Genomic DNA, 72,089 nt, shown 5'->3' on the forward strand with positions numbered 1-72,089 from the left:
CTTTAGAGTGGGTGAACACATGGCCAGTTTTAAAAACTCCCATGGTGAGGGGCATTGTTTTTCAAATTTCGAAACGAAAGTCTCATGTTGGATTTTTGTTTTGGAAAATAAAAAACCTTGTAAGTTTAGAAGTTCAGCTCTGACAAATTACAATACATTAACAAAAAATGCCATTATGGTGGTTCCGCCAATTCTAGAGATGTCCGCTGGACATTAGAGAATTTGGCAGGCAGGGTCTCTGTAGGGACAATAGAGTATTTTAGTCCTTCGCCCTGACAGAATAAAACACAGTCTCACAAAATTTAAGTCACCTGTTCAGTCTCCAAAAACTGTAGGAGTACTTCTAAAGCTCTAAGTTCCTCAGGGGAATTACTTAGAGACTCGAAGCCTGTCAGGGAGAGGCCAACAGCAAGGTCAAACAAAGTTCCAGTTGCCAATGGTCATCTGGGTCATACAAGAAAAAGGCCTTTGCAGCATTGTGTCTACCGGTAGCCACATAGGATGTCAGCCAACTAACCTTGAAGCCCATGTCTTTGTTCTGGGTACATGAGGGGGTAGGTACAGTTTTATAGGGCATCTCTCCAGTCACAGATAGATGGCCCAGTCCACTTTTTAGTATTCCGCAGGTCCAGAAAGTGTTCTCAGAAGGTGTCTGAAGAATCCACTTTTAAGCCTGGAACCAGTTAGGGGAGTGGGATGACTCCTGGGCACACCATAACCAATGGGGAAACAATTTCTAGGGCCAACCCTACCCATATTTGGCATTTTCAAGAAGGTGAAAGACTTTTAGTTAGTTAGTTTGGGCAATGAGGGCTCGGGCTGTGTGGTATTATCATACTCATATTGTCCTCTGACATCTAAAACTACAATTCAGTTAGAAACAGGTACTGTTCCCTCAACAAACCCGTAGGTCAGGTAGGACAAAAGCAGGGTCCACCAGCAACCAGACAGTGGATTCACAAGTACTATCTTTGCATTATGTTCCCTCCTGTTCAAGTGCACCCCAAGTGTTATATGTAAATCCAGAGACAGAAGTCTAGTAGTACAAAAGCAAGGTCCTTCAGCACCCAGACAGTGGATACACAAGAATTATATTGGCATCCTATTCTCTCAGTTGGTTTCAAGTGCATCCCAAGTGTTATTGTGAAACCAGCAGGCCTGTCAAGCAAGATTTGACAATCAAGCAAGATTTTGCAATGTAGTGTCAAAAAGGATGCCCAGGGATGCCCACAGCTCCCACCCTGCACATTCCACAGATTTTAGAGGAGCCATGTCTGCCATTCAGGTCAGCCAATTGTTTGCTCCTGGGAGACATTTCACAACTTTTTCACATCTATTCAAGGTTGATCCACGGTTGGAAGATGCTGAAGAACGAAAGCGAATTTGCCTAAAGGAACTTCATGTAGGGAAAAGGTAACTTTCTAAAATCTACATTTAGTTAATATTTATTACAAATCTGAATTGGATTTGTAATATCTATTAAAATAGTTGTTTAATGATAATTGTTCTAGTTGGTCCTAATCCATCCAGAGAGACACTATGGGGCCCATTATGATGTCGGGCGGATTGCCTCTGCCAGGCTGGCGGTGGCCACCGCCGGCCTGGCGGAGGCAATCTGCCCGACATGCATGTCCTGATTCTCCCCCGCCAGAATAGGATGGCGGAGAGGACAGCGGAGGACGGAAAGACCGTCCGCCGCTTTACCGCCGCGGTGATGTATTAATATGGTGGCGGTGTGCAATGGACACCGCCAGCCATATTACGATGGCAAAATTTAGGGGCCTTTGGAAAGGCAGGCGGTGATTGCTGCGGGGGGCCCCCGCGGGGCCCCCAGGAGATGCCAGTGTTGGGGGTGCACATGGAAGGTACCTATGGTACCCCCCACATTTGCATATGCAAAGCGGCAGGCACCGCGCAGTGCCTGCCGCTTTGCATATGCAAATGCGTGCTGAAATGTTTATCATTGTGGCACCGCCCGCCACAATGATAAACATGTAGGATGTGCCCGCCACTGTGGCGGGCACATCCTAATTCCCCCTACGGGACCCCCGCCCTTATGGCGGGGGGTCCCGTTCTCCGTTAGGGTGGTCCTAATGTGCCCCTATATTTGTATTTTAATCTGCAGTCTGGTTTTCTACTTAGAAAATCTAGGCCTGTCACAGACAAAAACGTTGTTGTTAGTTAGTTACTGTAGGGATACGTATCATTAAATATCTACATGTCCTTCTTTTAAATACCATTCTACTTGCCTTCTGAAATGCAAGGCCTACATAGGGCTGACTTAATAATATTTAAAAGAAAAACGATAACCTCTCATAGGAGTTTAGTTGGACAGGTTCCAGTGCATGATTTGCGCCTGTTACAAACAGGCTATAATGGTAGGCTTGAAGCAATGTTTGCACTGTCGCTATGGTTGATGGCACAATAGGTGCTGCAGTCCAATAGTGGTGCCTAACTTCCAGTCTCTGGGTAGATTTTTTAATATAGGATAAAAATCTGGGGGGGATATCAGGAAAAAATGGGCATAGACTACCCCACATATATGTAGGCAAAACTATCCTTCACACAGCTCCTCTCATCCTGCCTATTCTTTTTCAACACCCCATTGTGCATACTGCCAACCCAAATACAATTACTCTATTGGCGATGTCCATTTAGATGGCCTTTTATTATGCTCCCCTTAGGACACGTGAGGTAGAAATAGAGTTCCTTATTGCGGTCCAGAACATAGTTTGTCAAAATGTTAGCCCCTCAGTGAAGCTCCTATTCCTGTTTAGTAGTTTGGTACACTTTCTTACTGTCTGGTTCGGTGCTGCAGGGAAGCAAAAGAGAAGAGGCCATCTTTGGGAACTGGTCCTTTTGAATTGTTTCAGGATTTTATTGCTTCCTTTTGTGTATGGTTGTGGCCAAGTAAATGGGTCTTCAAATCATAGCAGAACCTATGGAAATTGTCTTTAAAGATGTGGGCCATTAGTTTGAAGCTTTATTCTAAGGTATTGAAAGATGAATAGCTGGGCATTTGTATTTAGCTAGTGGGATGGCTTAATCAAGAGGTACGACTTGAGATGTTATGTAAAGGGTGTTTTCTGTCATAGCATCTAGTTTAAAATACATATATGTTCTACCGATAGCTGATCCTATGTGCTTTAAACAACATCTTCCTTCTCCTTCGTCAAACTCTACTAACATGATAAATGGTGTGTCCTCTGTCTGAAACATGCCTGCATCACTACTTTCTTTGAAAAACTACTGCTCTCCAAAACACATTCAAACTGCCACCCAGACCACACCTAGCAGAACATGGGCCATGGCTCATTGCATGCTTGAGTGGTGCAGACTCCTGTATAGGTCAGAAGCATTCGCACTGTGCGACCCTGCACACAAATGGGTAGTCTGCAGTGGGTATATCCATAGTTTTTTGATTTGGGCATTTTATAACACCTTAATGAAATGACATGCCCAGGTTCCTAGAAAACTCCAGAAACTTTTTGAGATGCCATAATTTTTTCATTGCATTTCATATCATCTTTTTTGACATTTTGTAAGTAGCCTGATGTCCAGTGCAGGGCAATAAGAGATTGGCAATTCACATGCAGCTGTACACAGACAGTGTGCTTGTTTATCCCTACAGGCGGATTTCTGTCAGAGAAACAAATATTGATAAGATCAAAAAACAAGACAGGATGCACCTTGCCTGGGGCCCTTTATATTTGTTAAAGTAAGAACAGTCTGTTAAAGGCCGGTAAATGGGCATTGCAGATGACCTGCCCTGGCTTATCTTGGAAAAGGAATGAGGCACGCCCAAATGTGCTACAGGCTGGGAAGCATGATTGCCGCATCTAATTAAGTCCCTAGACAACAATGTGCCAGACTAGTAATTGTACTTTAACTTGGTGACATTTGAAATGGGATATTGTTCAGACTTTTGAAATGGCATTACTGCATCATGCGAGCAAAGTACGGCAACATTTTTATGATTATATTTCGGATAACAGTCACAATTTCAATTATATTTTCAGATCAACATCTCTTTATGTGTCTGCCCATAGGTCAGCCAGTCACTCAGTCAAAATACTTTATTCGGTTCATAACAAAAACCACAAAAGTATACAAGGGTCCCAAAAAAAAAGGGGGAAGAACATTCAAATGCAATATGGCTAACTAACACGAGAGCACAATGACTAGGGAAAAAGATATGACACGAACAAATAAATTTAAGCAACAATTTCATGAAAGAGTTTTAAAAAACCTACCCATTTAGTCTCAGTTAAAAAATTACAAGGATATACACTATAAAACAAATATTATCTAAAACTAACTAATTTTTTCCTCACTCTCATAGCTATATTTAAAAAAGTTGCAATATTAAAAAATCTCCCACGTATTGGACAACAGTTGGAGATATAATAAAGTAGGTTTCACTTGTTTGAACCCTTTATCCTTCAAGATGGGTATAATGATTTTTTTCCGGATACCCTTAAAAAATCCACAAAAGAACATGAAGTGGGCAGTATCCATTATCGAGAAACCATCGCAAGTGCATAGTTTCAGATCTGAGGCCTTAGTCCAACAGGTGCGCCCTGAGATTAGTAGATGAATTTTATTCAATCTAAACTTGGTTAATAAAAATCTGTGATTTGCATTATTGACAGTCTTTAGATATAATTCTAGGTCATTGTCTGAAGTTACAATTAACTGATGGGCTCTCACGGTGGGCTTACTCAGTTCAAGGCCCTCTCGATCCATCTCTCTGAGCCGTTTAAAGGCTGACTTCATCCAGTTTATATCTCCTTTAACCAGTTTAGATGGTTCCAAAAAAATTTCTGGCCGCCCTAGTAAGACTGCAACCTTTGTAACATAGTTTAACCACGGTATAGACTGCCAAGGTTCTAATTTAAGACAATCCGCCAGGATCTCATGATTCACATCCACTTCTGAATTCAGCCAAACCATAATCCACTTTAAAAGAGGCGCTAAGGCAATTCGATCCTCTAAGTATCCCACCCCACATTCTTGGTGAACTATAAAACCTGGGGTCGATTGTGGTACGGATAAAATAGACTTCTTTTCTCAGATATTTGAAGAAGCCAGGTGGAACTTTCGTCAAAAACAACCCCAAGGTATGGGAATCTAGCTACCCTAGTTAACTTATTCCCATTACAGTGGAGTGACATGAGCTTCCTATGCCCACCTTTTGTGCCCACAGCCATGACATGGGATTTAGTGTAATTAACGCTAAGATCCAAAGAGGACATAAACTCATAAAAAGCATTTTGCAAATTTTGTAACCCTACTGGTGTACGCGCTATAAGTGCGGCGTCATCCGCGTATAATAATGCGGGAAGACAAAACTTACCCGCCTTTGGAATATCCTTACAGGCTGAACCCAAAACACTAGCTAGCTCATTAATATATAGTGTAAATAATAAGGGAGCTAAAATGCAGCCTTGTCTGACCCCATTAGTTATACCTATTTTCCCTGTACAGTTCCCCTTACGGTCATATCTAACCGTGGCTGTGAGGTCCCTATGAAGATCGGCTAAAAAGTACACAATATTTTCGTCAAGGCCCATCTTTAAAAGCAGTTCCCATAGCTTGGACCTGTTCACCCGGTCAAAGGCCGAGGACAGGTCCATGAACGCTATGTACAGGCTGCCTTGCTTCACTAGAGTATACTTCCCTATCAATAATTGTAGGTTGAGGCACTGATCAATAGTACTGCGCCCCTTTCGGAACCCGTACTGAAAAGGTGACAGAGAGTTCGTGTCCTCAAGCCAATCAGATTATTTACACAGAACCACTCTGCCCAGGACCTTCACCGTAGAATCTATAAGGGAAATTGGGCGGTAATTGCTGGGCTCACCCCTATTCCCTTTTTTGAAGATGGGTACAATTACCGACGGTGACCAAGTTGTTGGGATACCAGTTTTTGAAATTCTATTAAAAACATTAGAAAGCACTTTCGACCATATTGCAATATTAGACTTAAAAAGATCGGCTGGAACGCCATCGGGGCCAGGGGCCTTGTTGCTTGTCATTTTACAGATGGCTTCTGTAACCTCAGCCTCAGTTACTACTAAAGTATATTGATGAGTAATCCCTATGGGTGAATTGTCGACCCCTGCGGACACATGTTCATAGACTGACTTAAAATGTGAAAACCACTTATCCTCCTGTATCCCACAGTCTAAAACATTATTACTCAAGTCTGCAAAGTAGGGTTGATTTATCACTGTCCAAAATTTAGCACTATTTTTTATAACATCAATGGAGGTCAGTTCTGCCCAAGCGTCTTCCCTGATTTCCCGCCTCCTCTGTTCAACTGCTACTTTATAAGCTTTCCTTAAAAGCGCCACACATTTTCTGTCAACAGGCTTACATTTTAATGCATCCTTCAGTTTGCGGTTGGCTACTGAGCAATTATGATCGAACCAGCCAACTGGCCCTTCTTTGGCTTTTCCGAGGTGCGTTAAGTCAGACGATATCTGCTGGCAGACCTTTTGGAATGCTTCTACTACCTTGCTGTCCCCTGCTTCCTTGTCCATACATGTATGTAAATCCACCCCCCTACTACTTAAGAGGTTGTCCAAAAAATCCTCAGGGATGATTTTACACCATTTGATTCTCCATAGGTCATCATTACACATATTCCATGACCAATCATAAACAATGTACCATTCTTTGAAGGAACAACAGCGACAATTGGAAAGGACTTCAAGGACACTGTCTGGCTATCTTTTATAATAATCCTCCCTTATTAACTGACTTTTCATTCCAATATTAGGATATTTATAATTTGTACAAAAGTTAAATCACACAGTTACATCTTAACATGAGCAAATGTTCATTCCTACTCATGTATTTGTGCTTTAGCTAGGTGCCAGAGCTCTTGTTAACTATACCCAACAAATATACTAAAAAGAGTTTTAGGGCAGATCTCATAAACCATTGGTCTCCTTAGATCAACCCCTTTAATCCTATTCTTGCATTCTGCATATAAAACAATCGAACTGTCTTATCTTTTTATGTATGGGAGATACCACAGTCATACCGATACTACTAATAAAATACCTTTGTGAATCGCAAACAATCATAAACGTTCATAAAAGTTTACCTTTCTGAATCAGGCTAAGGGTACACAGGACTGACTATAGAGGTATGCAGATACAGGGTACAAAGTGCCAGCTGTAGAGACCAACTACCGAGACCCATTATCAAGAAAGTGTGGTCTGGCAGAGAGCAAAGCAGTGTTCATGTAGTCTAACATTGCACAGTCTAAGGGCCAGTACATAACTAGGAAATTCTCTGAGGAATTGCAGACAGCACTGCTGGTACATAGGGAAAATTGAAAGATTTGAAAAAAAAATGTAACTGCAAAATAAAGCAAAACAATTTCAAAGTCTGGGGCTCTGTGTATGTACTTGCTGTTATCTGCTCAGACGTTGATGTGTCCTGCCAGTGAGATACATTGGACCGGTTACTAGGGCAACGTACATGACTCACACCCTCGACCTCAGTTAAAGAGGATACATACAACCACATCTCGTAACTGCTTTACCAACCCGGCTGCATCCATGATACCCTATTGCTTTCCGGGCATTGTTTCCTGCGCCGACCCTTGACACTCTGCCATGGGGCATCCCAAAACCACTCGTCCTCTCAACAGCACTGTGGGCACTCCCAACAGAGTTAATCTGATGGCTCCCCCAAGCACACCTCGGAAGACTGTATTGCACCCATGAACCTGGCTCCCCCACCGGACTATTTGGATATGATACTTCAAGAAATACTAGATTTCAGGTCTGCCATTGAACACTGTATCAACACTCTATCAGCAGACCTTGACATCTTATGTGAAGAACATCGCAAATTATCTGACAAGCTGAAAATGGTGGAAACCCCGTTATCAGAGCTGGTCATCCAACTGCTATAGCTGAACTCCAAAAGAAAATTCTGGCTTTGCACGTAAGAGCGGAGGATGCTGCGGGTTGCACACACTGCAATAATGTGCACATTGTTGGGGGACCGAGGGTGTGGAGGGCTCCAACCCAATGTTGTTTGTTGGGCAGTGACTTCAGAAAGCTATCGCCCCATAGGGCCAGTAGCTCCTGTTTACTGTAGCGCATGCACAGACGGTAGCAACTTGGCGCCCTCACCCAGGAGCATCACCACGTCCCCTGGTAGCAAGGATACTGAACTACAGGGATCATCTCATTCAAATGGCTAGGGAGTAGGCGTCTATAACTGTGGACAATATTACAGTATCCCTCCTCCCGGATTACACATTGGAGGTGCAGAGTCGGCGTGCTTCCTTCCAGGTGGTTAATCGGCAGGTGCGTACAGAGGGCCTCATTTATTATCATTATTATTATTATTATTATTATTATTATTATTATTATTATTATTATTATTATTATTACCATTTGTTAAGTGGAACGTATCATCCCCAAGGGGATCTCTCGGCATCGCAGTATCAAACAACAGATCGCAGAACAATGACCGGTAAAAGATTGATTAGCCACGTTTTGAGGAGTTTTTCTGAATTGAATTAAGTTGGTGCAGAAGCGAATATAAAATGGTAGTTTATTCCACAGATGGACCAACCACCCAGTCTGGCTTTGTTTATCCATTTGGGGCACAGTATTAACTGGTCACTGGATCTGAGAAGTCAGGTGGGAGTATAAGGCTGTAATTTATTTTTTAAATAGACTGGTCCCCTTTCCTGCAGGGCTTTAAAGACCAGACATAGGAGTTTTAATAAAGTCTGTTTTTATGGGCAACCAATGGAGCAGGTGCAGTAGAGGTTCAGATGGAGATCGTGGGGGACGACTGAAACAAGACGAGTTGCTGTGTTCTGAACCACCTGGAGCCTTGAGAGAAGTCCTTCCTTTGTTCCGACCAGTAGGGAATTACCTTAGTCTAGTTGGCACACTATCAGTGCCTGGATCAGGAATTTTCTGGCTGAAAGAGGTATCCAAGTGAATACTTTCTTAAGCATTCGCATCAGGCCAAAACATGTGCCCGAAATGCTTTTAACATGGTTGTCCATGGATAGGTTATCATCCAATAGGACATCTAGATATTTCACATATTTTTTGGGAGTCAGGGAAGATCCCAATTTCGGCGGCCACCAATTATCAGACCATACTGCATCTGCTTTTCTGAAAAGGAGAATCTCCATTTTGTTTGTATTGAGCTGGAGAAAATTTCCATTCATCCAAGCTGCAGCCTTTTTTGTTTTAAACTTTATTTACCATTTTGCAACTTACATTAATACAAAATATGAAGACTCACCGTCACACCACAATGCCAATAGTTCGAAAAAATTAAAACATTAAACACTTCAAGTCTGTATAATTCATAACAAGTATACTTACATTTAGTAACATAAGTGAATCATGATATCTCAATTCCATGGCCCTTCAGTTACTACCAATTGATAGTGGATAAATGTAATCGCCCCTTACAGTCCAGATCCAGAATGTTGGTTCAAAGTGTGACTGAGAGTTACCAGCTGCAAGAGTTACTAGTAATCTACCATAAAGTGTCACCCCACTCCAGTTGGTATTCGACCCTGCTCTAATTGTGAGTCAGACATCGAATGTATTTTAGCCGTGTAACTACTAAGTGGGCTCCAAATGTCTTTGGGGCGTGAAGAGCGTGGTAGTGTGGTAGCATATGTCTCACTGTTCGTGCAACAGTAGGCTAGACTAGTTAACGAGTTTTACAAGGTGGGGACCCTTTTCCCGCCCCAGGAAATAGCGATCTCTCTCTTGGCTAACAGGAATCCCATAGCCGCAAATTTCCGCTATCCATTAGGGAAATTGACTGCATATCCCAAAAGAGCTATTTCAGGTATTGGGAAAAGTGTTAACCCAAGCATAATTCCTAATGTGTGATGTATCTCCGTCCAGTAATGCTGCAGTTTGGGGCAGGTCCATGTTAAGTGTGCAAAGTCTGCATGTGGTGCTTTACACTTCTCACAATGATGGTATCTAGACGGGTCAATTTTGTGTGAATGCTCTGGCATGACATACATTCTAATCAAAAACTTAAAGTGCAATAGCCTATGCCGGCTATTGAATGATATATTGTAAGTGACTTCGCAACACTTTTCCCATTGGTCGTCTAGTATGGGAGGACCCAGGTCGGACTCCCAGTCCTCACATATTTTGGTGTCATTAAGAGGGAGAAGCGGCAAGCATTCTTTGTATAATTTAGAAATCAAATGTGCACTGCCGACAGTTTCTACAAGGATGGAGAGGGAATGAATGGGTCAGGTTCTACAGGGAAACTGGGGATAATGACTCACAGTGCTGAGTGGACCATATCCAGATCGAAGCGGTCTATGAGGTGGCAGTCCGGAAGCGGTCATCTTCAGCTAGGGAGAAGACGTAGGCTCCAGGGAATAAGTCCCGGAATTTGATGATATCGAATAAGGCAAGTGTGCGCTGAACTAGTTTTCCTCCCATAATGCGTAGCCACCGGGGATTGGGAACTGGAAGCGCATAATAATGGAGCTCCCTTGAGTCGACACAGCTTGTCCCAGGCCCAGCTGGTGGTGGACACTGTTTAGATGTCATTGGGGTCCCTAGGGACACCCTTGGGTAGTACTACTGACAAGGTATCGGGGAGCACCAAGTCAGCTTCCAGGCGGAGAAATGGAATCCTTGCTTCCAGGTGGAACCAGGCATGGGCATAGCTACACTGTGCCATGAGGTAGTATAGTTTGAGGTCAGGAACTCCAAACCCCCCTCTATTGTATGTCAATGTAAGGATATGCCACAGGACACGCGGATGCTTGCCCCCCTACACCAGTCGGATAAGGTGAGATCGCAGTATCTGGAAAAAACTGTTCGGAAGAGGTATGGGGATATTGTTGAGCATGTATAAGAATTTGGGGAGGACTATCATTTTAATCAAGGCTACCTGCGCGGCCATGGACAGCGGAAGTCGCAGCCATCTCTCTATTTGTGATTCAAGGGCATCCATCTCCTGTCCATAATTTAGTCGAATATTCTGAGCAGAGTCCAACTGTGTTGTATCAGACCTCGGAAGATTTATTTATTTTATTTATTTTATGCAATTTGTATCTCGCACAACTACCCAGAGGTGTCTCGGCGCTGAGAAATGATAGAGCAAGCAGTTGGAATGAGTGATTACTGGTTAAAGAGACACATTTTTACTAGCTTCCTAAATGTCAGGAGGGAGGGACGGGCCTTAATGTGAAAAGGGAGGGTGTTTCATAGTTTTGCCGTAGCAACTGTAAAGCGTCTATCTCCCCATGATGATTTCTTTGTACGAGTAACAGTTAGGAAGCAAGCTGAAGAGGAGCGCAAGGGTCTGTTGGGAGTGTACGGGCATAATGCTTTTTTTAAGAACTCAGGTCTGGAGTTGTTAATCGCTTTGTATGTGATACAGAGTGCTTTGAATTTAGCTCTGCTACTGATTGGCAGCCAGTGGAGTTTGGTGTATGACTGGAGAAATAGATTTAAACTTAGGCACGCCAGACAGTATTCTGGCAGCTGAGTTTTGAACAAGTTGCAGTTTATTTTGTACTTTCTCCTGGGCATTTAGGAGGAGGCCGTTGCAATAATCAATCTTTGACATCACTAATGTGCACATGAGGGGTTTTCCTGTGCTAGGAGGGAGGAAAGGAAGGAGTTTCCTAATCATTTTAAGAGTGAAGAAGGATGAGGAAACAACCAAGTTCGCATGGTGGATGATCGAGAGCTTGTCATCGAACATTACTCCAAGATTCCTGACCTTAGTGGCAGGTTGAGGAGGGGGTCCCAAATCGGTTGGCCACCATGGAGGGGATCAACTGAGGCATAAACTACCAAAAGTCATTACCTCCGTTTTATTGAAGTTCAACTTCAGGCAGTTTAGTGACATCCAGGAGCTAATGGCTAGCATTCCCTCTTGAAAACTGGCTGCCACTTCCAGTCCATCATTGTGGACTGCCAACACCAGTTAGGTGTCATCGGTATATGAGTTTAACCTCATCCCGTGGGTTTTGATGATCCTAGCCAGGTCCAACACGTAGATATTGAATAAGTTGGGAGTTAGGGAGGATCCCTGGGTCACCCCACAGGGAAGGGGAAAAAACAGAGAGTAGAATTCGCCAAGTTTAACTGACTGAGTACCATTGATGAGAAAAGAAGTTAGTAAAGCTCTGGCCTTTTGCTCAATGCCAATGGCAGAGACACGGTCGATCAGAATGGCATGATAGACCGTGTCAAAAGCCGCGGACAGGTCCAATAGGATCAGGACTGCCGCACCACCTTTATCTAGGGTCATCCTGATCTCGTCAGATGCCTTGATGAGGGCCGTCTCAGTCCCATGACCCTTCCTAAACCAAAATTGAGTGTCATTGAGAAGATTTTTATGGTCGATGAATTGGGCTAATTGGGTGTTCATTATTTTTCCAAAGATTTTTGATGGAAAAAGGAGGCATGCTATGGGTCTATAATTTTTCGGTTCTGAGTGGTTGAGGTTAGATTTTTTCAGTAAGGGTTTGATGATGGCCTTTTTTCAAGCTGAAGGGTAAGCGCCAGTGTGAAACATTAGGTTACAAATGTTGCTGAGGATTATGGCAATGGGATACAGCATAAGTTTAAGAATAGAAGGGGGACAAGGGTCAAGGGGGATCCTGATTTGATAGAGAGAATAGGCTCTCGTACCTGCTCAGATGAAACCTGACTGAATTCTGCGAACTCTGCGGGGCGGGGGGCATTGATTAAATTGTTTGTAATGGGCAGACCTGAATTAACCTGGGTTGAAAAGTTTGAGTAAATTTGACTGACCTTGTCTTCAAAAATGTTAGCACGAGAATTACAGAGGGCTGGTGAGACTTCAGTGGTAGTACCCGTTGGTGGACTGGAAAGTTTGGTTACTACCTGGAATAGCTGCCTGGTAGAGTTTTGAGCCGACTCTATTTGTGTAAGATAGTATTTACTTTTTTCTGCAACGATGAGATGTTTATATTTAATCATTGCGTCCTTGTATAATGCTTTGGCATTGTTATCATAGTCTTTACGCCAATGTCTCTCTAAATTTCTGCAATGTTGTTTCTCGAGTCTTAATCCCTCTTAGAACCAGGGGGCAGAACAGACCCTTCGATTAGTGGAGACATTTTTGGGTGGTACTAAAGATAGGGGATGGTATGACTTCACATCCCACATACCATAACCCAACCCACAGAGCAGAAAGGCGATACAATGTGGCACACAGGTCCACCCGCAACATAGTGGAGAGAACCTTTGGACTCTTGAAGAGCAGGTTCCGTTGCCTCCACAAAAGTGGAGGTGCGCGACAGTACACCCCCATCCTGTGTTGCAAAATAATAGTCACCTGTGGCATTTTGCACAATCTTGCTACCAAGGAAGGCACAGAGGTGGAGTTGACACATCATGAGAACATAGATGACGACCAAGAACAAGCAGGGCCCCAGGCAACAGGACCTGCCGCACTAGATGGTAGATTGAGACGGACAGAAATAACACGACGATATTTCTAGGTAAAGTATGACACATACACAGGTATACTTCATGACATGAGTAGTTTAATCAGCACTACCTTACCATAGTCACATCTGAAGTGGTCCATAAATGTACGTCAATGTCACTGGCTGCACATTCTCAGTTTCAGTCACTGTGTGCAGTTGAGTCTGTCTCCCGCATAGGTCAGTGCTTGCATCCTCGCACTACATTGCGGGATTTTGGTGCCTGTCCTTCAGTTACCCTGCTGGTGCCTGACTCCGCATGGTTGTGCCTGCCGCTCCGGCGCACCTCCGGTACAGGTGTACTGGAGCCACTCCTGCTGGTTGACCCCTCAGTCTCCTCCACACCCGTGTCACCAGCATTGCCTGTGTTGGGTCACTCTACCCATGCCCCGTGTTAAGTCCGTGCAGCAGTGCTCTATTGCTTCCTGCATTGAAATGGAGCTCCTGAAGAGGAGTGCTGTATTGGTTGCGAACCTATTCACGGCCTTTGTCTGTTGGCGCATGTCATGTCTCATGTCCTTTCCAGGCACGCTGGAGATGATCCCTGTCCAACTTGTCGGAGAGAACTCCCATGTAGGTTGAGATGTCTGTGATTCCTTGTGCAATCACCTCCAGGCTAGATGCCATTTGGCTTATGCCCTTGTCCATGTTGGACATTTTGGTGTTCAAACAGCGAACCTGCCTATGCATGGCTTGCAGTGATTTGGCCTGCTGGCGTTGTACTTTCACCATCGTGCCCTCCAGGCCACAGAAAACGCTCTCCCCTTATTGGCCCTCCCCACCCTCACGTGCCCTCCTGCCAAGGACACTGGTGCGCGCTGCGCCTGCAGCAATAGTTGGTCTTGGCCTGTCAGCCACTGGTGCACTCTTTTGGGGGACATCTTCCTCATCCTCTGATTCAGGGGTCTGCAGGATCCTCTGTGGGGGCTCCGCATGGCTACTTTCCCCTCCCGGCATGGACCCTCTGGACATTGCACTGGGTGTATCTGTGATGTCAGGAGTTCCAAACAACAGAGGGGCATTGGGACAGGTGTAGTGGGTGGGTTTGGAGATGATGGCTCATGGGTGGGATCATTCCCTCCTTCTCCTGCGCTGTGACAACTTTTCCTCTTTTCTTTCTCCCCTCTTTTAGTTGGTGCTGCCCTCTCCTCCCCCGGCGGTGCTGAACTGCGTGACGACTCTCCTGTGGAATCAAATTGACATAGGGTCAATGTTGTTGTTTGTCTGTGTGTGGTTCTTAATTAAATAGTCTGCACACCTTTGCACAGTCCACATTGCTTGTTTTGTGATGTGTGTGGCATGCCTTGCTGAGTCATGTGTGGTTTACTTAGCATCTATGTATACATGACTACGTCTACCATGATGCATTGCTGCCACAAAATCTGAACTCTTCTGCAGTGTGATGTGTGTACACAGTGGGGTACAGGGTTGGGTTGCTGGGGGTGGATGTGGGAACATGTCTCTTACCTTGCTTCTTGGCTGCTTTCGCTGTGCTATCCAGGTCTCCTATCCCATTGATGCATTCTGTCTCAATGGTGGTTTCCACTAGCTCCTCTATTGGTGTCAGTTTTGGGGCTTTGCTCCTGCCACCTCCAGTCAAACCCGCATCCTTTTTCTGTGCAGCAATTTTTTTCTTCGTCACGATGCGCAGGTCATACCACCTCTTACGGATGTCCTCAATCTCCCAGTGGGTGACACCAATGGCATTGACTTTTGCCTGAATGGCTATCCAAATGTTCCTCTTCACAGTCTCTGCAACATGCAGAGACTGTCTCCCAATATTTGGCTGTAGTTGCTCACTATTTCATCCACAGCCACCTGTAGTTCCTCTGGGCTGAACTTCAGCTTCCTTTTCCTCTCACCACCATCCTTTTGGCCTTCCTGTGCCTCCATTCTTTCACTCTGCTTGCCTGTCGATGCTCTGCTCCTCTCTCCTCTGAAGAATTGTTTGTTCTGTTGGTTTCCACCTGCATGGGTGTGGCCACTCCCAGGTACTGGGGTGGGGTGCTTCACTCTCATTGGTTGGATTCACAGGGCCTTGGTTGTGGGGTGTGTAGGCTGTACCTGATTGGTTGGCAGGCTCACATGGCGTGTTTCAAACTCCCGATTCGGTAATCGGTGAATTCCGAATCGGTCAATTCCGAATCAGCTTTTTCCGGTTCGGTGAATCCCATTCATTCCTATGGGCCATGTGGCCCATAGGGATGCTTGGGTTTCACCGATTCGGAAAAAGCCGATTCGGATTATTCCGATTCGGTAATTACCGATTTTGGTTACCGAGTCATAACGATTCAGTAACTTTTACCGATTTTTTTCCTACATACCATTTACCGATTCAGCAATACCGATTCGGTATGAGTCGGTATTTATGAATCGGTAAATGGAAATTACCTACATCTGGCCCTTAGTCTCCTACCGTGACCCTGCGACGGAGACGGATGGCACATCTAATACTAAATATCATACAAAAAAAATCTCTCTGATTAATAAGGGAAAAAAAATTTTCAAAGTGTTCAGTTCCTTTGGCCAGTTCTCGATCTCAGGTTGTAGCGGGTTTTTGTTGGCACCGTCTGATCCTTGAATAAAGTTTTTGGATTCGTAGTGTCTATTCAAAGATGCACAGGCACAGCGGCTTGAAGAATATCGTCATCTGCTTTCTCAGACTGAGTCCCATAAATTTGAGCATCACTGAAAGGCACAAAACAAGGAACCGCTGCAGTATCCGATTCCTTTACACCACTGCGAATCCACTGGTCGAAGGGTAATGGCAATGGCACCGTCTTGCAGTGCACACCATGCACCCAGTTTCGTTTGCCGACCACCTTCACAGCTGTCCGGGTGACAAGCAGGACTTGCGTAGGTGTGGACCAACGGGGCTCCAGATTCCTGGTACGTTGAAAGTTTTTGACGCAGACCCAGTCACCGGGCAAGGTGGTGTGACCCGGGTCTGTGGAGGCCTCTGGCAAAGCACTTTGTACCTGTTGACGAATAATACTTATTTTAGTAGTCAAGTCATGCAAATAATCAATTAACAAAGGATATGGTATGTCAGAGTATTTCTTGGGACGAGGGACACCCCAAATATTGGCTGGGCGTCCGAATACCACTTCATATGGGCTAAATCCCATACGAGAGTGTACAGTAGTTCTGGTTGACAAGAGAGCTAAGGGCAAGGCATCTGGCCAAGCAAGACATGTGCTGGCTTGAATCTTAGCTAGTTTAAGCTTGAGTGTACCATTCTAACACTCAACCAAACCCGCTGACTGTGGATGGTTTGCCGCATGGAACTTCTGTCTAATACCAAGACCAGAACAGACTTTCTGCATGATTTGACCCACAAATTCACTTCCATTGTCACTCCAGACAATTCGCGGCAAGCCAAACCTGGGGAAGAACTCCTTAAGCAACACTTTAGCAGTTGACAGAGCAGTGTTATCTTTCAAGGGGTAGGCCTCTATCCAGCGGGAAAAGGCACATACCACCACCACCAGAACGTACTTAAGGTTGTTACATCGATCCATATGAACGTAATCGATTTGCAACACCTCAAAAGGATATGACGGGGGTGCAAAATGACCTGCCGGAGTTGGGGTACCCTTTCCTGGGTTATGCATTAAACAAACAATACAATGCTTAACCACATTCTCTGCATATTTCGGAATTCCTTCATTCTGCGAGACAGGGGCCAATAGCTTACAAATGCCTTTCGCACTAATGTGAGCTGGACCATGAGCCATAGTAACAACCGGCAGCACATAAGCATCCGGTAATAACCATCGCTGATGTTCCGACAATTCCGTCCAACAACCCGTCGAGTCTAACATTCCCGTATTTTCCTTCCACGTTTTCAAATCCTTATCAGTAGCTTCTCCTTGAATTGTTTTCACACTCTCAATCGTATCTTCACACATTCCAATTTCCCTAACCCAGTTCGCAGGACCTGCCACATACATTCGACTAGCAATATCTGTAGCTGTAGTTCTTGCTACCTTATCTGCAAATGCCTTTCCACGACCCACGTGACTTTCTTATGTGCACTGCACTTTATGATCGCTATCTGTGCAGGTAAGGTAAGTGACTCAAGAAGATCAGTCACTAACTCACCATGTTGGATCTTTGTTCCGTGAGAGGTAAAAAATCTTCTCTCCCTCTACAGCTTACCAAAACTATGTGCAACGCCAAAAGCATACTGGCTATCTGTATACACATTCACTCTCTTTACCTTTGACAACACACACGCTCTAGTCAAGGCTGTCAATGCAGCTGCTTGGGCTGAATTATGTCCAATACGTGTTGCCTCAACAATTGTGCATAAGGTGGTAACAGCATAAGCAGAAGTAGTCTCCCCATTTGGAGGCTTGAAACAAGAACCGTCCACCCACAGGATCCCATCCGGGTCCTTGAGCGGAGTGTCCTTTAAATCAATGCTACCCTTTGTTTCTTCTTCCATTCGAAGAAAACAATCATGCTTTTCCTGAGCGTCTTTCACTTCTGGGAGTGGCAACAATGTAGCTGTATTTAACGTATTACATCTTTTGATATGTACATAACTCGCTAGAAGTGTCAGCTCATATCCAGACAAACGAGCACTTGTAAGGTGCTGTGTTCTTGTCCTATTCAACAGGGTATCCACTGCATGTGGAACCAAAACAACGAGTGTGTTATCCAACACTAATCCGTAAGACTGTCTAATAGAAATCGCCGCAGCTGCTGTAGCTCTGAGACAACTGGGCAAAGCTTTAGCTACTGGGTCTAGTGTAGCGGAGAAATAGGCACACGGCCTCTGCTTATCTCCAAATTTCTGAGTCAAAACTGACAATGCGCAACCCTCTCTCTTGTGAACGTACAGCGTAAAGGACTTGCTATAATCTGGGGTACCCAACACTGGAGCAGAACATAGAGCAGTACGTAGGTCATCAAAGCTTTTCTGACATTCATCCGTCCAAGGGAGCGGATGTGGTGTATCTTTCAGCGTTAGCACCAACAGTGGTTTAGCTAAAAGTGAAAAATTGGGAATCCACTGTCTACAGTAGGAAGTGATACCCAAGAAGGCATGCACTTCTCTCTGCGTGGTGGGTACAGACATCTGTGAAATAGCATGAATACGTTCTGGGGTCAATCGCCTTCCCTCCTTCGACAAGAGATGACCTAAATAGGTCACTTCTTGGCGGCATATTGCAGCTTAGAGGGAGACACCTTATGATGTAACGCAAACAAATGATGCAACAATGCAACAGTCACATTCTTACACACATCTTCCGTATCAGCAGCCACCAGCAAATCATCCACATACTGAATAAGCGTGGCACCTGGGGGCAAAGAGAAAGCATCAAGTTGTGACTTAAGGGCCTTGCTATAAATAGAGGGACTTTCTCAATAGCCTTGGGGTGCTCTCTTAAATCTAAAACTTCGGCCACCTAAAGAGAAACCAAAGATGTCCCTACTTTCTTCAGCAATAGGAATGCTGAAGAAAGCATTTTTAAGATCTATGACTGAAAACCAAGCTGCCGAAGCAGGAATCATCGTCAACAATGCCTCTATGCCACCTTTTCAGTCAGCCTTTTCCCTGGTATCACATGGAGTCCCTCAGGGCTCTGCTATCAGCCCTATTCTTTTTAATATTTATCTTAGACCTCTGATCTTTCTTGTGAACTACGCCGACGACACGCGGATGATTCTCTCCCTGGAAGGCGAGGACTCTACTTCCTTGGAGGTCTTACATAATTGTCTGTGTGAAACGTCTAGGTGGCTGAAGGATAATTCCCTTCAGTTTAATGCAGGAAAGACGGAGGTGCTTTTCAGTGCTGGCACTAGGATTCCCCAACCATTTCCATCTAATTTTTGGCCCCCGGAAACCAGGGCTACTGTACGGCCAGTGGAATCTGTTCGCAATCTAGGGGTCATGTTGGATCAGCGGCTCAGCATGGAGATGCATGTTCAAAAAACGTCTGCCTGTTGCTTTGCCATCCTTCGTTCTTTAAGGAAAGTCCTGCCCTTCCTACCTACTTGTGCCCGCACTCAAGTGGTTAGATGCACCATCCTTAGCAGGCTGGACTATTGTAACGCCCTCCTGCTCGGCTCTCCTGAGTTCCTGCTGGACAGGCTCCAGAGGGTCTAATCAGCTGCTGCTAAATTGGCCCTGGGGCTTCCGAGAAGTTCTCATGGAGCATCCGCACTAGCAAAGCTGCATTGGCTTCCTATAAGGCAGAGGATCCATTTCAAGGCCCTCTGTATAGTGTTTAGAGCTCTCCATGGAGCTGGCCCAGCTCCTTTGCAATGTAAATTCGCCTGGTATACCCCTACTAGACAGATTCGATCCTCTGACGCTAACGCTAAATTGGTAGTTGTTCCCAGATTTATGAAGGTTAGAGCCGGTGGCAGATCCTTCGAAGTGACTGCCGCCAGACTATGGAACACTCTTCCCATCGAGATTAGGCATATTAGTGAACTCCTCCCGTTCAGAAGGAGGATTAAAACTTGGCTATTCCCCTGCTAGTCCGTTTCTTCCGGTCTCTGTTATCTCTCAGCGCCAGGATGCCTGCAATGGTGATAGCTGCGCTTTATAAATGTTTAAAATAATAATAATAATAACAAAGCTGTAATGTCTGGAACAACAGGAAACTGTGGTACAACTATTTTGTTAACCTCTCTAAGGTCAATAACAAATCGATAAACAGGAGGCTGTGAAGGATGCGTCCTTTTGAGGATCGGAAGAACAGGGCTGTTACAAACATTGCCTCTCGTTTCTTCAACCACACCCTTCCGAATGAAATCACGACAATAGCCAAAAGTGCTCTCTCTCCATCAGTAGAGATACGGTATTGGGGAATGCGCGGCATTCTCACATTCTCTTTAATATTGACAACCCACGTCATTCGGGCCTGTGGCCCAAAGACTTTCAGGAAGAGAAAGGAACTCAGGTGGGAACTGGTCTTGAAATAGATACATGGAAGACGTCAATTTCTTCCCCAACGTTAGATGCACACCAGAAGGGAACAATACAATGTTGCATGTAGTCTTTTCAATAAATCCAGACCCAGCAAGTTCTCGCAGCAACCAGTTGTCAGAATAAGTGCAGCATTCAAATCATATGGTCCAATCGAAACGGGCAAGGGACAAGAAACTGGATTACGAACTGGGGCACCAGAAAATCCTACTGAAGTATTTATTAAGTCAGACAAAGGTGCCCCAGGGAGTTTAGTATGCATAATAGAACTTCTCATCGCACCAGTATCCAAAAAAAACGGTTCTGAAACACCCATAGTATTGATAGTGACATATGGCCCATTTTGATCTACTGGAATCGACACAACTCCCTCACTTCGTCCATGGCTGTCCTATTCGATCTGAAAATCATCAGCCCTATCTTCACAATAATCGTCATTATAATACTGCGTGGACTGAACTCTCTATTCGTAGTAGATGTAGGAAAAGAACGCTGCTCCTGAGAGGACACACCTTGTCTTCTACCTCTAGATCCTGTCTGGGCAGTACCACGACCCTGTGGAGCAGACATCCTATTATTACGCTGTAAGAAAACCGGACAAGTATTCTTATAATGTACCTCTTCCCTACAATACGCACATTGATTAGGACCCAACGAAGGACGTGGTGCGAAGTACTCAAGTTTCTGGAGCACTTTCTGTAACTGTTGGGGTTGAGAAAACTGAGGCTGTGCAGAACGTGGAGGATAAGCTTGCTGTAACAGAACCTTTATTTTCAAATCTTTATTTTTCTTCTCCTGTTTCTCTTTCTCCTCCTTATCTCTATTCTCGTAATACTGTGCGGTAGCCAGTATTTTAGCAGGGGAAGAGACAGCCCACGCTCTTTCAGAGCTCTTCAGTTTATTTGACAATTCAGGAAGCAAGTTGTACACAAACTTATCCACAAACAATCGCTGACCACCCTCTACACTCAGATCCTGACCACTATTATCAATGAACGTCTCTTCAAAACGAGTGAAGAAATCCGAAACGCTTTCGTCTTTCTTTTGCTTGCATGCAGCCAGCTTATCCCAATTAACTCGTACCGCGGGCATCATAGTTTTCATCATTTCAATTATTCTACCTGGTAGGGCCGTAATCAGATCCTCAGGCTTCGCACCATCCACTTGATTAGCGTCAGCTGCTCTAATAGCAGCCCAATCACCACCTAATTCACCAACATGATTCTCCCTACGAATCCATGCCCATAATGCTTGCGGAACAACATTTCTAAATAACATATCAATATCAGCTAAATTCATAATACAGGCTTCAACCGTTTGAGACAACTCTTTGTAATATCCAGCTGGATTTTTACGAGGATCCGGAAGAGTTTGTTTAAGCAGCAATACTTCAGATCTTTTCCAGGGTTCGTGAACCCATATACGCTGAAAGTGAGCAGGGACAGCAGGCGGACCAATCACCGCTTGCCTCCATACTGGGGGAACTTCACGCATCGGATAATTCTTAATGCCTTTGCTTTTGGAAGCATCAATCTCGGAAACGGACAAGGACAAAAACATTGTTCGGAACGCAACAAGTTTATTCACCGCCTTTTCAACTTGTGGTCCTACAATAAAACCTTTATCAAAATCAGCTTGTAATTTCAGTAACTCAGAAGGAACTGTATCCAACTCCATATCTTCCCAACCACTGATAAGAGTCTGACACATAACATTAAAAACATATCTCTGTGTGGGCTCTGCCCATTGATGAAAGGAACTCATAATGTCCCCTGTACTGTATTCTAGTCCATTTTTAATCCATTTACAAGCTAGGGAACCCAGAACTACTTTCTCATCCGTGAGAGGAAGTTCACAACGAGATTGTAGTCTAGAGAAAGCTGGAGACAAGTTCAAAGACCCAAGAAGAGGAGAAAAGAAATTCGAAACAGCGTCTGCTAGTCTCCTGTGTGAGGTAGGGGAATCCCTTGAAAGAACAGGAGTCCTTACAGACATAGAAGGCAATGGGGACTGGAACGTAGATGACTGAGTAACAAGAGCGGGGAATTGGAGAGGGGGTGGGGGCTGAATTACAGGCGGCAAAGACGGAGCAGAGGCAGGCAGGGAAGCATTAATAGGCTGAGCCGGTTGCTGAACAATTGGTACTGGAGCAACCATTGGTTGAGCAATACGAGGGGGTAACAGAGGTGCATTAGGATTTTGGGCATGGGGGGAGGTGAATTCAATAAACAAGACATTAGGGAATCTTCTTCCAATTCCTTACTTTTATTTGACGATAAAGTAGGCAGCATCGGATAGCATTTATCTATTGCCATGCGATGTTGTCTCTCTAGTATCTTATTCGTACCATCTACTTCATTATTTTTAAACTGCTGAGCAGCCTCTATATTTGACATATTTTGCGCTTTCTTATCCTTTTTTGCTTGTTTAATTTCCTTCTGTTTGGCTTTCTTACGCCAAAGGCGAAAAGAGTCAAACATTGCCGGCCGGGCTTTTCTTTTAAACAGAATCATTTCCAAATTATCTAGTATGGCGGGATCAAAACTACCATTTTGGGGCCATCTCAAAACTCCACTATTTTTCGTGTATTGGACCCATGTCTCGTTAAAGGTAATGGGACCAATACCATGTTTCGAATAGAGCTCATAAGTGGGAGTTCCAACTGGAGGGATAGGACATGATTCCTCCAAATGGGAATCCCTCGTACAACCTAAACAACAAATTCTTTTAAACTTACTCAGTCCAGGCATCGTTATTTCTCTAGACTGTTCACAAACAACAAGGGGTGTAAATCAATAAAACAGTACAAACGTACTTACCCCTTGGCTTCGGGTATTGCAATACCTGAATGAAAACCCAAAAAACAAAACAAAACAAAGTTTGTGGGAGCGACCCACCAAATACTTAACTAAGGATCGTCCTACACCAGCGAAGGTCCGTCTATCGTCTCGCTTTACCAAATATCATCAGAAGGGTCCAAGGCAGGGCGACAGTCAGGGCAGCAGTCGTCAGCAGCTGTCGGAGAGGAGTAGCCGCGCTGTCAAAGACCTTAGGTCCACTTTCAACATACAGGGGTCGATCACGTGGTGCGCTTCCTCCGGAATTTTCTTGCGGGGCTCCTCACGAACCTCGGGCTCAACTGCTACCGTTGAAGTCGCCCCACGTTGGGCGCCAGTTGGAGAACCGTAGCCTTTTGGCTCGGCGGCGCAGGGTACGCCTGAAATCCCCTAGATTCACCTACCTTGTCAGAAACAAAGACACGGACTCTTCGTCTGGCGTAGAAGATAGTATTTATTAGCTGCAGCTAGTACAGTGGTCTTAGAAGTGTTTGGTAAAAACGAGGTTCAAAAGAGACTGCCACTTAACTCCGTGGCGCACAGGTTTTTATATGGTACAATACAATGCAAAATGCAATCACACAAGAGAATGAGACATGGGCAAACGTTATAAACAATACTTTAAGTCTAATGCAACTCAAGTTTCCCGGTTATGTTTGTCACTCGACCCCTTGAGTAAATTACAAGTGAATCCACACAATCCAATTTACCAGTAGAGAAAACACAGCTGCATGTTGTGGAAGGACAATCGTTAAACGGGAGAATGCAAGAGACATGTTGCGAAGGATAGCAGATAAGATAACTCAGAGGAAAGAATGGTGTGAACCAACAAATAGTCCGGACGGGGATTAATCAGCTCAGACAGGAATTAGTGTACTCGGCCAGACCCTGACACTAGTTAGTAAACACAGGCAAAGAAGTCACCTGACACGTAAATGCAGAAACGACAAAAACATCGCGTTTGCCACGCTGCCTGAGTGAGGGCAACAAAATGGCGGCGACTACAAAATGGAGGCTGAGCACGAACAAATTTGTAATTTACAGAACCACACAACCAACAACCCAATTTCTCACATTGACCAATACTTTATTGTGAAGGTACGTGTACATAGCTAACAATCGATTTGGCACTCTTAACTCCACATTTAAGTAACTGAACAATAATTATATCTTCAAGGTACATGCAAGGAGTTAAAAGTAGTTAAATTTACACTTACCTACATATAGTTATCATTCAGAATGTAGCGAAAGTTTAAATTCTTTATGCAACTTTATGAAAGGGCAATATTAATTGCCTAAGTGTAATGCAGTTCATGTACATCCATTTAGGCAGACTCAAATGTAACCTGCAGGAGCAAAATAAACTGCAGAAGGTCAGAAACATACTCCTGGGGTAAATTTAGAATTTGCATTGGAATCATATCGAATTAGTGCTGATAGAGGTTTGTTCACAATTGCTCCTAGTATGTCAACTGCCCAAACTAAAGAGGGTGCAGGCCATTCAATCTTCCCAACTTCCAGCAGCCTCAAGAAGATGCTTAAGCTCCCATCCAAATTTTGAACTGGTAGTATGTAGATAGGTACCTGGACAATAACCCAATGAATGTGCACGCCATTCCATATCCACCACACAGCACCTATCACTGTACAACCTTCACTCACAGATTCCCCACTGGTGTTTGTGCACTTATCATCAATATGTGTGAGAGAAAACCAAGACTGGAGAATATTAGTTTAGAACTATCTCAGTATTATGAACATGCCCTATTTTGCAGGATTTCTTATATGGCAAGAGGAATGGGGAAGCCAACTAAAGGGAAGAGGAGAGCAACATTTAGAAAGAGGTTACTGGACCTGGCCTTTTCTGCAGGGTCACCCCCAAACGTTTTGCCTTCCTCTTCTCCTTTGTGCTGCACTTGTTTTTGTTGACTTAACTGCTCTGGGCACAGCTAACCAGTGCAAAAGGGCATGTGCTCGCTACTTAAAACATGATATCATTGGCATGTCCACAATTGGCATATTTAATTTACTTATAGGTCCCTAGTAAAGTGCACAACATGTCCCCAGGACCTTTGAATTAGATGTTATTAGTGGATCACAGCACTGATGGTTCCACCCACTTCAGAAGCCCTTTAAATATGTCTGAGGCCTGCCATTGTAGAGCATGTGCATGCATTTTTAAACTGCAATGTCTTCTTTGCAAGTTAACCCTATTTCTAGGCCCAAGCATTATTTTTTAAAACATATGTTACTCCTAAGGTAGGCCCTATGCAGTCCCTAAGGCAGGATGAAGTGTATTTAAAAAATAGGACATGTACTTTTAAATTTTACAGGTAGTAAAAATATTAAATACATTTTACACTACTGCATGGCCTATCTCTCCCACATTGGGATGAACGTATTGCATTCCATAAATTCAAATTTCCAACTGGGAAAATATAAATATTTTGAGTCTGGTGTCTCCGGACTCACAATTTAAAATCTCAACTTATGGTAAAGTTGGATTTTAAGTTGCAGTCTGAAAATTACACCTTTAGAAAGTTGGCATTTTCTTATTTTAACCATTCTGTGCCTTCTGCCTGTCTCTGAATGCACATCTGGGGTGGGTGTCAGCTGGGCCTTATGCATTACCTTTAAACAGCCACACACAATGGGAGCTTAGGTGTGACTTAATGGGCCTTAATGGTCCATTAACTGGCTTGATGGTGGGGTGGAGCTAAGCACAGTTCCACTTGCACCTGAGTAGTTTGCTCCCTGTCTCCACACAAAACTCCTAGCAGCCATGTATGGTCCAGCCAGCTTGAAGCCAGGGCAGGGGAAGGAGGGGATTCCCTGCACTTCAAACCACTGTCTAAAAGCTTCTCCCACCTCTCAGAACCATGGCACCAAAGTATAAATACTGGACCTCAGACACCACCACTTCAGTACACGTCTGGACCTGTGGATACTCTGCCAGGAAGAATGGCTACTGTGTTGCTGAAAGGACTGTCACTCTGATGGACTCCTGGTCTGCTGTGCTGACCTGATCGCCATTGGGGATCCTGCTCCTCCCAGGGCCAGGCAGCATATCCCGAGAGACTCTAGTTCATGCTGCAAGGCTTGGGTAGGATTGGACCGCTTTGCCCAGCGCAGCAACGTTTAACCCTTGCCTTCTCAATATATGTGTATTTAACTCTGTCACTGCTATAGACTTTCCTCTCCACCTGGAGGAATTCGTTTCAAGAGGAACAAGGCAGAGTCCAGGTGGGTTTAACCTCCTCACTGCTGAGAATCCTATGTCCACCTAGGTTAGTGTGTGTAACAGTGCTCACAGCAAGTAGGTTTAAGCTTTCACTGTTGGGATACTTTGCTTCACCTGCGGTTAGAGTTTGTTTAACAGAGGTGTATTTAAAAAGCAGATTGGTGGAACACCGAGTAATGGGAAAACAAGGCAAACCTCAATAATTGTACAGATTGCCCCTTTTGGAGAGGCTCACGGAGGGTTGGGGCCTAATATAGGAACACTAAGTGGGGCATAGTCGCAAGTTAAACAGCACAAAAATGGGTCCTGCTGCTACTTACTGATAAGATGCCATCTTCTCCAAATGCTCGTCCTGACTAGGGCTGGGCGTAGTTTGCGAAGTAGCGATTCGTGAAGCTAAGCAAAGTGCACTTCGCACTACGGGAGCTATGCGTAGCACTATGCGGACTGCGTAGTAGCATGTTTGCACTGTGCAAGATGCCATTTTCAATGATTGCACATTGTGGACAAGCATCCGGCAATGTGCAATAATTGAAAAGGGCTTGCACAGTGCGAGCTGTAATTTTCTGGCGCTCTAGGCGATTTTTACTCGAGCGGCAGCTTTCTCAGCGCGGACTGGTAGTTTCTCATCGCGAGAAGGTCGCGAGCGTACGCGACCACTCGCAATGAGAAACCAGACCTCCCCGCGTTGAGAATCTCGCAGGGAGGTTTATTTTCCACGCTCGCGATCGGCATCTTGATGTTGCTGTTCGTGAACGAGGAAAAAGTCTCGCCAGGATGTAATTTTTACTTGCTTGCGGTTGCCAACTTGAGGTTGAGGATCACGAGCAAGCAAAAAATGACCGCTGCACTATGCTACGTGTGTTCGCACTGTGCTACGTGCAGTTCGCGTAGTGCGAAGTTGCGCAAACTACGTGAACGTAGCGTAGTGCTTTGCCCAGGCCTAGTCCTGACAACGTCCAATCTGTTCGTGCACTCAGCCCGCAGAAGTGCACACCTCACAACAAAATCCGACAAGTCCACTGCATACATGGGGGGAGGCAGTAGTTGCAAACAAACAGAATCAAATTTTATTTTAAGCACACAACCCCATGTTCAGAAAAAATGAGTGTAAATGGTTTCAGCTATTTGATGTGTTCCGGGGGTATCGCTCTCCGGGCTGGAGTGTAGAGTAAATAAGCCAATGTAGTAGGGCACCCAAGGATGGGGTGAGTCCCCCGGGCACAGTGTGGACCCTGTGTAGGGTTTCTGACATTAAGTAATTAGTAAAGAAGAAAATGATCCAGAATTAGATTAATATTCCATATATATTATCTTTGCTGCATGAATTTTTGTTTCAATCCATAACAATCAAGTGTTGGCAAAGGTTGTCAATGACAATTATTGAATAATGATTGTCCTCCTTTAATTTATGCATCCCAATGCATTTTGGGCATCTCGCCCTTCATCAGGGAACATTTCTATTACATTAAACAAACAGAATCGCCAGTCCTCACTATCAGTTCTACTGAATGCACCCTTCCGGGGGTCAGGAGGTTACTGTGCTCCACCAGTGACTGATGTTTTTTTCACCAAACTGCTCTCACAGTGGAGCGTTGAGTGGCAAAACTAAACAAAATCCGCAAGTAGACCGAAGTTCACTGCCCACCCGTACATTGTATCACAAACATCCCCTTCTGATCACCATAGTTAATTATCATATGGTAGTTTTGTCCCCTCTGAACCTTTTAAATACATCTTAGGGACCATTATTTGCCTATTTTAAACACAAATACATAGTGCAGTATCTATGGCATTTGATTGATTGAGTGATTCATTTTTATTTATTATGCTCTCAACATAACAAAATTGCATAGTCACAGAATAAATATGCCTTCCAACCAGGTTGCAAAAGAAGGTTCTTACAATAACAATCATCACAGCATATATTTTCATTTGGTTGGGTTCATCAGTATAAAATCCTACGTATATAGTACAAGAATTGCGCAGAATCTATATAAATTAAAAAAGATATTAAACACAATTTAATTTAGCTAATTGTATAAAAAGCCATTTGCTTTATGTACAGTGGAAATCTCGCTGCGTATAGATAACGTTTTTTTAAACTTTAGTCTTTGCAAAGATAATGGGCAACAGATAAAAAGTGCATGATCTAGGTCCTAGATTCCTTGTAAACATAGGGGCATAATCTTTCATTTCTTTTGATATCATCCCAAGCCCCTGGCACACTGTTCAGGCAGCATTTGAAGACTGATAAGTAAAAACAGACGATAAACTTTGTGCTCTATATTCAAATAAGGCGGCATTCTTTTAATATTGCATGAGGATATCAAAGCCATTTATACCTGACCAGATGAAAGCCCCAACCCATATCTGATTCCATGCTTAACTTGGGACTTGAGCGCTTAAGGAAAGCTTTTAATTCCAGAGCATACATGCCCCCTAGTTTGTCTTGCTTTAATATGAATAGTTCTATGGCAGTGCTAAAATGTTTCCTTTCCTAAAGATACTGGGGCATATTACCAAGCATATGCGAAAAATATCGCTAAGCTTGGTTAGCGGCTATATTAATATCGCCGTGCTACGCCTATTTTTATCGCTTAGGAGCCTTGCTATTATCAAGGTTTATCTCCTAAGCGATAAAAATTGGCCGAAATGCATGAATATTGCTGAAAAGTCAGCGATATTCATGCATTACCGAGCAAATGCTCTTAGCCATGTTATCCACCTACCATTGGATAACATGGCTAAGAACTGCTCTGGGAAGGCGTTAGCTTTTGGAGATAATCTCGCTTAGCGCGATTATTTCCAAACGTTGGTAATAGGAGTTATCGATGTTAGCGACTGTTTCCAGTCGCTAACATCTTGGCACGCCCACTTTGCATGTCATTAGCGATATATATCGCTGACATGCAAAGTGGGCCCCCAGAAGCTCGCTATCTCCTACTAGCTGTCGCTAACTGGTGTTAGCAACAGCTAGGTAATAGGGCGATAAAATTATCGCCGCTTTAGCGGGAAAAATTCCCGCTAAAGCGGCGATAAGGCCCTTGGTAATATGCCCCACTGTTTTGCCGCTGCTCAATGAATATTTTTCTCCAGAGTAACTTTCTTATGGAGCACTCCTTCGAGTGCAGTAAATAATAACCCCAGCGAATGACAGCCATCAGACAGGTATGTGCTTGTTAAACCCATTTATACCTCTGAGGAGGGTAAGAAATTAATTTCAGGAAGGGTGATACTTTGTGCAGAACTTGCCAGCGTTCGACTTCAAACTACTTCAAACTCTTTCTGCCTGGCAAATAATCCAATCCGCTGTAAACAATTATATAATAAGTTGAAGGAGGAACCCCTTACCTCCTTGATTGTCCTATAGAGTAGAGTCTGCACAAAAGCCATGGCTTTACCATTCCAACAGGATCGCCCATTCTAATTAGCCAACTCCAGTCGAGTCCCCTGGTTATTCCAGGTAGATGAATCTTCAAACAATATATCTATTTTGAACTAAAGTATATATTGTGATCGCTCAACACATTGTTAATGACTTTTGAATTAGACAATAACCCAAAAGAGGCATAGGATGTCATTATTTATTGATGGACTGACCTATATGAATAACATTTATAAGTGTACTTAGCAGGTATATTATTGGGAATTCTACAATTCGTGATGATCTCATAATTTTTACACAGTAATGCTAATAGAATCCTTCCATCGAGAGGGCACCTTATTTTTTTGTGGAAAAGATAAACTCGGAATGCTCATGGATTACAATTTCTCAGAATACTCACACTCTTCTACTGCCAAGTTGGATACTTAAGCATTTAGTTCCACCATACTTAAGACATGAGACTCCTCCTCCTTATCAATTATGTGGGAAATATAGGCAAACAACTTTTTGGCCAGCTTGCTGTTCTTTGAACTGGGAGGTATATAGACATTAAACAGCAATATCGTTTGCACGTCTGTTGAATGCAATCGCAGCCCTTTGAATTTTATGCCAAGAACCAAGTTAGAGATGCTCAAAATTGAGGTATATGACACGTTGTGTTCCAGCCTTAATAATATTGAAATGCCCCCGCTAGCCTGGCTGCTGCTTGAAAGAGTAGTCGGTAAAATAATTATCTAAGAGCATGCCTATCTTACTCCATGGTTCTTGGATGTAAATAATATCTGCCCTCGAAGTTTAGGTTTAGCATTTTATTCCTTGCACTATTCTAGGAGAAAATATTTAGACTTCCATTAGGGTCAGTGCCTCTGGCTTTTCATCATAAGCATGATCCTCTAAGTGAAGAATGAGATAGCTTATACATACTTAGGGGCCTATTACGATAGCGGTTTTTCCGCATCCTCCGGGCCGGCGGAAGCCACCACCGGCCGGGAGGATGCGGGAAAACCGCGGCGTACCCACCAAAGACCCACCGCCACATTAGGATGGCTGGTGGGTCCTGGTTTCTGTCCGAAGTTTTTCCGCCGCGGTTGGCTTACAACCGCGGCGGAAAAGCTCTAATATGGTGGCAGTGTCTCTCAGACACCGCCAGCCATATTAGGATGGGCTTTCAAAAATGCTTTTCCGCGGCGGGTTTTCCGCCGTGGAAAAGCATGTGGAACTTCACTGCGGGGGCCTGTTGCGGGCCTCCTAGGTGAAGGGGGGGTGAGGGATGCAAATGGGGGGTACCTATGGTACCCTCCTGCATTTGTATGCAGAAATCGGCAGGCGCCGCACGGTGCCCGCCGCTTTCTGCATACAAATGCAATGTATGCATTTTTACCATTGCGGCGGGTGCGGCTTGAAGCCGCACCCGCCGCAATGGTAAAAATAGAGGATGTGACCGCCAGGGTGCCGGTCACATCCTAATTGGACAGGAGGGAACTCCGCAGGCCATGCGGAGGTACCCTCCTCCTCTATGGTCGCGGACGGCCCCTTAATTTGGCTGTGTCCCACTCCATATGGAAGGGTAGTGCTGTCTTCTATCTGCTAATACTCTAGTCGATTTGACTGCACTGAGCCATTTCCTTCTCTTTGTAATGGTCCTCTGTCAGCAAAGACACTCATGTTGTTGTCTTGCATATGTAGGAGGCTGGCTCTATATATAGTCTACTAAAACGAGGTACACTGAGCAGTGAATGAGGGAAGGTAGAAAATGCAAATAAAACCAGGCAATGCTTTCACAAAGGTCACCTTCTCAATTTAGGTTGATAGCAGGCCCATGTTCAAAGTTCCAGCAGCAGAAGATTGAGAGCATCCCGGATTTGGCCAGGAGCAGGGTGCTGAGGCTGTTAGTAGCTGGTGCGCTACCTTCACAGGAGAACTTAAACGTAAGTCTGAAGGGTCCCACTTAAGGGAGGAGGTCACAAGGGTTTCACAATCATGGAAGCACAGTTGGATCATCGTTACCGGTGTCGGTGGGGCCGGGTGCAGAGCAGATAGGTCATCCAGGGAGTTGGGCATTGTGAGTTCCTCGTGGTCAGGAGCAGGCAACTTGGAAAGGTGATTCTGGGACAGAATGGCCACTCTGGGGGTGGGTCTCAGGGGATGCTTGCTTCTGAGATAGATGGAGTCCAGAATGGACTCTTTGACTCGCTGGTTGCTGAATAGGGTCCGGTACCCCGGGTATTGGTACGGGGTTGCTCTGGTAGATCTTGGTATCTCCAATATCAGAGGGGGGACAAACCTAACCCTCTGGAGAGGATGTACCTGTTTTGGTTTGGGTGCTGCGTTGCAGTGCAGGGGAGTGATACTTTCACTCCAAGGGAGGTGGTTGAATTTAAAAAAAAAACTTTTATCATCAATATGAGAAAGATGTAGAATTTCTAAAACTATAAGTGTATTTTAAGAATAGGTGTTGACACAAAATGTGGGCAAAAAATGGATGCATACAACTTTTCTCTTAATCAACCTATAAGGCACAAGAGTTTTAAGGATCTGCATTCTGTTGCAAAGATTGTTTCAGCATTAAGGCTTTATGATGATCTTCAAATTCAAAACATATTGATAGGGAGTGCAGCTAAAATGTATGTATAATAATAGAAACAGTCTTTTTAACGTAATCTAACTCTCCCAACCAAGAAAGATTTGGTAGTAAGTAATGTTATATTGTTTATGCTGTCTCTTAAATTTAACAGTGTTTTTGTAAACCATCAACCTCTTTGTTTAAGATTATTTCTCTTCCAGGAAAGATAGTAACACTCTAATAATGTTAAAAACAGAATGTATTAAGGGGTGGAATCTCACACTTATTGGTATTTGATTGCAGCCAGAAAAAGTCACAAAATTAGATAAGGCTATCTAGGATTCAGGTCATAATAAAATCACATATTCTTTTTATTTTTTTATTTTTATTTTATTTGTATTGTCATTGTGAGAAACAGACAAAAGAAAAACAAAAATCATTCACTTTGTCATACAATAAGGCAGTTCAAAATAGATTATTAATACAGAGGTATGATTCATATTTTTTCTTATACCATAAAAGTATATCCTAGGTGCAAAAATATTATAATCATATAAAATCAGAAACTACAAGGAGTCTAAAATGTAACTAAATGTTCCTCAGATTTTCTCTAGTCTCTGCTTTGAACGGGAACCCCTTACTCTGGCTAGTGCTAATTCAATCGGGAAGATTTCCCTAACTAGCGACCACCACTCAATAGTATGCGGTGATTTCGGAGAAATCCAGGCCCTGGCAATAGTCAATCTTGCACATGCTATTCAAATAGTAATTAAATCATTATGTGGTCTATTTTATTCCTGTACATCTAACAATACCATTTGGGCTGAGAGAGGAGAAAAAATTATCTGTTTCTGATTAAGCACCCCTTCTATTCCTCTCCAGAACTCGTATAATGTAGGGCAGGAATATTACATGTGTACCAAATCAGCTGCCACAAGATCGCACTTAGGACATTTAGAACGATCATTGAGTGTGTTACTTGATGACCATCCGGAAATTCTTTGCGGAGTGTAATAAAGCTGACAGATAGTTCTATATGTCTGAAGTCTTAAGCTAGAAGACTGTACCACTCGGTTGTTACGACAGAAAGAAGCAGATATCTGATTCGGAGTTATTTTGGAATCCATTCTGGTGGTCCATTTAGCCGCTAGTTTAACACAATCACTGCCTCTCATCTGATTTAGGTGTTTATAGCCCTCGCTAATTAATGATTTTACCTTATCCGAATAAACACAAGTCAGAATATCTGAGTCAATAACTTCATTAATTTTCATTTTCCGTACTAAAAAGTCCCAAATTTGCATATATTTAAAATACATGGAGTTGTTCAATTTATAAAGTAGTTTCAGTGATGCAAAATCAAGTAATCCATCGGGGCCATACAAATCACCTAAAGTATTAATACCGCAGCAGGACCACAGAGTCCCAGTGCCATCTGAAAAAATTTCAGGAAGTATTGGATTGCCCCAAAGCTGTAATTCTGGATGGAGAAAAGAGGTTTTACTAAAAGTCAAAATCATAGTCCAGATTCTGACAAGCTCCCTGGCGGTCTTGAACTTGACCCATTTGAAATAGTTTGGGTCATGAACTCTAGCCAAAAACTGATTATAATCAGCACCCAACATAAATTGAAAAGAGAACAAAAGGTTATCCGTTTTGAGCAAACTACGAAGACGACCAAAAAAGGTTGCAAAAAAATAAAGTTTAAAATCCGGGAAATGTAACCCTCCCTTTTCAATTGGGAGTTTCAGTAGGTGCATAGATCTGCAAGCTTTTTTGTATCCCCAAATATAACTGCTGCATATCCCATCCAGTTTTTTTTTAAAAAAGGTTATTAAGACGAAAGGAAATTGATCTAAATAAGCACAGGAATTGTGGTAGTACTTTCATTTTAATTAATCCGTCCAACTAAACTAAGTGGGATCTTATGCCATTTTTTTTATGAGAGTGCTACCTCCTTTAACAAAGAATCGTAATTGAGCTTAGTTTATTCATTAATATTAGCAGAAATTTTCACTCCCAGATATGTAGCAGTTTTACATATACCTTGGACCAGTACCAATGGTTTATAGTTAACAACGACCTGCGTTTTATTTACATTCAATTTGTATCCACAGATATCCCCGAAATTTTCTGCTTCTTTAATTATCCCCGGTAGAGCTTTAACCACGTCCATAGTAAAAATCGCGATGTCATCCGCATACGCGGTTATTTTTTAGAGTATTTCTACCATGTTGAAAAGGGATAATATCTGTTTGGGTCTGAAGTGCGTTTAAAAAAGGTTCCATAGAGAGGGCGAACAGCAAGGGGGACAATGGACACCCTTGCCGGGTGCCCCTAGCTATTGAAAAGCTAGATGAGGTCATACCGGCATAGCTTATTTTAGCTATAGGATGGTCATATAGGGAACGTATCCAACCAAGATATTGACCCTGAAAACCAAATGCCTTCAACACAGCCCATAAATAATCCCACCCCACTCGGTCGAATGCTTTCTCAGCATCTAGCATAACCATACAGAGTGGGGAGGGGTTACATGATGCAACGTCAAAGGCAATTATTGCCGTATTAGCCTGAGCGGTAGTATCTCTCCCCATGACAAATCCATGCTGCTGTATATTCACTAATTCCGGCATAAGAGGAGCAAGTCGGGTAGCCAACATTTTCAGGAACGCCTTGGCGTCCGCGTTGATTAGCAAAATCGGTCTGTACGACCCACATTCGTCTGCCGGTTTATGTTTCTTGAGGAAAAATACAATTTTGACAGTATTCCAAGAGATAGGAGATTTCCCTGTTTCCCCTATCGAGTCAATAACTAGACTGAAAAGAGGAACTTATAAAGTTCAATAGGAAGTAGATCTTCCCCTGCGGCTTTACCGGAGGGGAGCAAAGCAATTGCTGACCGTATCTCAGTGTGGGTAATATTTCCATCGAGTTGGCAAACTTCTTCGCTATCTCTCTGACTGCTCAAATTGGTGTTGATGTATGATAATATATGATGGTTGGTGGGGGATTTTTCAGGAGTATATAAGCTGCTATAGTAATTGGCAAATTGATCCAATATCTGTTCAGGTTGTTTATAAATTATAGCATCCGTTCCTTTGATAGCCTTAACTAACGTGCTAGCTTTCTTATCAGCAACTTTATAAGCTAAAATCTTACCAATTCTGTCACCACTGTCAGCAGTAGTTGTATCTCTACATCAGTGATGTTTTTTCAAATCATTTCATAAGCGGGGCTAAAATGCGGTATGTGGTTAAGATTTGTTTCATACACGCTGGTCGCTTAGCATTTGCTACAAATGTAAGCTTATCAAATAGAAACCAGTTAGTTCACATATTAAAGTCAGCAGATCCAAGGGTTAGACTCCTTTATGTAAACATTTAAATTGTTTAGACCATCAAAAAATATACACTAGGTAGTAATGGATCTTTCTTTCACTATCCTCTTCTATTTTGATTGTGACCTCTAGATGCCATCATGAACTATCTTCACTACATGTCTGATTACCAATTGAGTCAAGGATAGGAGGTCATTTGATAATACGCAGATTCCATCAGAATATCCAGAGGTCAGTATATGGTGACTGCACTGACTTTAATCAAGTTAATCTTAGAGTAAGAGAGAGTGCTAAACTTCATAACATATAGTGTACCTACAGTTGTCAATTGTAGGATAGCTCGTGATTACTGATGCCAGTGTATTTATGTTTACAGAATTATCTTAATAACTGCACGGTTCAAAAGAAGTTTTTACTGATCGCCAATTGAATATAGAAAATAAGGGTCAATAGCTAAAGAAAATGATTTAGAAATACTAGGTAAGTAATATAGGAGTAGAACTAACACAACCTAGTAGCAAGATAAACTACAAGTAATGGTTTAAAAATTGGGTCACTGTAGTACTTAGAATATCCCAAAGGTAACAATACAAAAACGCTCATACTCTTGATCTTTATTATAAAATCAATATAGAGATCTCAATGTTAAAGCAAATAGGATTCCCTGTTATGTTGACCCATATTGTTTGTAGATAAAAAAGGACTCAATCATTGACTCTCTTATTGAACTCCGATTAGAGATACGTTTATTAATGAATTGCTTTGAGTAAAGCCTGTGTCATTCAGCTAGTAGGGTCCATACAGACATGTCATCATTGTTCCAAATATAGAGAGATATAATAAGGCAATCTTATCTATATTTTTAGCTCCATTGCTTAAATTTTGGAACCAGCACAACATGATCTATCTCGTGACTGTGAAAGAAAGATAGAAAATTAAAGTATCTTTGGATAGTTTAGGTAAGCAACCTAGCAACACATTGAAATAAATAAGAATGAGTCTAGGCATAAGCAGCGTACAAATCGTATGTTCCCATAGAATTGTTCATGCTGATAGAATACAAGGACTAATCAAAATCTTACGAAGACAACGATTGGAAGGCAATGGATAACGCAATAACATTATTTTTAGCTGTTAACTTAGATGAGATCCTAGTCTGCTAAACATATGAATCAACTAGCCTTTAACAAATGTAGAGAACCATCCGAAACAAAAGAAAAATATAAACACAAGTCTATAAAGAAAAATTCTCGCTATCTTCATGGTTTCTCTTGTCCCCCATACGGGAATATTTTGGGCTAACCTAATTACAAAATTTAGCTCAGATATGAACTGTAAAACACAAGGAAGTCACAGTTGAACTACCGTTATAGATATGAGATAGTCAATCCATGTATATATATGGCCTCTTGCATTCTTACACTGTATTTAACAATTTAGTGTATACAAATGTCAGTGTTTTTACTTAACCTCAGAGCTTAGAGAACCAGTTTTCAGTATATATAGAGGGTTTAATTTTTTAACACTTAGAGTTAGCAATAGGTAGTTCAGTCTTACGCCATCAATCTAGTAATATATAATGTCCAAACATACAATTTTTCCCTCATTTCCAGCTAAAACTTTGGTGCGAACACCCTGAGGAAGGCTACCGCCGAAACGCGTTAGTGCAATTTAACATCTCTAACCAGTGTCGTTCCTGAACTGGATGTATATTTGGTGCTAAAAAAGTCAATGTTTTTGTTTTTTTACCTAATGTATTTAAGATAAAAACACGATATACGTTCTGTCCAACATTCTAGTACAATATCTGCACTATTTCTATTTATGAAAATAGATATTCATGTTCCTTAGGCTAGAATATACCAATTGAGAATTGTGGGTTTTTTAATAGATAGGGAAAGATAGATACATTAATGGATTCATGATGAAATTGTAATGTATATATTTGTATGTTGATTTTATAATGTGAAATTATTTAATTTGAGAAATAAGAAATAATTTATCATATAAAATAATATAAAATGGAAAAGAAATAACTGAATAAAAAATACATATCTTTTTTAAAAGATATGAAGTTTTGTGTTATGTATATGAAGATTGGATTTATGGTGTAAGCACTACTAAGTGTATACTCAGCACTATGCCTGGTGCAAAACTTTTTTCAAGAAAGGAGGTAATGCATGTTCCTGCAATAGCCATTACAACAAATACAAACACTGTCATGGGCCCCTTGGCAATCGCAAACTAAATCCTTATATTGTATTTGCATCCACAAATATCTGGAAAGAACTGTATTTCTTTAATGTAATCTATTTGTTGCTAGCAATGCTTGTTGAGGTTTTGTTAAAGTGTACACATTTTGGTATTGCTTAGGCCAATGATTGTTTGGAGTTGCTGGGGCGTATAATGGTCGCTGGAACTTTCCTGCTCTCACGTTAATAACTGCCAAATCTTTACACGTGAGGAAAGACAGCCTACTCACAGTCTCAGAAACGCTTCGCCTTGTTTGATCGTTTCACCGCGAGCGTTCCTGAGTGAGCTGAGCTGCAGAGTGAAGTTCTCTTCATTCCGTGGTTTTCCTGTTATTTCCCGACCCTCCTGAAACCCTTCCCTTCCCACAGCTTACCTGAGGCTTCCTGTGATTCCGTCTTGCTCCTCCGTCTCGGACTGCTTCAGCACCACCGGCTCTCCATCCTGCAGTTTCCGGTGAAGTCCAGCAGTCAAATTCTTTCCGCACTTCCTGTGGAGTCCCTCGAGTTTCGTTCCGGCTACTGGAATAATCGGACAAAGACATCAGGTAACCGGGCATCCAATCGGACAACCAAGCATTGGTAAATACAATTTTAAATTCAACTATGTTCAAGAAAAGACTAAGAAAAGACAATCAAGTCTTGCTGAACTTTACTTTTAAAGCCAAGAGCAGAACTCAGGATTATTTAAAAAAAGGCTTTAAACCAAAAAAGCATTGGCAAAGACAATCAAACAGACAGTCCAGAAACAGTTCTGGGATTATACCTAATAACTATTATTGTTTTATGTTGATAAGTGCTGATTGTTACTTGTTATTTAAAAAGGCTGAATCACTGAATCCTCTCTCGCTCCTCAGAGAGACTGGGCTAGAGCACAGTTGTTTAGAAACCCAAAGTTTGCAGGAATTTTGGTGTTTTCTTTTTTTGTCCCTTGTTTTGCAGAAACCCCTTTTGAGGAATTCAGCAACTATTTGCCAGGTAGGCAAGTTTGACGTATGCATTGACGTGTGATTTAACATTACTCACTAATCCTGTTGACTAAACAATTGAGAGTGTACTTGTTTGGTTAGCTCCTAGTATAGAAATTTCGAGACTTAGAAAAATAATTTAATGCATTACATTTTAAGGTTTGAATCCAGTCCAGGCCAGGCAAATAGGAGTGTTAGAAAGGACTTCAATTATTACTGGTATGTACAATAACATGATATGGTTCAAGAACTTCATCTTTTCAGAAGGTTGTTGAATTAAGAAACAGGTAATGGTTATTGTTCTTGGTAAAGGTGCTACACAGAAGTCCTGAACACTCCAAGAGAAGCAGACGATTTCGTAGACACTGAAGGAAGACGTCCAGTGTTTCTTTCTCTTGTCTTGTTTCTCAATCCACTTCCCCTTTCCCTTGTGGTTTAATCAGCCACGCAAGAGTTTCTCTTCTTGCTGACTGGTTGGATCATTGGGGAGTTGGGAGCGTGCATCGCCAAGAGGGAAACATCAGGAGCCTCGTGTGTGAACGCTGACAGAAAGCGAAGCCACAACACTCCTTTGTTTCCTTCTTGGAAGTGCACTAAGGGTTCTCCATTCATTATGGAGATCCAGCAATTGACACAGGTTGTGCAAAAGTTAAATGACGAAATGGAGGAGTTACATCTAGAAAACCAGCCCCTTAGGCAGGAACTAGACCAAACCAGAGCAGGAAATCAGTCCCTTAGGCAGGAACTAGACCAAACTAGATCAGGCTTTACTATGTGGCGAGATTCTACTGGTCTTAAGAAACCTATTTTAATGCCACCCAAATTCGGAGCAGGTGCTTATTCATCTCAAACCCCACGGAGCGATGTTTCTGATCAACCAGTACAGGTTACAGTAGTGACACCTACTCCCATTCCGTTAGCTAACCCAGAAAGGTTCACCGGAGATAGTAACCGGTTCAACACATTTATGAGTCAATGTCAGTTGCACTTTTTGTGTAAACCACAAATCTTTACAACAGATACTTCTAAAGTTGCTTTCATCATCTCCTATTTAGGAGGAGTAGCAGCGAACTGGGCAATGCCTTTGGTAGATAAAAACGACCCTTTGTTACATAATTTAAACACTTTCAAAACAGCTGTGTCAAATCGTTTTGCCAAATACGTATCTCCCAACCTTCGGATAATGAGCTTTTGAATCTTCGACAAGGTTCTAAGGACCTGATCTCTTATGTTACTAACTTTAATAGATTACTCGCAGAGACCCAGTGGCCCGATGAAAAAAGAGTGTCACTTTTTTACTGAGGTCTCAGGGATGATTTAAAGGATTCATTAGCACACATTGTAAATCTACCTGAAGATTTTGCAGAGTTTCAGGATTTAGTGATTAAACTAGACCATAGGTTAGGTGAAAGAAAAGGTGAGAAATCTAAAGGAGACATTAAAAATCTACATTTTAAAGTAGAACATAAAAATTCTGATGATAAGTCCGCTCAAGTGGAACCTATGCAAATAGGAGGGATTAAAGGACCTTTATCTCAAGAAGAGAAAGAGCGTAGACGAAAAAGTAATTTGTGCCTTTATTGTGGAAAATCAGGTCATTTCGCTAGACACTGTCCAATCAAACCTGTAAAAAAGAAGGTTTCAGTGGTTGAAAAGGAATCATTGCAGGGTTCGGAAAACTAAATTCCTCGAGGAATGAAGAGATCGATTCCGCGGGTGAGCAGAGCCAGAAGATGTCACAATATGCACCTGGTGTTTATAATCACATACCCAGACATTTCACTATGAGAGTAATCCTGATCTTAACTAATCAACAAAGACACAGTATCCCTGTACTTATAGATTCTGGGGCCACAGGCAACTTCTTTGACCTAGAATTAGCTCGAAAATTGAATCTGACCCAAGTGCCTAAGAAAGAACCAGAACCTGTCCGTGCTGTAGATGGGTCAGCACTTTCTTTTGGTTTAATACGATTTCATACAACACCTTTAGTTCTAGTCACCGACAATGGTCATACTGAATGCACTACGTTCGATTTAATCGATACACCGACTTTTGGGGTTATTCTTGGAATTCCTTGGCTGGAATTACATAACCCAAAGATTGACTGGGTTAAACGTACAGTCACCTTAGATTCATCTTTTTGTAAACTTCATTGCTACCAGGAGACCAAGGACCCAGTAATGCCTCTGTTTTGTGCAGCAGCATCACATTCTGATCATGCAGGTATTCCCAGAGACTATCAGGACTTTGCGCATGTTTTTGACCCGGTCAAAGCTACCAAGCTACCACCACATCGTATCTACGACTGTAGAATTGATTTGATCCCAGGAGCAGAGTTGCCCTGTAGTCGTATTTATGCTTTGACTGAGCCTGAAAATCAGTATTTATGTTCTTATCTGGATGAATTACTAGACTTAGGATTCATACGTCATTCCACATCCCCTGTTTCCTCTCCTCTTTTCTTCGTAGCGAAGAAGTCCGGTGATTTGAGGGCTTGCATCGATTACCGCGCTGTAAATAAGGCAACAATAAAAAATCGGTACCCGTTGCCTTTAATTCCTGTACTGTTGAATCAAGTCAAAGGATCCACCATCTATACCAAATTGGATCTACGAGGTGCTTATCACCTGATCCGCGTAAAAGAAGGCGATGAGTGGAGACATCATCTTCTAGGGGCTAAGCACACGGTCACAATTTTTTCCGATCACAAAAACCTACAATTCTATTCAACAGTAAAGGCATTTACCCCAAGACAAATGCGCTGGTTGCAGTTTTTTAGCAAATTTGATTTTTTAATTACCTACCGGCCAGGCAAAAAACAATTGGTATCAGACACACTTTCGCGTTTGACTTGTGATAAAGATAAAGATCACAAACCAGAGTTACAAAGCATCATTCCTACTGAAAGAGTTTGTGCAGAAATTTCCACAGACACCTTTTTGTCTTTGTTGAAGGAGCAAACTGAAAAGTTAAATCAACAACATTGGCTTTCATTGAAGCATAAGTCAATTCATGATGGGTTTTTCTTTCACAAGAATAAATTATATATTCCTGATCAGGAGCTAAAAGAGCAGATTATGAAATGGAATCATGATTTAGCAACAGCTGCTCATCCTGGAGTTAACAAAACACTTGATTTATGTCAAAGACATTTCTGGTGGAAGAATATGAGTGAAGACGTGCATAACTATGTTCGGTCTTGCCATGTGTGCGCACGCCAAAAATCTCTACACTCTTTCCCTATGGGCCTTTTGCAACCAATGGCCATTCCCCCCTTCCCCTGGCATACAATTAGTTTAGATTTTGTTACCGATTTGCCCAAATCTCATGGTTTCACTACTATCTTAGTAGTTGTAGATTTGTTATCAAAAATGAGTCATTTCATCACCTTGCCTAAATTACCATCAGCTGAGGAGTTTAGTGGACTTCCACACAAAATCATTTCTGACAGAGGTCCCCAATTCCTTTCTAAATTTTGGAGACAACTTTGTAACCAATTAGATATTGAGATAGCCTTATCCTCAGCCTTTCACCCTCAAACTGACGGCCAAATAGAGAAAGTGAATCAATATCTAGAGCAAAGCTTGCGTTGTTTATCAACAACTTTGTTTTCTAACTGGGATGACGCTTTGCCTCTAGCGGAATTCACTTATAACAACACAGTACATTCTGCCTTGGGATGTTCACCTTTTTATTTTCTCACCGGCCATACCAGAATGCTTCCAATAGTTTGTCCCGAAAAATCTCAAAATATGCCAGCTGTCGCTGAAAGAATTAAAAACCTCTTAACCTTTCAAAATCACGTTAGGAAAAGTCTAGAGAAGAATAAAATTAAAATGAAAGAAGCAGCAGATGCGCACAGGATTCCATCCCCACAGTACAAACCAGGAGATTTAATTTGGTTATCTACTAAGAACATCCAGATCACAGGGCCTAGAAAGTTAAAGCCTAGGTTCAATGGGCCTTTTCCAATTGACAAAATTATAAACCCAGTTTCAGTGAAAATTAGTCTTCCCCAGGACTATGCTATTCATCCAGTTTTCCACGTATCTTTGTTGAAACCCTATGATCCTAAAACTCGGCCAGATAACCCTCCTCCTCCAGTGATAGTAGGAGATCATATTGAATATGAGGTCAAAAAAATACTGGATGCCAAGAGAGTAAGAGGTCGTTTGTATTATCTGATCGACTGGAAGGGTTATGATGCATCAGAGAGGTCTTGGGAACCTGAGTTTAATGTACATGCACCACGACTCGTTAGATCGTTTCATGCACTTAACCCAGACAAGCCGCGACCTGTGAGAAGGCCTTTGGGGGGGAGAACTGTCATGGGCCCCTTGGCAATCGCAAACTAAATCCTTATATTGTATTTGCCTCCACTAATATCTGAAAACAACTTTATTTCTTTATTTATTTATTTATTTATTTATTTATTTTTTTCAATGGCAGAGGCAAAACAAATACAAGGATGAAACAGGAAACAATTAGACAATGACAATCAATGACAAAAATTAAGACATATAACTCATAAACTATCTCTTTACAGATGTGGTCATTATTAAATTAAATCCAATTATCGATAGGAGACCATAACTTCCTGGCAAATGTCTTTTTTCTCCGTCCTTTCAATTTGTAAACTGCATTGTCCATTCTATAAATGTTTAACAACTTTCCTAACCATTGTTCAAATGATGGTGGATCGACATCTAGCCATCTTGAAGTAATACAAAAGCGGTAAATTGACATTCCAATAAAAAGAAAATGTTCTTGATCAACAGATAAACTCTCGGATGGGAAATATACACCAAAAATGGTAACAGAAGGGCATAATTTGATATTAACATTAAGCAAATTGGTCAGAAATTTTTCTATCTTATTTTTATATACAGTAAGTTTGGGGCAACTGAAGAACATATGACATGAATCTGCTGCTAAAATTCCACAACGGCTACAATTGATGCCTTTCGTAGCTTTCCATTTGACCAGTTTAGCAGGCGTATAGTAGAGATCTAAAGAGGCCATATAGTGTTGGCTTTTAAGAGAGCTGTTAATTAGTATTGTATTACTAAACTCGAATGCCCTTGCAAGATCTATCCCTACTATACACAGTTTCCTTTCCCATTTCTGGGCTTGTTGATCGAGGTCATCATGCAGCCTATTAATCATTAGCTGATAAACTGTGCCAATACGGCTATCCTTCCTACCACTCTCCAAGACATCATTAGTCTCCATTACATCGCTGTATAAGAGGTTTTTTTTTTCCAAAAAGCTACGGATTTGTAGATATTTAAAGAAATCATTTCTAGAAAGACCGAATGTAACTTGGAGTTCGGAGAACGACATTAAAGCCCCGTCTAGATACAGTTGCCCAATTGAGTGAATCGGTCCCAGACGAGGTCGATGAGTAGGAAAATCTTGAGAAATCTCTAATAGTGAAATATTGCAAAAAATAGGTGTGTAAAAATTATATGTGGGAATAATCCGTAAAGCTTTATTCATTTGTCTCCAAACCAAAAAAGCAGAAAGAAAAACCTTAAATTTCGTTTTTTTGTAATAGCTCGGCTCCGTAAATATCAGTAACGATTGGCGCACATGGTCACCCATAAGCATTTCGAAAATAGATGGTGCCATAAAGGTTTCGTTAGCATGATCATGAAATAGTAAAACCTTAATTGTTTTAAGGGTAATAGCCCAGTAGTATATCCTAAAGTTCGGAAATCCCAACCCTGCACGGCATTGCGGAAGAGTACACCACTTAAGAGATCTTCTTGATCGACGGTACCCCCATAGAAATCTGGACAACATCCTATCTATTTTATTAAAGAGAGACATAGAAAAAAATAGGGGAATAGTACGAAAAAAATAAAGAAATTTTGGAAAATTAACATCTTAATAACATTGGTCCGTCCGAATAGAGATAAATGTAAATTATTTATCCTTTCTAAAGTCCTATTAGTGGATAAAAGTAAAGGGTCCAGGTTTAGTCCAACAATGTCGTCTATTTTGGAAGATAAAGTTACACCGAGGTATGTAGCAGTGGAATTTATTGGAAGATCAGTGGGTGTACCAGTTTTAGAATGTATGATTTGGGTTTTTGAAATATTCAATTTATAACCAGAAAATTTACCAAATTCACTAGCAACTTCAATTATTTTAGGTAAAGCAGTGGAAGAATCAGAGGTTACAATGGCCACATCGTCTGCATATGCTAAAACTTTGTGATCTACTTCATGAAGTCGGACGGGTAGGATGCCAGGTTCTGTGATGAGTCTGTTCAAATAAGGTTCTAAATAGAGTGCAAATAAAAGTGGAGAGCAGGGACAGCCTTGTCTGGTCCCCCTGGTGATTGAAAATGGTCTAGAAGTGTCCGTGCCTAGTCTTATTACTCCTTTTGCATTAAAATAAAGTGACTGTACAGCTTTGATAAATTGTGATGGGAAACCCTTCCATTCTAATACCGACCAAAGGAACCCCCAGTCTACTCTATCAAACGCTTTTTTCAGCATCGAGTAGAATCACTCCGACTGGGGATTCCTTTGCTTGAGCCCAATCCAACAGTGCAATGACACGTTTAACGTGATCTGTAGTATCCCTATGTTTAATAAACCCGTGTTGAATGTGAGAAACCAAACCTGCCATGACATCATTTAATCTATTTGCGAGAATTTTAGAATATATCTTACTGTCTGCCGTAATAAGGGAAATGGGACGATACGAGCCTAGTTCCTTTGGATCCTTGTTCTTTTTTACAAAAACAACTATAATGGCAGTAGACCAAGAATCAGGAGGTTTATCTTGAAATGCTACATTGAAGATTTTTAATAATTCTATCTTCAACAGATGTCTAAATGTCCGATAGAATTCGAGGGGGATCTGGTCGGACCCCATGGCTTTACCAGCGGCAAGACTCAAAATAGCCTTTTCAATCTCTTCCCAGCTTATTGGCCTAGCGAAGAGATCAATATCATCTGTACACAATGAAAGTTGGTTAGAATTTTGGAGATAATTTATGGGATTAAGAGTTTTGTCAACTTCGTTGTTATAATCGTTATACAGCATCTTATAGAAGCCATGAAATGCGTCTAATATTCCTTCCTTATTTTTTTGAAAGACCCCATTAATGTCTTTGACACATTGTATTTCATTAAAAGAGGATTTTTGACGTAGACGCTGTGCTAAAATTTTCCCCGTACGTTCGCTAAGCTCGTAACGTTCAGTTTTATATTGTTTAAATTTTACAGCTACTTCTTCGGCGATATGTATACGAAGTCCTGAACGTTCAATAGTTAGTCGAGTTTGTGCATCCTCTATACTAACATTGTTTTTACAAGCAGTAGATAATTCGAGCTCGGCCAACCTAACCTTGTTTAGCCTGTCCTTAAAGTCTGTTTGTTTTTTTTGCCTCTTATAATTTGCAAAGCTAATTGTCTCCCCCCGTACAACGGATTTGAAAGAATCCCAGACTACCTGTGGGGAGGCAGAATCATTGTTTATAAAAAAATAATCTTTAATAATTGTAACCATAAACTGGAGGTACTCTTCATCTAATAATAAGTTTCTCTGGAATGACCAGGATCTATTTAAGTTTTGACAATCAGTAGGGAATTGAATCTCTGCAACTATGGGATTATGATCTGAAATGACCTGTGGTAATATTTCAATACGGATTTTCTCCAGAAAAACGGAAGATACAAAAAAATAATCTAAACGGACAAATTTTCGATGGGGAGTAGAGAAGAAGGTATATCCAGGGTCATTATAATAGAGTTTATTCCAGACATCGGTTAGCCCGTTACTTAATACCAAATCTCTAAGTGCTTTATAGGCTTTGATCCTACGGCCCATATATCTCTTCCCTGATTTGATGTTCCAATCGGCTGACATATGAATATTGAGGTCCCCACACACTATTATCGGTTGTGTCCAACTGGATAATTCGGTATTCATAGAATTGAATAATTCAGCGTCGTCCAGATTGGGGCCATACATACAACATAGAGTAAATCTGCAGCTACCAATTTTTAGTTCAGCAAGCCCCCATCTACCCCATTTATCAGATGATGTTTTTACACACTTCCCTACTCCCTTTCGCATACAAATTGCAACGCCTCTCTTGATACCCATTTGTTTAGATGTAATCAAAACTTCTAATCCCAAATTATTCAGGAGAAAGCGTTTATCCCATGAAATGTGAGTTTCCTGAATACATAACAAGTCAATATTCAGAGTTTGAAGCATTGTACGAAACATAGCTATCTTCTTTAAATCATTGAGACCGTTAATGTTGATAGCACATATTTTCAACCTTTTATACATTTCAAAAACAGTGTAAGAAAGCGATTGTTGACCATCATCACGAACATTTGCTCTTCTGTATTATCATTTGAATACCTTATATCCATCCCTGCATTGGACACCTCTGCCTTACACCCCCACCACCACCCGCTGCCCATACCCACCCCCACCCTTATCCCCAAGGCCCCTCCCCCCACCCTCCCCACTATAGGAGGCACAGGAACTTTCAGTTCCTGAAACATATGGATGCCGTGTCCCTAACCCCTAGCGTCTTTACTAAAGAAAAAAGAGAAAAAGGAGAAAAGTAAGAGAAGAAGAAAATTCAAAAGAAAAATGAGAGAAGTATAGAAAAGAAAAAGCATAGTAGTCCTGCATCTAAATAATTATTAATCAGTATAGTTACTAGACGCAAATTCTGAATTTATCATACTGTACATCAAAGTACATCAAAGTTCATCATGATCATTCAAAGAGAATCCAAGTACTCCTTGGCTTTAATTATAAAAATGAAATATTTTGTTTGGCCTTTAAATATAGTTTTCAGTTTTGCAGGACCTTGAAGAAATACAGCTACTTCCTTCTTCTGAAAATCAGGAATTAATTGCTTCAAATGCCAACGTTGAGCCACAGTAGCTTGGCAGTAGTCTGGTCGCACAAAGAACTGACAGCCTAGACCATCCGCTTTCTTATCTGGCCTTGCATTTGCGTAGATAGATTCACGGGCAAGAAAGTTATTAAATGACACCAAGATGGCCCTGGGAAAGTTTTCTTGGCCTTGTCGCGGTTTCCTTGCAATAAAAGGGAATCTATGTGCTCGTTGTATTTCCCGAGCCCAGTCCCAATCAGTGATTTCTGGAAAAGCATCGTTTAATAAATTGATAATGAACCTCCTCGGGTCACCTCCTTCCTTGTTTTCAGGGATCCCCAAGAAACGCAAGTTACTTCTGCGGGCCTGATTTTCCAAGCTGGCTAACTTGTCAGATAAATCATCCTTTTGTGCTTTGAAGTCTCCCACTTCCTGTCTCTGGGTCATACATTCTTCTTCCAGCACGGATATCCTGACCTCTGCTTCGGTGACCCTATCAGCAGTCTCTGAACATAATTTAATTGCACGGCGTACTGCATTTTTAACTTTGGCACATGTCATTTGCGTGCGTTGATTCTCAGCCTTACTTTCTGCCCTATGAATCATCATAGTATCAAATATTGTTTTCAATGTGATCTCTTCGTTATTATCTTGTGGCAGAGTTGGGTCAGGTATAACATTATGACTAGGCCCTAAAGTATCATTAGCAGCTGAAGCGGTAGATATTAAATTGGGAGATAAGGAGTTCGCATCGTTTGGAGATTTAAGAATGGTCTCTTTACTCGCTGCGCGAAAAGATCTTTTCTTCTTCAGCTTCTTTTTAATGATAGTAGCCGCATTAGTATTATCAGGGCTTGAGCTAATCTCAACGACAGAGGATAGGCTCTCACAACTAAGATCTGCCCAGTCTTTATTTAAGCCTGTCACTTCATCGGATGAGAGATCTGACAAAGAATAAAAGTTTTCAGGGAGCTCCTGATTGTGTTGCTGCGCAATAGTTTCTTTTTCATTTCGTGGGTCACTGAATAGATCATTTGATAGTAGTGATAATGATGGGAGAGAGCATGCTCGATTGGTAATAGCTCCGCCTGAAACTGCAGTTCCCATAATACCCTTCCTCAGAGAATCAGTCGGTATCAGAGTTGTTATCAGAGTTGCGGGATTATTAACCTTATTCTGGTTATCGCCACTTGTAGATGGTTGATTAGAGGATTGTGTAACAGTCAGATCGGTATTTTGATTATCCATACCATTATCCAAAATTTTCTTTTTAGCAGCATGCTTTTCAAACAGGTCTGGTAATGTTTGTAACGCAGAGCTTTTCATACCAGATATTTCATTTGATTTAGTAGCAGCCCCCTTGTTAGTATTCTTACCCTGTTTTATGGTGGTTTTACCAGGGATCAGTGGTGTTGCCTCTGCCATCACGATCTCCTCATTCTCTTGTCCCACTTTATTTCTTTAATGTAATCTATTTGTTGCTAGCAATGCTTGTTGAGGTTTTGTTAAAGTGTACACATTTTGGTATTGCTTAGGCCAATGTTTGTTTGAAGTTGCTGGGGCGTATTATGGTCACTGGAACTTTCCTGCTCTCACGTTAATAACTGCCAAATCTTTACACGTGAGGAAAGACAGCCTACGCCCAAACCCAGGCTATAAATAGCTGACTCACAGTCTCAGAAACGCTTCGCTTTGTTTGATCGTTTCACCGCGAGCGTTCCTGAGTGAGCTGAGCTGCCGAGTGAAGTTCTCTTTATTCCGTGGTTTTCCTGTTATTCCCCCACCCTCCTGAAACCCTTCCCTTCCCACACCTTACTTGAGGATTCCTGTGATTCCGTCTTGCTCCTCCGTCTCGGACTGATTCAGCGTCACCGGCTCTCCATCCTGCAGTTTCCGGTGAAGTCCAGCAGTCAAATTCTTCCCGCACTTCCTGCGGAGTCCCTCGAGTTTCGTTCCGGCTACTGGAATAATCGGACAAAGACATCAGGTAACCGGGCATCCGATCGGACAACCAAGCATTGGTAAATACAATTTTAAATTCAACTACGTTCAAGAAAAGACTAAGAAAAGACAATCAAGTCTTGCTGAACTTTACTTTTAAAGCCAAGAGCAGAACTCAGGATTATTTAAAAAAAGGCTTTAAACCAAAAAAGCATTGGCAAAGACAATCAAACAGACAGTCCAGAAACAGTTCTGGGATTATACCTAATAACTATTATTGTTTTATGTTGATAAGTGCTGATTGTTACTTGTTATTTAAAAAGGCTGAATCACTGAATCCTCTCTCGCTCCTCAGAGAGACTGGGCTAGAGCACAGTTGTTTAGAAACCCAAAGTTTGCAGGAATTTTGGTGTTTTCTTTTTTGTCCCTTGTTTTGCAGAAACCCCTTTTGAGGAATTCAGCAACTATTTGCCAGGTAGGCAAGTTTGACGTATGCATTGACGTGTGATTTAACATTACTCACTAATCCTGTTGACTAAACAATTGAGAGTGTACTTGTTTGGTTAGCTCCTAGTATAGAAATTTCGAGACTTAGAAAAATAATTTAATGCATTACATTTTAAGGTTTGAATCCAGCCCAGGCCAGGCAAATAGGAGTGTTAGAAAGGACTTCAATTATTACTGGCATGTACAATGACATGATATGGTTCAAGAACTTCATCTTTTCAGAAGGTTGTTGAATTAAGCAACAGGTAATGGTTATTGTTCTTGGTAAAGGTGCTACACAGAAGTCCTGAACACTCCAAGAGAAGCAGACGATTTCGTAGACACTGAAGGAAGACGTCCAGTGTTTCTTTCTCCTGTCTTGTTTCTCAATACACTTCCCCTTTCCCTTGTGGTTTAATCAGCCGCGCAAGAGTTTCTCTCCTTGCTGACTGGTTGGATCATTGGGGAGTTGGGAGCATGCATCGCCAAGAGGGAAACATCAGGAGCCTCGTGTGTGAACGCTGACAAACACATTTTCAGATTTAGACTGGGCCATGGTCTCCTGGCTCCCTTCTACCCCCAAGATATTCATATAGGATGTTATAGAAACATATATATGTGCCGAGTATATGGTTCATAAAACATTTTAAATCCTGGAGGAATTTGGTCAAGTTGGGGCAGGAGAAAAACATATGTATCGTATCGGCAGCGCATGCCTCACACCTCCTGCATTACTTACCCTGTGGACCTGCCCATGTAGAGATTTTCCTCGGATTATAATATAAATCACATACCGACATAAAATGTTGGGTCCTCAGGCTGCCAGCAATTAAAATCTGGTTGGCAAATTCCAGAGACAGCTCTAAGTCACTATCTTCTTTACCAAACTTCCTTCCCCATCTATCAGTCTGGGTAAGCAAGTCATCAGGGAGACCAGCCAACAGCATTTGATAAACTGTCCCAAAACGAGATCTATTCCCTATTGTGTCAACCAGGGGTATTTTACCCATATTTGCATCTAATTGAGCCATAATTTTACCCAGATAACTCCTGGTCTTCAACAATTTGAAAAAGTGTCTCATAGACAGTCCAAACCTTTCTTGTAAGTTAGAGAAGGAAGTGATTTGTCCCCCATAGCAGTCATTCCCCAAAACATTAATCCCTAAATTGCCCCAGCTGGAGGCAGTTGGATCTCGAAATATTGAAGGTAAGAGTCTAAATGACGAAAACAGGGTATAGGCATTAATATTTGAGATGCTGAGCTTCCGCCCTATCTATTTCCAGATAGAATAGGCTGATTGAATGATTTTAAATTTGTTTTTTTTATAGTAGCTCGGCTCTAGAATTTTTACTAGACATTGACCAGCAGCCTCACCAAGTGCTACCTCGTAAATAGTAGGTCTGGACGCAGCGGGGACTACTGCCTTAGCCCCGACTAGCAATATCCCCAAATGCTGTAGTAAAGCAGCCCAGTGATAGAGGACAAGGTTGTGCATGCCCCATCTCCCCCTAAGTCTGGGTAAGATCATCCATTTAAATGCTCTTCTGGCTCTGCGATACCCCCAAAGGAATCTAACACATACCCTCTCGGCCTTAGGAATACAAGATGGCGGAAATTCTAAGGGTATGGTCCGAAATAAGTATAAAAATTTGGGAAAAACCATCATTTTGATGACATTGAAGGCTAACTACTCGAAAAACCCACGGTTTGACAGCCTCTCTTGCTTTGGCCACCGGCACAGCTTCATTCATGCCGGCAAAGTCAGCCACCAGGCGCCTTAAGATGAGGGGGCCACCGGCAGTGTCTGGCAGTTGGATAAAATTGTTCAGACCCAAGGAGGAAGTCTTGGTGTTGGCAGACAGCGTTATGTCATGGAAACACCGGGTTTTGGTTTGCAACCCAAGGGAAGGGATGGCGCTGCCACTCGTACTAAGTAGACAGTACCTGCTCTGTCTAAAGCGCAAAATTTGAAGAAACAACCAGCAGTAGGAGTCAAAACTAAATCGGAAATTAATACTCATCCACCCGCCCCTGAAACTGCCCCTGTAACTGCCCATTTGGTTCTGGATGCTGTATTAATCCCAAGGGAGCTGACTCTGGGTGAGTCTACAGAAGGGGGAACTGATGGGGGGACTTTGGACCAAGGGCCTGATTGCACTAGTACAGACAGCCTCCATGGTGAGAGCAGGGAAGCTGGTAGCATGACAGGTCTGCACCCCCCGAGCTGGTAGCCGGTGCATTGCCCCATCAATCAGCCCAGTGCATCCTGGTACATGCAGTTTCCGCTAGGAATGGTCCTTTTAAAGGGGCTGTGGACCGGGGTCACCTCGGCAGGGAGGCAACAGTATGCTGATTTGTAGGGAGGAGGATTTAGAGGACAAATTCTACTCCCTCTCTGATCATTCTAACTCCTCCGGGGATAACAGCTGTGCAAAAGACTGGACGGGAGAAGAAAGTGATACTAGTAGTCTTCATTGGGAGGAAGAGAGTCACAAATCTCTGATAAGTCCCGGAACAGTTCGAAAATTTAAAGTCCAACCTGTCCCATCCTTGCAGACTGGGGCCATGAACGGTTCAATGACCTGGGATTATTCCTTCTCATCAACTTTGGAAGGAAAAGACACACCAGATGGAGCTGCGGTACCTGGAGCGACCAACTTCATTTCCAACGAACAAGAGGAAATCACCCTCTCTACTTCTTATCAGTCTATAATGGCCCACCGGGCGGAAACAAGAGCTGAGAGTTCTCGGACTCAAGGTGCGTGCCGGAAACTTAAGAATGCAATACCCAGGGTCGCAAAGACGTGTACTGATTTTGCGACAAGAATTGGAGAGGCAGAGACAAGAATTTCCCAGTTGGAAGATGAGCTGGCCATACAGAAGATCCTGACCGAGTCTATGCAAGCCAAGAAGGATGACACGCTTCTGAAACTGATTGACTTGGAAAATCGATCCAGGAGGAATAACCTCTGAATCTTGGGCATCCCGGAGAGCAAGGAGGGGGCAGATGTCCACCAGTTTGTAATTGAACTTTTTGAGGAGGCTTTCACAGAACTCCTTCACTAGGACAGGAAAACACAACTGCAACGGGCTCATCGCTTCCCTTTAATACAGCAGAGAAAAGAGGGTCAGGGCGATAGTCGACCACGCGCCATCCTGATCTGTCTTAACAGTTGTTTAGCCAGGGAAGCCTGGTATGATTTAGCCAGGCCAGATCAGAAAAGGGCCGGAAAAGGGTGCTAAATGTTTGTGAGACCTGACTTTTGCCAGCTGACTGTTGAAAAAAGATGGGTAATGTTCAATTAATCCTGTGTTTTCGGGCAAAGGGGGCTCAGTTTTTTTTTGATTAATCCATCCAAACTGAAGCTGGTCTTTCAGGGGCAGAAATACTATTTCCAGTTTGAAATTCAAGCTAAAGAATTTTTGCTTTCGCTACAGGGATCTGTGGGCTGAATATGACTTGCATTGCACTGTATCTGTTTGATCCCGGGGTTCTTCTTCGTGCTTAACAGTTTAAGTATGGTTTGCCTTTCCTCTTAGCGTTTTTTTTCCATTTCTGATTCTATTCATGATATGGTATGTACATTTTTGGGAGGAAGTGGGGGGCTCTTACCCATGGAGGGGGCGCTGTGCCAGCTTGGCATCACCAGGGACCGTCGGTCCCCATGCCTCATGTGGTGGGGAAGTGGGTGGGTGGAGGGGGGGGGCTTCCGGTAGAAGCAGGGTGGGATTTGGGGGTGTGGTGGGGTTGAGGGGGGTGAAGGGTGGGTGGAGGACACATTCACTATTCTATTTGATTTGTCATGGCATTAGTTTGAATTGAGAATTTGCAAATACATCATGTTGCGGAACTCCCTTTAAAAAGGAGAGAAACAATCTGTTTTGCATTTCTGCTGTGTTGGATTATGTACATCTTAAGGCCTGATGGCTGGGAAAAGTAAATCTGAATATGCTCTTTAAACACTTGCCGCCTTAACAACAGGAAAAAAGAGGCTTACTTTCCAAGCTTATAAGATATATGAATATAGATGCACTGTGTTTACAAGAAACACATATTCCCTGGAACAATCATGGGCGGCTAAAGGATCTCGGTTTTGATCTCCTTGCATGCCCTCGCCAAGGCACCACCACCCAGGGGATAGCTATTTTAGTCAAGCATGGCATCACATTTAGCAAGCAAATCAAGGAAGATAAGCTAGGGCGATGGGTAATCGCTGAAGTTATAATTTTAGGTGTCCCTCTCACCATTTGCTCTCTGTATGGGTCGAATCTGGATGATCCAGAAATTCTGGATTTTTTGAGCTAGAATTGGCTTTATGGCCTACTCAGGTAATCCTTTACGGTGATTTTAACACCCGTTTGAATAGCAGTCTCAATCTCTTCAGTAACATTCTTTATCAGGGAAGGAAGGGTAAGACTTTTAGGGCTCTACAGGGGCTACTCAGGGAATATGGACTGATCGATATTTGGCATAGACATAGGCAGATGGAGCCGGGGTACACTTATTTCTCAGTGTCTCACTGCAAATTTGTCTGATTGGATTACTTCTTGGCTTCTGATCAAATCACAGAAAAGGCCAATATTGAGCTTTTCCCAAAGATAATATCAGATCACAACCCGATAGTGATTGAGTTTACGACAAGCTCCTTCTCAAACCTTCGGTGACCTGGACGTTTAACAGGAAGTTACTGCTAGATCAGGCATACTGTCAACATATGACGAAATGGATTATCGAGTTTTTTTAACATCAACAGGGGCCCCACACCTGAAATATTAGTTTGAGATGCTTTTAAAGTGGCAGTACGGGGGCAGACTCTTAGTTTCTCCCTTTATTGACAAAGGATTCACAAGGAGAAGATTAATGGCTGGGTGGAACAGCTATGGAAGGCCAAGGAAGAGCTCATGTGGGTAATCAGAGATATGCAAAAATTGGACGAATGCTTGCAGCAGATAGCAGTTGCAAAGACCAGAATACACCAATTTTTTGGGGATGAATTGGCTATTAAATTCGATAAACATTTTTATATATGAAAATATTATAAAGTCTTTCTTGAGTGTGGTGACCTGGAGAAAAATATGTATATTCTCTTCTGGTTGGAATATATAACCTTTATTCATCAATTAACCCTCCTAGTATTATTGCATTGCCTAAAATATTTCTGTGGTATGTTACGAACAACATTAGATATGGAGTTTCTATCTAGAAAGTGGTCAATATTTTGTTTACAGACTCCTCTACATATTAGGTTATCATCTGGGAATTTCATAAACGTACTTGTGATAGTAGACCAATAATTATAATCTTTATGGGTTGGACTATATAGATTAACATACCTACATGCATATTGTTGATGGTTGTTAGAACTGGGGGTCTCTAGTTGGCAGAGTTAGGTACCCCTGTCCAAATAGGGACCCTTGCTTCTTGTCAGGGTAAGGAGGAAACACTCTATAGATAACCTCTGCTCACCCCCTTGGTAGCTTGGCACAAGCAGTCAGGCTTATCCAAAGGCAATGTGTAAAGTATTTGTACCAACACTCACAGTGAAAACACCACAAACTGACTCCACAACAGTTTAGAAAAATAAAGGTATTTAATCTAAACTACACAAGACCAAAACGACAACAATCCAACATACACAGTTCAAGAATATGGTTGCAAAAAGAGTTCTTAAGGTTGCGATAAAATAATCCACAGTTGAGTGAAAAGTTCACAGTTGCGTCACGTTTTGCCAACAGTACCTTTTAAATGCGACAAAGTTCCAAAGCAAAAGCTGGTGCAGTGGAAAACAAGTGATGCATTGCTTCTCAGACCATGGGGAGGCGTTGGCAACAACCCTGCTGCAGCAGCGGGCGTGTTGCGACGAATCCGGTCTGTATGGGGAGGAAGGCGATGACTTGTATGGATTCTGGTGCATAGGTTCCGTAGAGAGTTTGTTCTCGCAAAGGCACGATGCGATGATCTGTAGGGGCTGCGACGATCTCCAGGGTGACGATGCATGATCCAGCAGCAATCTTTCTCTTGCAGCTCCTCGATGCGATGGCTCTGCGACGATGTTCAGAGCGACGTGATGCGGTCCGCAAGCAAGCGGTGCAGTAAATTTTCTGTAGCAAAGTCTCTCAAATCTTGGTTTCCAGCTTCCCAGCACAGGTACAACTCCGAAACCCAGTCTCAGGGCCTGGAGGGTTTCTTAAGGGAACACCAGGCTGGGGGCCTAGAAGGTGCTAGTAGGCCATTTGAGGAGGATCTCCTAGTGTCTGTTGAAAGGGGAGTGCCTGGATCCAGGCCTCTATCAGTTCTAGTGTCTGGCAGTGCCACTCCAGTTGGGAGGGTGCAGAAGTCCAGACTGAGGGGTGAGAGTGGGAAGGAGTCCCCAGTGGGCGAACCAGTGGGTCTGGGGTCAGGGGCCAGCCGGAAGATATGAATCTCCCAGGAATGACCATGGTGACACCACTTCTGTCCTGGGAGATCTTCACGCACTGTCAGGTGGACAGGGGTCGGGAGATCTGCACCAGGCAGACTGTCATGGGACACGTGAGTCATTTGCCACCCCAAAGGGGGTACTGTTTGAGTCCCTAGAAGTCCAGGCGTGCCAGGCAAGTGCACAACCGCAGGTATTGGTCCCTGGGTTGGGAGATCAGGTTCAGGATCTGCCTGACATAGAAGGAAGGACATATGTAACCAGTGTCCTGACCAGTTTGGCTTCCAGGGATACCCCTCCAGTAGGGAGGGTGCAGCGCTCTGGAAGGGGGTACAGAGGGAGGGAGCACTCGCCTCTGACCCCTAGGTTTGAGGGCCAGGTCTTGGGTGTCCCCTGACCTGGAATACCAGTTGCAAAATAGAACCCCTGAACTGGAGGGTGAATGGTGCAGGACACCTGCCACAGGTGCCCTGGCTATTCTAGAAAGGGGTACCGATCCAGGTGGGAGGGTAGAGAGCCCCAAGGAAGAGGAGGACCGGGTGTAGGGAAGCCCGCCACAGCCTACTGTCCAGCCGCCGGATACAGGTCCGGGACTGGTGGGTCAGTGCCAGGATGTCAGACCTGACCTGGCAGGAGGGAGAGTGGACAAAGGGTGCCAAGCACCTGGGGCTACTGCCCCCCACCCTCTGATGCCCCAGGGGTTTGAGAGCCCTGAGAGGCATGAGGCCTGGGTCCCATCCCTAACCAGTGTTAGTGGCCACTGCGGTTTGCTGTCTGTATGTTGGGACACACCTGTGAGCAAGTTAAGTTTAGGTGCTGCACAGATGGTGTCCACAGGTGAGGAGAAAAGTTCCACATGGATTGGCGTGGTGGACCTTGAGAGTATGGATAGTGTGATCCAACTGGGTTCAGGACGGCGTAGAACAGGAATAGTGCCCTGCTATTTGGGCCAGTTTCCATGTTCTATCGCCTTAAGCAGGGAATCCCATTGAGGTATCGTTTGGTCTACCCTGGCTTTAGGATGGAAGGGGGTTGTGTTGGAAATGGCCCTTTTTGGAGGCTTATCCCCAAACTTTTTGCTTCTTCCTCCCTTATTTTTCCTGACCTGTGATTGTTGGCAATAGGACTCTAGGCACTTTTCCACTGCTGATCAGTGCTAAAGTGCATATGCTCTCTCTGTAAATTGTTATTGTAATTGGTTATCCATGATTGGCATATTTGTATTACCAAGAAGTCCCTAGGAAGTGCACTGAGTGTACCAGGGCTGGTGATAAAAAATGCTACTAGTGGGCCTGCAGCACTGATTGTGCCACCCACATGAGTAGCCCTAAAATGGTGTCTCAGGCCTGCCACCGCAGTGCCTGTGTGCAGTCTATGAATTATATCGTAAAGTGAAAGGTACCCCTTAAATAGATCAAGGGAAATGAGGTTCAAACACCTATGAAAAATAGATCCCCTTAATCTGGCTAAACATTATGGTACATTTGTCTACCAATCATAAGATAACAACAACAATATATTAAAAAGAAAAATCTGTTTTTATTAAAATACACAAGGGTTAATTCAATACCAGATTAAAAATACAGTAATATACACAATTGAATAAAACAATTTACTAAAATAGTACAAGAACAATACAATAAAATCAAAATCATACACCATAGATTATGACCTGCATAATCACAAGAGTGGACAGAAACGTGGAAGACATAAAGTTTGTGTAATACAATTGGTACACTCAATATCCTATCTTCCCACTTGGTATTACACAATGCTTGAATCTGTGATTATACTAAAGTGCTGGAATCCTGAGTTGTACAAGAAGAGCGCGTCGGCGCATTTCGATGGAATGCAATGATTACACCATCTTTTTCAAGACTACTATTCTTTCTGTCCTATAAGCAGGGTCATGTGCAATTTTTCACCCTATAATAAACATATGCAGTGTTAGTACAAACTGTAATTATGGTGATTTACAACAAATTACATTATTCTCAGTATAGAAACTGTAAATTAGAAGACCAACTCATGTTAAATACATATTATGCAGATCAGTCTCTATATAGAGATATTGTCCATACCACCTATTTAAAAAACAAAAGGAATGGATAGTGCAGTAATCTAACTTTACACACTCCCCCAGTCATGTGGCCTATTACCAATGGTTGAAAAATGTTTTTTTGCATTCATCATGGTTATACTACAGTCGTCCTAACTCCCTTCTCAAAGTGGTTTAGTCAATTTACAAAATCCTTACCCTTGCTAACAATTTAGACGACTAGCTGTTCTCAGATCTGTGTTCTCATATTCTAATTTCTGTGGCGCGGAATGGTCCAACGCTCAAGGAGCTCAAATCTGTTTCATTAGAAGTGTGAGAAAATACACACTACGTTATTCCCCATCTTCAATGACTTAATGGGCATAACAGCACCTCATGAGGGTCCATACAAAAAAATGTAGACATACCTTAGTCTCTAAATGTAATAAACAGGTATGCTGATATTGAAAATTCTTCTGTTGGCCAACTGTTCTCCTCTGTTATTAGATTAAAAGGAGTCAGATCCAATCAATTATCGATCTGCATGGGGAACATAAAGCCATGCAAAAATTAAGAATGCACTGATGACACAAGACTTAATATTGTTCTTGTGCACATTCTCCGATTGAATACGCATTATTACCCATAAAATGTTCGTATTCTCTCTGGCCAAAAGTCTCTGTAGCACGTAACTACGATCGGTTGCTTCAAATTAAAAGTCACAGGTCCAAAAGGCTTCTGCAAAAAAAGACGAGAAGACAATAGACAAGCGACCCGATTAGTCAAATAAATACGCCATAAGGTCTTGAATACAGGAGACAGCGTCGCATCTGATTTGTATCCCGACTCATACCTGAGCTCTTTCGGGTCTGGCGTCTTGTCTGGGGTCCCGAGTTAAATCGCAACCATTGCGTTCCACTCGGTGTTATTTAACCCCCTCCCACGTTATCCTATTGGTTCATTTCTCCATCAACCAACCAATTAAATCCCTTAGTATCAAGGCTATATGTAAATTCCAAGCCGGACGGCCCCGCAGCTCTGTTTCCATTGGTTTATGTCCGATAAGTGAACTGCCATGTCCTCCTTGTCAGTGTCTCCACTGGCCAGGCCTAACCCTTCCCTTTCTGTACACATTGGTCACCCCTATGGAAGGCCCAAGGTACCCCCTTGGGCAGGGTGCAGTGTATGTGAAAGGTAGAGCATGTACTTGTGCAGGTGACATGCTCTGGTAGTGAATTACAGCCATTTTTGTTTTTCACTATTGTAAGGCTATCTTGCCCCATAGGCTATCATGGGGAATGCTGGCTACAGTGGCTACCAGCATATCTTCCCATGAACTCAGAATTTAATAACACATCTTTTAGGAAAGGTTGTTTTAAAATCCTGTGTTTGAGAACAGCACTTTTAGAAAGTTGCTGTTCTCTTGTCTGACCTTTCTGTGTGCCTTGGCCTGTTTGTGAATTGACTGTCTGGTTTGTGAGTGACAGGGGCTGGGTGGCTCCCAGAGTCTGAGTGGGCCATCCTTGGGCTGAATAGCTCCATCTGCTTCTAGAGTGGTGGGAGGGGGTAGCACCTGGACTGGAATGGGGCTGTGCCTGCCTTCCACAATGCTGGCTCCACCTCCTGCTGGGCGGCTGATGACCCTGCCCGTCTCTCTGAAAGGAAAGGAGAGGCCAGGAAAACAAAGTGCTCAAGGAACACCCAGAACTGGTTCAGACCGGGCTCAGAGCCCTCCTGCACAAAGGGATAAAAGTCGTTTAGGGGTATAAGTACAGGACCCCTGACTACAGAAAATTAGATCATCCTGGAAACAAGAAGGAACCTCTGCCAAGGAGAAAGCTGGAAGACTGAAGAAGAAGGACTGCCCTGCTGTGTGATGCTGGACTGACCTGCAGTTGCTTTGCTGCCTAGGAGAGGGGAAGGACATTGTTGTTGCTTTGTCCCCTTGCTTGAAGGAATCTCCAAGGGCCTGTTGTGAGCTGGCTCCCTGTTTTGAAGTCCCAGGAACAAAAGGACTTCACCCCCAGCTTCCCTGAGCTCTGCTGAGAGAGCTCTGTCCTTCCTAGAGTGCTTGGGCCAGTTGTGGTGCCTCTGGAAGTTGTACCTGTGCTGGGAAGCTGGAAACCAAGATTTGAGAGACTTTGCTACAGAAAAGATACTGCACCGCTTGCGTGCGGACCGCATCACGTCGCTGCGAACATCATCGCAGAGCCATCACATTGAGGCCCTGAGAGAGGAAGATCGCCGCTGGATCATGCATCGTCGCCCCGGAGATCGTCACAGCCCCTACAGATCATCGCATCATTCCTTTGCAAGAACAAACTTCCTACGGAACCTACACACTAGAATCCATTAAGGTCATTGCCTTCCTCCCTATACAGACCGGATTCATCGCAACACGCCCGCTGCTGCAGCGGGGTTGTCGCCAACACCTCCCTAATGTCTCAGGAGCAACGCATCACTTGTTTTCCACAGCACCAGCTTCTGCTTTGGAACTTTGTCGCAATTAAAAGGTACTGTTGGCAAAACGTGACGCAACTGTGAACTTTTCACGCAACTGTGGATTATTTTATCGCAACCTTAAGAACTCTTTTTGCATCCATATTCTTGAACTGTGAATGTTGGATTTTTGTCATTTTGGTCTTGTGTAGTTTAGATTAAATACCTTTATTTTTCTAAACTGTTGTGGAGTCAGTTTGTGGGGTTTTCACTGTGTTAGTGTGAGTGTTGGTACAAATACTTTACACATTGCCGTTGGATAACCCTGACTGCTTGTGCCAAGCTACCAAGGGGGTGAGCGGAGATTATCTAAAGAATGTTTCCTCCTTACCCTGACTAGAAGCAAGGGTCCCTATTTGGACAGTGGTACCTACCTCTGCCAACTAGAGACCCCCAGTTCTAACAATGGTTAAATTAACAATTACACATCTACCTTCAGCATTTGTTTCCTAAAAAATGAATTATATGATCATAATAGACTAGAAAGGATAGCAATACTATTTGCTTCCATTACCAGGTGAGAAGAAAACATTACCCACCCATGATTTTTCCACTTTTAGCTATTCTATTTCCGGTATGATTTTAGCAAGAAAGCAATATTGGCATTATGTTTCGAAAGATGAGTTAGTGCACTCCGTCTTTTAATAGGAAGCCAAGCCCACTGACCTTCCATGAAATTACCCTAATAAACATATTAAAAAGTGTTAGAGTTTAGAGCAGAGTGAAAAAAGGAGTTAGACAATATACATAGTCGGAGCATTAATGATTCCAATGATAAAAAGTACCATAGCATATACAATAAATTCCATGAAGAAGAAAAAAAGTAGAGGAATATCTGAGAAAAAGAAAAAAAAACATTAAACAAGCATGTAAAAGGGGATAACAATAAACGAAAAGAAGATAATATACTTACCAAAAAGATAATATGTTGAGAGTATTGAAGCCTCATTTGAAAGATGAACACTTTCGGGTTCTGTAGATGGTCAGAAAAAACTGTAGGTACTGTAACATGCTATATGTATAGCAAAAAACTGACAGGAAAAAATATTAGAGAACAATGTGAAGAACAAATAAAAGAAATAAGCAAATTGTACTGTATACAAAGACTGATAGGTATGTAAAACAACCATTGTTTGGAAATGTTGCACAGTATGTAATAATAAGGAACATGACAATGTAACATGACAAACATCCAACAAGTTCAATTGCCAGTGGATGTAGATATTTTTATTTCTTCAGTTCTGTACCTTACTAAAAGAAAAATTCAGTTTGTCTGGATCGTACATTGTTATTTTATTCTTGTATTTCACCTTAAAAAGATGAGGATGAAAGAGTCCAAATACTGCCTTGAGGGAATGAAGAGCCGGTCTTATTCTCATGAATCTTGACTTTCATGCTCTGTGCACTTTTCAAAATATTGTGAGTAATAGAAAACATTATTTTTTAAGTCATAACGGCTACTATAACTTTAAGTAAATGTGTATATTCCAAGAAACATATCATAGCTCATCTGGGTTCATTAGAAATCCGTGATGGGGTTTGCCTCTGGCCTAGTTTATGTTCCCTTTGAATATTAAGTGGTAGATGTTCTGACATAAACAGAACTTGGGGCAAGAATGAACAGGAAATGTTAATTGGATCATTGCTCGCTGAAATTTCTTGAAAAGCATAACTGCTTAGATTATTTCTTCTATTTTGATATTTAAGATTTTCAAAACAAATGTAGTCTAAGATTGGAATATGTTACTCTGTGAGCAGTGACTTGTAAGTCTGAAACTTGTTGTTCAACTGATGACGTTCTCTTTTTCATATGTGATCACTTATCATCTAAACTTTGTAATCTTGTGTTTTTTTCTTCCATATACAGCCTTAGTCCTCTTATCTCCTGTGGTAGTAGCTCCATGGAAATAGTTGACTGGAGAAGAAGGATAATTTTTGGGATTTTAACATATTGCACCAATAGGATTGATTGATGCTTTTGCAGAACTTGTGTCTGATTAGGATGTAGAAGCTTAGTAATAGGCAAAAGGGATTGCCTTTCTTGCTTAGAAGATGTGCGGGCATCCATTGTTCCTAAGTTGGCTTCAGACTTAATAAGGCTGGCAAGTTTATCAAATGAGTGAGCTGTACACTTTGGAGTTAGTTTCAATGTCCTCAATTAGCCCGTAAATGAGATAGAGAATGGAGTGAAAAGTAAGAAATATGTGGCTCACCTAGATTGGGCACTTGAGGTGAAAACAATTGGTTTATTACAAAACAAAAACGAAAAGCAGCTAAACAAATATAAAATAACCATTATTTTAATTGTTTGCCAAAATACATAAAAACTCTAATTCTCAGTCTATCCATTGTCTTTAAGTAGGAATCGTACCTCCCCAAAACAGGAAAAAGTTTAGTTTCTTCATGAATATATGATTGTATTGTATTAATTACTAGCTTACCCGTCGTGCGTTGCTGCGATCCCAGAAGAAAGGAAATTCAAGGAAACTCAACATGATAACATTCAATTTACATTGTGTCATTTTTATTGAAACTTATTAATTTTAATATGGAAAATATTTCAAAGTGTCGTTTTAATTCTATTTATTTATTCGAGTGCTTGTGTATACACAATATTTTTTGTTTTTCCATCTGGTGCGTACACGAATAAATCAGAAGGTTTTCCGACGCATGAGCTGGCCACATACAGTTGTCCATGTGAGAAGCACGGATTCTCCAAATGGAGTCCACCCACTTGCAGCGATTGTCCTTGTGCTTTGTTGATGGTCATTGCAAAAGCGAGTCACAGCGGAAACTGTAAATGTTTGAATTTAAATGGCATATCTGTTGGGATCATTGGAATACGTGCCAACAGTACATCTTCCCCCTTGAATTTCCCATTCAAAATTGTAGCTTCGATGACATTGTTAATCATCTTTTTCACCGAAAGTCTTGTACCGTTGCAAAGTCGTAGTGGATTGATGTTTCGGAGAAGAATGATAGGCACGCCACTTTTCAATGTCAAAATGTGCAGTGGCATCCTGGGCAAATCCAGTGAATTCAAGAATTCCGTTGGGTAATTGACAACTTCGTCTTGATTCATCACAGTATCGATGGACTTATACGTTGTCGCTTAGCCTGGTATTCCGTTTTGAATGCTGAAATTGATGGCATTTACATAGTTTTTCGTAGCTGCTAATATAGCCCGTGCACTGAGCCACTGATGATTTTTGTAATTCTGCGCGATATTCAAAAGATTATGAGGGCCCTGGGGGCTGATATTCAAAAACAATTTATGCCAGAAACCTTTGCAGGAGTGTACTCAACAACTTCCCAAAGTTTCATGGCGATCGGATGAATGGTGTAGTAATGCATAAAGGACAGACAGACAGACAGACATACATTCGTTTTTATATATATAGATATGGTCCTTATTACGATGCCGGTCGGACTCACATCTGACCGATATAGTTTCGGAATGGAAACTACTCAACTAGTAGTCTGGTTCCATTGGACAAAGTAGGATACTGCCGCCCATTAAGCAGTTGGAAACATCCATTTTTCCATTGCAGCTTGTGCTGCAGCCGGAGAAGGGCCACAGCACAAGCCATATTGGAAAAATTGATGTTTTCAAACACCCAAGCAACATGTGCCAGGCACTAAGTGGTGCCTGGCACGTGGAGTATGGTGCTCCCAGGCCTCATAGCAAAGGCCGCAGAGGGGCGGGGTCCTGCAAGTGGTCCCCAAAGGCTGTCTCCAACAGCCTTTCTATGGTGGTCAGACCGCCATTGAAAGGCTGTCTGAAAAAAACATTGTATTCCCTACAGCTGTGCCGGAGCAGGCACCGCCCTATTGTAGGCTATTTCATTCTGACTGATGGTCAGATGGGTTCCTTGAGCCAATTGGAAGTGTTGGTCGGTCCCTCCATCCGCTGCCTCCGACTGTCGCACATCATAATGCGGCATTCGGACTGTGGCATCAGATGTTGGTCGGACTGCAACAGACAACCTGTCGTAATGAGGCCCTTAATGTGAAATAATAGTCATAAAATGCCACATTTTTTGCTTGCATTTACATTACAGAGACTCAAATATTTGAAGATTCAGTGGACAAAATGCCACTGCAGCATATCACATCAAGAAAACAAAACCAAAATGGTGGACTCACTGAACGAAATTGAGTGCCACACATGCATGAAGAAAAAAATAGACAATCTAAGAGTTTACAAATCAGAGCGATAGATGCAGGGCCATTTAAGGTTTAATATCCTTACTTTGAGAGCAGACTTGATGCATCTTCCTGGCCATCACATAGTTCTAGAAGAAGGTGGTTGTTTCCAGTTGACGTCAAGCTACACCACCAGCTTCAAGCAGTCGCTGACGTTGTTGAATGGGTGTTATAATTGCTTGTGTTAGAATCGTTTCTTAAGGAAAATGGGACAAAAAGTCAATAGCAGCACTTCATTTAGCGAATTATTGATTTCCTAAAGACTGTAATGGGTAAAAACATTACGGTGCTTATATTCAAGACTGTCTACTGAATCCCACCTATTTTTCCATTAACATTAGGAACGTGTACTTGTCATTTTTCTCTACAGAACACATTTCCACTCTGCTGAACAAATAGGAGTTCCTATCACTACATTTGCAGAACGGTAAAGCCCACATCACAATACAACCAATAAACTTGCAGACTGTTAAATGCATCCCTAATTTATTGTGATGTGAAAATGGTGAGAGTGACGAGAGTGAAACACAAATGTTGATAATGAATGTGCCAGGCATGGCAATTGTTGTCAGTTTATAAGGTTAAACTATCTTTGTATGTCTGGAAATAATGTTCATTGTTTTTTTTGTTCTGGCCAGAGAAAGAATGAAAATAAGCGAGGCAAACAGCTGTCATTAACGCATTGTTTGAAGTAATACCTGGTATAAAAGAATAGATATTGAAAGATCTGATTCGGAAGCATTGCAAAGTGGTGCAGTAGTGGGGGTAGGGGACTTCTACAACGTTTTCTTCAGGATAGAATGAAAAAATTGTTCCTCAAAAATCCTAGTATACTATGTAAGCCAACAAAAGCATTAAAGAAGGAACTTCCAAATAAATAATCCAAGGACGAGCAAGTGTTATAATTACTGTTGTGAGCAATAATTTGGACAAATAGACTCTAGAAACTGTGTGTACTACTGCTAAAAAGGTTTTGCTTGGAGATATATCTTAATGTCATATGCTGTGCAGCAAAATAGAATTGTTGTTTTCGGAAAAGTAACCTGTTTGGTGAATAAGTATTGAATTTGGAAGAATTGAGATCAGCAGTCAGAAATGTGTGAGTCCTAAAAACAATAAATGCATAGGCCGTTGCCACAACGTTTTTTCTAGGAACAGGTGTATGTTACACTGGGTATGTGAACGTTACACCTGAATATTCAGGCCTGATTTAAACAGCGTTTTCTAGGAGTTGGTGCTTATTACTCCTGGTGTTGGGTATGCTTTACCCTTGAATTTCCGGTTGCAAGACATGCATAATCCTGTTTTCATGAGTAAACATGTCCGATACTTGGAAACTAATCACATAATCAGGTTTTATATATATTTGGAAGTCACATATCAGATGGGGTAAGACACAGCAACACATATATCAAACATGTTGTGCATCAGGCCTATAATGCTCAGTGTACTCTGCAACCAATTGGTAAAGAATGAGTTAATTAGATAGGTGATGTATATAAATAAGTGAGTGTGCCCCAAAAAATATGTCTTCACTTTTAGCAAAATAATTCGCACAAACGTGATTAGTTGATACTTCAACGGATCACAAGCATACCAATTGGGGTTTATAATTTTGCAAAAAGCAGTAATAATAAAGTTCTGTACAACAGCCTTATTGACTGGCTGAGATTAAAAAATGCAAGAATAGCAATATAAATCTGATAGTCAGATGCAAGTACATCCTCCCTGCATTAAAATCATGCCTTTACTTACCCGTATGTAATCTACTACAAGTTCCCTAATGACATAGCAGTTGTGCCCATGTTACTTTTTTACACATGCAAGAGGGCTTGATTTACATGTTTTAAATCTGAACGTTATGTGGCTAGTCCTTGTTTTAACAGGGAAACGTCACGTCTATCATTCATCCCTAATGTCAGATTTACTGCTTTAAATGTCAAAAAGGGGTTGAAGTGACATTTCAATATGAAAGTAAGTGTATTCGAGCTGCTTTATAGTTCACATATTAGACGTTGGTTCTAAATGTGGGTGGAGAGAAACTCGCTGTTGCTCTCATATACTGTTTGCCCTCCTGCACTATATGCGTGGTTTGCGTTAGCTCATGCCGGATGTAAAGAAAAGTAGACATATTACAATTAAAATACTCCAAATCATTGCCATGTTTCAGGAAGGCACATGCAGTGAAAGGTCCTCAGGGGTGGGAATTCAACTACTCTGGATCAATTAAAACAGAAAGTCCATGGCATATGCAACTAAATTGACTCCTCTACATAAATTCTCTTTAGAGGAATACCAACATACCAATTTAAATTCATCAATATCATGTCAGAAGAGACACCTGGATAGAATCCAGTTTCGCTGCTCAAAATGTGTCAAGTACTTAGGAAAACAAACGTCATCAAAATCAGATATAATCACGAAAATTATCTTTTATGACGGAATGATGTGCAGCTACGTGACTTTTTGTCCACGCCATCTAAGGTCAATTGTGGAGTTCCTCATTTATCAGCACTGGCATTGTATATGTTTAATAGAAATGCTTATCATATAGTCACACAGGTTTGTCTCGCCTTCTTCATCTATGCAGATGATACTCGACTGATATTTCAGCAGAATGGGTTGATGGGTTCAGCTGATCAGTATAGACAAGGCTTCCTTGACATTAGGCACTGGATGAGCCAAAACTGCAGACACGAAGGAAACAACCTTTAACAGAGAAATTCTGGTCAGGAGATAGAAGTCCTGTCCCAGGGGCTATTAAACACCTGAAAGGCAAACTATACCATAAACCAGAGATGTGCCATTCAGTATAGGCAGTCACTGTAGACTGCAATATCCATAATGAGGAGATTATGCAAGCTTATGCCTCATCTTTCTGTAGACTACTGCACTGCATTTTCAGCTTTAATAATGTCTGAATTAAACTATTGCGATTTGCTATATGTGGTTACAAACACTTCTCTAAAACACAGACTCTAATGTATTGAAAAACAGGCTGCCAGATTAGTTTTTCATGCCTCTCACTTCTCCAAAGCAACTTCCCTATTGCATCCGCTCCATTTGCTTCCAATAAGATATACACATCAACTTAAAGTACTCAGTATTTTTAAAATTGTTACAACTCTCATTACCAACATCGTACTAAATCAGCTCCATCTATATGAACCACTGCAATCTCCTCACTCCCAAAATTGTTGTTGTTGAGACCACACATTGAGAAAACAACTGTTGGAGGCAATCTTTGTATCAGCGTGCTTTAAGGAATGGCATTCACTATCTTTGTCTTTAAAATCATTAACATCTCATGCAGACCTTTTCTACTGATTAGATTTTTATCATTTTGGTCTTGCTTTATTTATTAAATTTAGCACTATATTTCTAACCCGGTGTATTATCTTTTTGGTGGTGTTTTCACTGTTTTACACTTTGAAGTGTGATATAAATATATTACACACTGCCTCTTCAGTTAATCCTGACAGTTCTGTGCAAAACTACCAGAGAATGAGCATTGGTTAATTTAAGGGTTACCTTCTTCATTCCCTGAACAGGATTGTGGTTGCTGCTTGACTTGGGCTCATACCCCAGTTAACCTACAGCCCAATTTCTGATATTGGTAATCAGTGTTCAGGATAGGACTTGTGTTTGTACAGTAATTTGTGTATACTGCCATCCTACATCTAAGACCAATTTGTGCCAAATCTCCCTGATTGGAATAACGTTTATTTTTTCCAAATTGATCCTTACTCGGCCTACCTGTTGTAACTATGACTTCACCTGCAAAGATGGAGTTTGAGCTGGCCAACCTGGAGAGCAACACTGTGGCCTAGCTCAAGGAGTTTTGCCAGGAGAAAGGGTTGCCTGCCTAAAGGAGCACTAGAAAGACACAGCTCCAATCTAAGGGCATTGGCAGAGGCTGATCAGACCTCACAGACAATGAGGAGGAGCTGAATGATGAAGGGGAATTGGACCAAGACCCAATTCACCGACAGGTGCATCTTGGACTGCTGCTTGTGGAGATGTATCGCTTTGTTCGCCCTAAGTGTGGCAGGGTATGCTCGGACGTGAGTCCCTTGCTCACTTGGCCACTGGATTCAAGATAGCCTGGCTGATGAGGATTATGAATCCGAAACCGGTCCCAGAATGCTTCTTTCCGGTCCAGGGAAGACATGGCTTGGCAGTTCGTGCTGGACTGTTCCCATGAGGCACAGGGTCAGATTGATTTGCATATGGCCATGTCTGAACTGGGGTGGCCGAGTGAGCTAAAGAATGGTGATGGATTAAACCCAGATCAGTTGACTGGGGGTGAGTGTTTGATTTGCTCAAACGCTCCGTCCATCATCCCTTTTTGTATCGCTTTGTTCGCCCTAAGTGTGGCAGGGTATGCTCAGACGTGAGTCCCTTGCTCACTTGGCCACTGGATTCAAGATAGCCTGGCTGATGAGGATTATGAATCCGAAACCGGTCCCAGGATGCTTGTTTCCGGTCCAGGGAAGACATGGCTTGGCAGTTAATGCTGGACTGTTCCTATGAGGCACAGGGTCAGACTGATTTATATATAATCTTTCTTTATTCGGTTAATCACAGAGAAAACCATAAAAGAAGCAATCCACAAATTCAATAATATGCATAAAAAAGACATTTCAAATGACGTTTAAAATTTGATGACAACAAGAAGAATACATTTTTTTTTTAAAAGAAAAAAAGAATGTTTGCTTTAAGAGTTTAAAAGTTTTTTTTTCCAGTGCATGTTGCTAAAGGTTTTTTCTGTGATTCATAATGGATTTTAAAAAGTTTAGGACTAGGTAGCAAATTTCTTCAGACTCCAGGGATTGCAGTCGATAGAAGGCCGGTCGGCACTGTCTGAGGCCCCACCGCCTGCATATCGGGAGAATCCATCGTTTTCTGTGGGGGTGGTAGAACTTACAGAACAAGAAAGCGTGGATGTTCGATTGAGTTGAGTTCCCGTCGCAGGGGCATGGGGGCATGTTTTTTTCCCAAGCTTTGTTTGTGGGAAAAGCTACCAGTCTGTAAAAAAGATTCAGTCTGAACCTGGTCAGTAACATCCTCTCGTAAGTTTTAGTCTGTAGGGTAAGGTAGGGTTGAATACCTAAGGTTTGCTGGATTATATTTGCATGAATTACTGAGGGTTTGGCAGCATCAGTTGACAATCTTAATGTTTCCAGGTGTCGCAGAGCGAGTTCCGTGAGTTCCTTTTTTGGAAGGGAAGCAATTGACTCTGGTTGGAGAAAGTAATTTTCAAGCCCAAGGTCCGTAAAAAAGTTTTTGATGTAATGGAGCCACTTCAGTCTAGAGGAGTGGTCGAGTGACATTGTATCGGCCACTATCGACTGAGATAATGTGTTCACGTCCGAAACCCAGATGCGCCTCCACAGGAGCAAAGGCTGAATTTTGATAAGATCCTGGAGATGCGGTAGTCCCAATTCCATATGAGAGGCATAGATTGATGTGCCTTTCGGGGTCGCTAGAAGGAATCTTATGAATTCATTTTCAATTTTCTGCAAGGATTCAACGTTTGTGTGGCCCCAGACTCCTGCTCCATAAAGAGCGATGGCCTGGCACTTGGCTTTGTAAATTCTCAGCAATTCGACTGGACGTCTCCTTCCCAGTTTTCGCGAGAAAGACTGCAAGGCCGCTGTCGAACGTTTAAAAAGATGGCATCTGGAGTCTACCGCTGGTTTCCATGATAGCTTGTCGTCTATCATCACCCCCAGATATGGATATTGTGTAGTAGTCTCAAGAGGTTGCTTGTCTAGGAAGATGTTTTTTGTGCCTTTATTCACCCCCCCCGTGATCATTACAAACGTTTTTTTTACGTTTACCTTGAGATCCAGGGAATTCATGAAGGAGGTGTATCTGTTGAGTGAGAGCTGGAGTTCGCGCGGAGTTCGGGCCAAGATGACAGCGTCATCCGCGTAGAGGAGTGCTGGAATCGGTCTCTGTTTCATTTTTGGGAGGTCCTTGGCCCCCCTCAACATCTCCTCCTCCAGGCCGTTGGTGTAGAGTGAGAAGAGGAAGGGGGCCAGAACACAACCCTGCCTAACTCCTCGCTCCACGTCGAAGGGCGCCGTCAACTCGCCGTTTTTTCCAAAGCGAACTCTCGCCGAGGCTCCGGAATAGAGCTCTCTTAGGAGATCCAGCAAGGCCGGGTCTATCTCCATTTTTCTTAAGACTGTCCATAGTTTGGAGTGTGAGACGCAGTCGAAAGCGGCAGACAAGTCTACATATACCATGTATACCGTGGATTTCTTGGCATGCATGTATTTTGCCATTATGAGGCTAAGATTAAGTGCCTGCTCTACTGTTCCGAGGCCTGCTCTGAAACCGAATTGGAGATCTGATATGATTTCTTTTTCCTCACACCACAGTTGGAGTCTCTCCAGCATGACCCTTCCCACCACTTTGCCGAGGGAGTCCAGGAGGGAAATAGGTCGATAACATTTTACATCCTGGCGGTCCCCTTTCTTAAAAATGGGGACCATAATTGATCTGGTCCAGGAGTCTAGGATTCCTTCGCTGGCTGCAGCTGCACAAACTCTTGTTAAGATAGGTGCCCAA

The sequence above is a fragment of the Lissotriton helveticus genome, chromosome 6 (assembly GCF_964261635.1).
Source record: "Lissotriton helveticus chromosome 6, aLisHel1.1, whole genome shotgun sequence".
Taxonomy (NCBI): Eukaryota; Metazoa; Chordata; class Amphibia; order Caudata; family Salamandridae; genus Lissotriton; species Lissotriton helveticus.